The following is a 71,557-nucleotide window of genomic DNA, read 5'->3' as shown; positions in this document are numbered from 1 at the left end:
TCGGTGGCCACGTGTGGCCAGCAGCTACCATATTGGGTAGGGCAAGTCTAGACAATTCATAGGCAGAGGACCATACAGGAGACTTCCTGGATGGCACACTGTCTAAGCTGAGAATGAGGAGTAAAGAGAGATCAATCCACTGGCAAAATGACCTGAGTGTATGTGGACAAAGCACACAATGAGGAGAACATGGGGGAAAGAAAAGAATAGACAGAGGCTAGAAGAGACCTTGCCAGCCTGGCCAGCAGTCCACAGGTCCTCCATCCCCAGTCCTGCAGGATTACAAAGAGCTGTGAACAGGGTGGCATACTCTAAACCTCTGTGTGTTGGAGTGGCCACCACCATCACAGTAGAGCTATCGGCTGCCCCAGAAGACAGAGCTGGGTCTGTCTGCCTTGCAAGAGAATACTGGAGAGGTTAGGGCCCAGCATCTTCAAGCATCCTTGTGAGGGAGAATCAGCCAAGCTTGGAATCATCTTACAGGGGATAAGGGCCCTGGTTGCCCTTGCTGGAAGGCTGGATCCCGTTTTTAAAGGTTTTAAAAGTACATTCTCACTTGCCCCTCAAGGAGTGATGATCTCTCTTTGTAACTGCTGGCAATGTCCTGTCATGTTTGGTTTGGTTTGATTGTTGTTTTTAGCTTCAGACTCATCTGAGCCTCTTGGTGAATGAATTATTTCATTGAAGGGTGGTAACACTTTAAAAAAATCATTTTATTTGCGTGTTAAAATAAAGGTAGTTAAAGGTAGTCTCTGACTATATCCATGGTAGTGGTTATGTCTGTTGTCTTTCCAATGAAAAAAATTAAGAAGTGTCACAGGACTTAAAAGATGTAGCTGAAGATGTAGCTGGCATAAGGGCTCTGAGGGGGTCCTCACTAAATGTGTAATAGGTATGCTGCTCATTTGCTCTGTTGTTTGCATCTTTTTTTTTTAATGACATTTTAAAATCAGTATTTAAACCATCAGGGACTTTTGAGAGTTCTCCTACCTAAAGATAATTATTACTGTGATTGTGAGACCTGTGTTCGACTCTGTGACCTGGGTGCCCAGCTGGAAAGCTATCTAAAAACTGAGTAAACAATTGTTCTCTGCTGCTTTATCTTGGAAAAATATCAAAGACATTGGACATCGACTGTAATTGTTTTTCACTTAGTTCCCCATCTGTAAAAGGAAACAACCTGTGCATTTTAATACTACCTTATGGCTCCCCTTCCCTTTTCATCCTATGGCCTTTTAATATGTCGGTCAGCCCTTTAAAGGGATGATTAAGGAATGCTTAGCACACAAAAGAATGAGAGCTATGCACAGCTCATGAAACAGAAAGCGTGCTCAGACTCACAATTTTTTATACAAAGTTTGCAGCGATTTTATGTGCCAGAGTGAGTAATATGATCTGCACTAGAAACTCCCTAAATTTCTGGCTCTGCAGAAGTCATTTTTTGCCCTGATTCAAGTTTCTTAGCCAGAAGAGTTACACCAAACTCCTCAAAGTATGAATTAGCTGCATTCATTCAAGCCATACATTCCATTAAAACTGCTTAAGGATGCCCTGAAATAGATGCTTGCCCAGGCAGATGCAGAGATCTTTGACTTTCTCATTGGCCAATGGGACTTAAGTAGAGTAGATCAGCTGCCAAATCAGACATCCAAAGAGTAGATGTGAAAAGTGATGTAGAGAACAAGACCTGGTGGGGTGCTGGGGATGTCTTTCTGTATGCTGTGAATGTGTTGCTCTGATTGATTGATTGATGAATAAAACTCTGATTGGCCAGTAGCCAGGCAGGAAGTATAGTATAGGTGGGATAAGCAGAGAGGAGAATTCTGGGAAGTTGGAAGGCTGAGTCAGGAGACACTGCCAGCTGCCGCCATGAGAAACAAGATGTAAAGTACCGGTAAGACACAAGCCATGTGGCAACTTATAGATTAATAGAAATGGGTTAATTTAAGATATAAGAACTTGTGGTGGTATTGTGTTCCCCAAAATGTTGTGCACGCTAATAAACTTATCTGGGGTCAGAGAACAGAACAACCACAATATTAAACATAGAGGTTAGGCAGTGGTAGCACATGCCTTTAATCCTAGCATTCCAGGGGCAGAGATCTACCTGGATCTCTGTGTGTTCAAGGGTACAGCCAAGCATGGTGACTCATGCCTTTAATCCCAGAAAGTGAGCCTTTAATCCCAGGGAGTGATGGCAGAAAGATATATAAGGCATGAAGACCAGAAACTAGAAGCATTTGGCTGGTTAAGCTTTTAGACTTTTGAGCAGCACAGTTCAGCTGAGATTCATTTGGATAAGGACTCAGAGGCTTCCAGTCTGAGGAAACAGGATCAGCTGTGGACCTGGCGAGGTGAGGTAGCTGTGGCTTGTTCTGCTTCTATGATCTTCCAACATTCACCACAATAGCTGGCCTTCGGTTTTATTTTATTAATAAGACTCTTTAAGATTCATGCTACAAGAACTAGATAGCAAGAAGCCTGCCACGGCTATACAGTTTATAAGTAATATAAGTCTCTGTGTGTTTACTTGGGTCTCAGCAGCTGCGGGCCTGAGCAGGACAGGAGAAAACTCAGCTACAGTGGGGTATGCTTGCATTCCCAGCACTTGGGAGGTGGAGGCAAGAGGTTCAGGGTACAGAAATAAAAGGTCAGCCAGGATATATAGCAAGACTCTGTCTCAAGAAGTAAAATGAAACAAAAAATGTGTGTGTGTGTGTGTGTGTGTGTGTGTGTGTGTGTGTGTGTGTGTGTGTATCCTCTCCCTTCCCTGCCACAGTCTCCAGAGAGCCACATTATGTCTCTGTGTTGGAAACACCCAACATTCCAAGGACCTCTGAATGATAATGACATAAGCACACTGTTGAGCATGAGCAAAGAAGCAGGTCACAGCTGTGGCTTCAGTGTTGTATGATATATACCACCATGTTTTGCTTATCCACTCATTTGGGGACAGATACTTGGTGCTGTTGTGAAAAATGACACTTGGTGTGCTTGTGTGCGAGAATCTGTCTGAGTCCAAGTTTTCAGTTCCTTTGCATGTATACATATGAATGGAATTGCCAGCTCCAGCAGTCACTTAAGCCATTGCTCTTGCATGGCTTACAGGTCTTTGAAATTGTTGCTGTCACAGGGCTCATAAATGAGTGTTAAAGCTCTTGGCATATTGACTGCCTTTAACATTCTAATGTCTCTGAGTCGAGTTTAAAAAAAAAAGAAAAGTAAAACCATAGTGTAGAAAAAAAATGTGGAGAGAAAAAAGTGACATGTTATTTGATCATGTCAAAATGACCCATAGGAGCATCTGGTACATTCCTCTTCCTTTTCTTTGTGGTTATCAGTCATGTGTGCATAGGGTGGGACATGGTTTGAAAGGGCCTCTTCGCAAGACACTTGTAGGACATCATTGAACCTTCCGATCTGTGTGTCCTTTTTCTCTGCTCCCTCTCTTTGCACCCCATCCATTCTCACCTGACCCCAACCAAAGAGAGTGGCCGTGGCTGGGTCGGGGAGAGGGGAGAGGAGCCTCTGCCGCATGATGGCAAAGATCACCACCAGTATCCTTCTCTATTAAATCATGTACTTTGTCGTTGCAGCTGCCGGAAGGGTTGGCTAAAGGGGGAGCTCGGGACTGCAGCCGTAGCCTGGTAATCCACTGCAGCGTGGCTCTCTTCATTGTCCACCACCAGACGCAGCCCCAGCAGCAGCAGGTCCAACCCGAAGGGGAATTCTCACTTTCGCTTTCCTGTGTGATTCTGGTCACCTCATTCCTCCTGCATTTGGGTGTTTGGGAAAGAGAGAGTACGAAGGAGGAGAAAGATGACAGCTCTTTCATTTTCCATCAGGATTTGGGCCTTTTCAAAGTGACCGTCCCTGCTGAAAGCCACGTGATGAGCGTTTTAGTTCTGTTGCTTTGCCTCGTGGATACATCAGCACTGCACGGGATGCAGACTGTGGATTCAGCTTCTGTTGGACTGCTCGCTCCATCTCCCATTATCCTGCCGGTCAGTCTGAGTGGTCCTAACACATTAGATTATCAGACAATCTAAACTTGCTTTGAACGAGTGCTGCTGGTGGTGTTTGCATACCACGGTGCATGGAGTGTTGGACAAAGAAACCAAAAGACCAAAATTTGAGAGCCTTTACCCTCCTCCAGTTCTTTAATCTGTCGGTCAAGGAACCACATTTTGATGGTGTTATCAGTTGTTACCTCTGGGCCAGGTTGGAAGTGAAATCAATTTTTTAAACCACTAATAACTTGCCAAGAAATCGCCTTATGAGAACATGGTGTGTGTCTCTGACAGTGCATGGCACATCTAAATTGGTCATTCATAATTTTCTTGTCCTGCTCATGTATGAGAGAGTGACAAAAGCCTGAGGCATCTGTGTAACCACTCTCATGCTCCTTGAACCCCACAGCTGGGACATGACCGGGCCTCAGGCTCTTCTCGTTCTCATGCATGCAGGTCTCCATGAAGAAGCTGAAATTCATTCATGTTTCAAGATCCAAATGCTGTGCAAGCAGTGTGAGCTTGGGTCTTCTGTAAATGAAGGGTCATTTCTCATTGTTATTTTTTTTTTCTTGAGAAAATGTCTCTAACATGGATTCCAAAGCATTTTCAGCATCAAACACGAAAGCATTGATGAATGAAGTTGTATGTCTGTAAATAGCATTATACAACCTGTCTGTGGATACAGAGTCCTTCTCTAAAGCACATGCCAGGGAAAGAGACCACATTCCAAGGTCTTTTACATACAGTGACAAGGTACTAAGGAGAATCCAACTCCTGCTGCTTCCTCTGAAGATTCAGAATTGTTAGTCATTACCACTTCATACAAACACACAGCTCAGCCTGGCAGTGTGCAGCTCTTGTACCAACCCATTTTCTTGTCAATGGGAGGATCCCTCCCACCTGCATTCCTAAAGGACAAACAGTGAATTTAAGCATGAGTGGCCTTAATAAATACAATTGTCTTTCTTTGCTGCTGTGGAAAAAGGGTTCTAAGCAGAAGTTGCTGAAATCTTGCATTGAATCAAATCATTATTACTTTCCAAAATGTTGGTGCAATTAACTCTGGACCTCTCTCATGAGCCATAGAGATATTTAAAAGACAAACCCCTTGTTTTCTGGGGAAAGGAAACTGTCCCTGAACTGCACCCCTTGATTCCTGGTGCATCAGGAGTAATATATTCAAGCAGGTTTCTTCCTTCGGGGGGTTCGTTCTTGTCAGTAAATAGCGAACTGTGTAAAGCTTATGTGTTAACATAAACGATCAGATACATTCATGTTTAAAAAGTTTGTCCTTTAACTATCAAAAGGATCTAGGTTGTTATTAGAGAAGGGAGCAGAGTTCTTTGCAAGTTTATTTAATTCATTTTGGTGGAGTGTTGTAATGAAAACCCAAGCCACAGACCAGTCCCCAGGGACAATTTGGGTGTCCTCAGAGAAGTCCTTACAGCCTACCACCAGGGCCTGACTTGAACTCTGCAACTAAATACTTGAAACGGGAAGGAGGAGAGCCAGGATAGTAAATGGGGTCCTTGAAGTAGCAAACAAAGAGATCAACCATGTGTAATTAGCTATTTCTACATATGTGCCAATTTTGTCACAGCTATTGTTTGGGGAACCATTTTTTTTTTCTGCCCCACTTTGGTTGGCTGGAAGTACTATTGATCTTACTTTCATGCAAGCTTATCATTCTGTCCCTGAAAAATCGAATTCTGTCTAACACAGCATCTTTTCCCATTTTGTGTAATATTCTCTGATGTTTGGGGGTTACAAAAAAAAATCCCTTTTTGCACATTGAAAATAGTGTCTGGGTTTACACCAAACACTGTGATGTTCAGAAGATATTTCCTTTGTGCAGCCTTGAGCAGGTGTCCTTCTAACCATAGTATAGTTGATACTAACTAAACAAACAAACAAAGTTTGGGCTAACATTTAGGAGAAGTTGGTCTAAGTCTTACTTTGTGCAAGAGCAGGCTTGTATTTATAACCCCATTTGATTTCTATAAACAGTCTCAATTTTGTATTTAATGATTTTGTGTATTCAGTATGCACCTTAACAGCGTGTCAACTTTCATTTGAAAGTGAGTTTTACTTTGTAAACAGTGTTTATGATGAGACCTCAAATGTGTCCACATAAGCTCTATCTGCAGTGTTTTTGTGTAGAGTGCATCTGACTGCTGCCGGGGGGTCCATGTATCTAATTCCCTGAGACCCTTGTTTGACAGTGCTTCTTGTAATATTTCTTCAAGTGAGTGGCATGTGGGTTGTGATATTGACCATGTGATCATGGACCTCGCTATGAACAATAAATAAATAAATAAAATTAAGGAACCCTCAAAAACTACCAATGGGCATGTATCAGCCAGTCATTGTAACCTCGTGTCTAGTAGAAATACCATGTGCAAGGTATGTACAGCTCATAACTTTGTTATCATGTGTATGAGGAGTACTTTGTGCTGATTGTCTTATTTATATTCATTAAATAAACCTTGTTTCTTTCCGAAGTGACTTCATTCCATCTTCCACAAATATACCGTGTGACTGTCTCTAACACTTTGGGGGCCATTGGTCACCATTTGAAGAGTCATACAGGCCAAAAGAAGAAAGAAAGAGGGAGGAGGAAGTGAGGAAGAGAAGTTATTGTCTTCCTTAACTGGAGAGGCCAAGACAGAAATCTTTCTTGATAGACAGCGGGTCCTGCAGGTTCAGAACAGGAAGTTAGATCATGAGCCATATCTCCTTTCCTCTCCCTTTCCTTTATTTTCACACACTCCCTCCATTTTCCCTTTCTCTCCTCTTCTTCCTCCCTCCCATCCCCCTCTGTCTTGGTACCTCTCATTGTCTCTGCTGAACTCTCCCCTTGGGAGCCAAGATGTTTCTGAGCATTTGGGGCTTTTCAAGAAGCGATCATTTTCTTTTCCAATATCCACAAATGTCCCCCAAAGGGACAGACACTTTAGCTCTATTTGGATCTCGAATCCTTCCTTTTTGTGGGAGTTGAGAGGGTGAGGCTGTGTGGTTGACACTGCCTGGAGGAGGGAAGTTTCTAGTGGGAAGATCATGGACTGCATTCAGAAAAAGAGAGACGGAGAAACTGGGCAGGAAGAATCACAACCTGCACGGCCATGGCTTGGATGTACACGGTCACCCATGTGTGGACTCATTGTCCCTTGCAGCCTGAGTCAGACCATAGATGATGTCCCCTCACAGTGATGGCCTCTTGCTAGATGTCCATTTTAAAGCCTACAAAACCAGTTTCTGCTTCCTTTAAAGCTTTGAATTACATTAGCACCATGGGATTTCTACTTCTTACCAAGAGTGAAATCATTAAGTGGTTGCTAGAAACTGTGTTTCACCAGATGGGGAAACTGAGGTCCAGTCATAAATGGCTGATCTAGTCAGGTGTGGTAAGCTTGTGGCCATCTAAGACAGGAATGTGTGTCCCTGGGAGCTCCTCTAGGAAGGAGGAAATGAGACCAAGGTCTTTCTCCAGTTGTTCCTTGACAACACGGAAAATATCTTTTGGCCTCTGTACTTTGGGTTTATGGGGTTGACTTCCCTGACAGTCAGGTACACTAGGGGCCTTGTTTGTCCTTTGCATTTTATTGTCTTTTGGTAGAAAGGGAACTTCTGTCAGGGAAGAATTTCTCACATCATAGACTTGCCGAAGCAGTCTGCACTTGTTCAGGACTGCTTGTGTCAACCCAGCTGGCCAGATAGAACCCCTACTTTGTAACCAACAAACCCAGCCCCTGGGTGAGAAAGACTGCAGCCCACATTGTCGGACTGGTTGCCCATTGCAGAACTCCCTGGGGCCTCACGGATGAGACTTGGGCCCACTTGAAGTCTCTCATGACTGCCTCGACTGTCCGTGAACTGATCTTACAGAAGTCTAGAGAAGACAGCACTAATCCTGGATCCAGAACTGCAGCCCTACTGATGATAAATAAACATCGGTAGTAAATCATTGACCTGACCTGAGGATTTGCTAGGAGCAGGGCTGTGAAAATGATGATGTCAGGGCATCTCACCCACCCTGGCAGCAGTTCTGTGAGTTAAAGCACTGCCATGAAGCACATTTCACATAACTAACAGAAGTGACGTCATGGGGATAACCAGATGCAGTACTTGTCAAGTACTGCTAAATGTATCCTACAGTAGACCTGATTAGTGACCTCCAAAAGTACTCGACAAGTACTTATTTTAGAGTCATATTGTAGCGAATACTATCGGTATGTGAACTTATTTACCCTCACCGCAATCCCATAAAGCAGGTGCTTTTATGATCCCATTTTATAGACTAGTTTTAAAAAGCCCAAGGAGTCAACATGCCTTGCTCAGGGTTCCCCAGCTTTAAACCCAGTGTTAGAAAAGCCTGCTTAGGAGGAGGCCCCAGGTCAAGTCTATCTATCAGAAAGGGAAACTGGCAATGTTCAACAAGAGTTCCTAAGCCTAAACCTAGGGTCCCTCTTGTTCCTGAATTTGAAAGCTTCAGAATTATCCCCAAGGGAATATTTAACAAGTCCTACCCACAAACCATTTCTAGAACCCACTTTGGTCTCTGAACTTTAGGAAACCCTCCCAGCAGTCCAGTGGTGGAGTGTAGCATAAACTGTATTTGTAAGATACCAGTTGAAGTCCATTCCACAGAGCTTACCCCATGCCCACAGATACATGGTTTCTTGGTTGTTAAGATGATGAATTAGTCATCTATATGCCACTCGTTCAATAATATCACAGCTTAGAGATGAAGCACATACTGGATTCAGATTTCCTTGGTGTTAACCTCATATCTCTTTTCTTTTTTCATCTAGGGCATCACATTGCATTTACTTGTCATGCTGCCATAAGTTCCTATCACTGAGAGTCGCTTAGCCGGTCCCTGTTTTTGTGACCTTGGCTGTTTTGGAGGTCACTAATCAGGTCTACTGTAGGATACATTCGGCTGAGATTTGACAGCTTCTCTAGTTTTCAGGCTCAGCCTGGGGAACATAAGGGCTATTGGGAGGAAGGCCACAGAGCTGATAAATGGCCGTGGTCAGGGCAGCTTATCAAGGAGGGCCCATACTTGCAACATGACTTAACACTGTTGATATTGGCCTTGCCCTTTTGGGTAGGTCAGTGTTTGCCAGTTTTTGCCACCAAGGTCACTCTTGTCCTCCCACTGTGTTGGACTTTTAAAGTATTGAAGCAGGGGCCTGGGAAATGGCTATGTAAGCATGAGGACCTGAGTTCAGATCCCCAGCAACCATGTAAAAAAAAAGGGAGGGGGGTTATGGCACTCACCTTAACCCCAGCACTGGGAAGCAGAAACAAGAAGATCTCAGGACTTGCTGTCCTGTAGCTCTAGCCATCTGTGAGCTCTGCATTCAGTGAGGGACCCTGCCTCAAAAACTAAGGTGGAGAGGGCTGGAAGGGAAGACACCTGAGGGCTACCTGTGGCCTCCACACAGGTTCCTGAGCGCTCCCATGAACATAGACATGCAGCACATGTGCAGGGTACAGAGAGAAGTGATTGGCTCTCTACCTTAGAATGTTCTCGCGGCAATTGGAAGATGCAGTAGCCATAGGATTAGAAAAAAAAATTCCCAGTCTTTAGGAGCAAAGTCGTTTGATCAATAGCTTCAGCCAGTTGCCTGGCTGAGTTGTCCCTTTTGGGTGGAAGCCTGCCTGCTGCCTCCTGTCCCATCTTCCCTGTTAGATTATGGAAGCGTGTATGACAGACACAGCCAGTGTGAGAGGACTAGACCCCTTTCCAAGTGCAGGCTAGAGCCAGAATTTCTCGTTTAGAAATAGGTGATGCCTGTCACAACACTGTAACTTCCTGTATGGAAGACTCGAGGACACCAACCGTGGTGAGTCCTGCACCTCCTCACCCACGAGGGTGCTGTGGCTCTGCAGTTGCAGGAAGAAAGATGGGCATTTATTTGGGTCAATATATCTATTAGGGATTTTTTTTTTTCTTTTGCAGGGATAGACTCTTTACACACAGAAGAAAAGAACAGAAAAGGTCTCATAAATAAAAATAAATGCACAAGTGAGCATGGCAGTGCTCACCTGTAACCACTGGGCTTAGAACCTGGAGGCAGGGGGTTTATGAGCTCAAGGCAAGTATGGGCTACCAAATCCAAATCTAAACAAACTCACACATATACTCCTGGGCACTCAGCCCTATAGGTAAGAGCTCGGACTTTATAACTCCCCTGTGAAGGTGAAAGACATATGGATAGAGTCCCCTGTTCGAGGTATAGTCCTGTTGAAAAGGGAGAAAACACACAGCCCCAGATAAAAACAGAAAACAAGTGCTGGGATGCAAGGATCAAGTTTATATAGTGAAGAGAACACTTCACAGCAAAGCTACATTCCAGTCCTCCGTGACTCCCAAGTAAGACCACAGCTCAGTGAAACAGCATGAGCCTGGCAAGCCAGGTGTCTGCTCCTCAGTCCTCACTGTGTAGCTATTTATTATTTTTAACTTACTTTGGGAGAAGGATGCCACGTTATGACTGAAGGCAGCCTCTGTCCTGCTCAGAGCCAACAAGAACAATGTAACTCCTAGCCACCAGCCTTGGAGTCCCAGGGGAGAACCCTAAGGAGTGTTAGGCCTCTTCTGGGGTAGGGCTTCTTCCTGCTTACTTGCTGATTAGCTGCTCAAGATGTCTACAAGCCATTACAGGGACTGTATCAACTAGTTGACGAGAGCAAGAAGAAACAGAAGAAATTGTTGCCATGTGCCCTAACGCAGCAACATTTCATATAATCCTGGACAGACAAGAACCTTCCATCTCAAGAACCTTCCATCAGATTCTATTCAGATAAAGCTAGAAAAAGACAAGATTCACCTGTGGGCATATGAATTTGAATTCTTAGCCCAGAAATTATTTACAAAGTTAGATTTGCGTTGTGAAAATTCATCAAGCAACAGATGTTCTACCTCATTTCAAAGATTTGCCCTAAGAAATGTTACTGCCAGTGTTCCCCAGTGTTCACATCACACAAGTTGGAAAAACCAGGGAGTAAATCTAAGCATTTCTTGTTTGGCCAGCACAGTGTCTCAAAACTCGAGGAATTAGGAGTTAAGGCTGGGGCTGTATCTTTCTGTAGAGTGATAGTCCGGGGCCCTAGGTTCAATCCCCAGTACTTGAAAAACCCGAGGAATTACCCAGATTAAACAATCGAAGAGACACGACCACGGTGTCATGTACGATTCTAGAAGGGACTGTGGACCACGTGTTGGGACAGGCATCAAAATTTGAAGAGGACCTGAGGTTGGATGGCAGGGCTGTATCAAGATGGTTTCCTCATCTGAAAGTTACTATGATACAGAGATGGTCTTGCTTAGGAGAAATGTGTGCTGGAGAATTTAGAGGGTTTTCTAGCTTGTGGTTACATGGCTCAGAGAAACTGATAATAATGGATTTGTACACTGCCATCAAAGAGAAGAGACCAAGGAGCTAACACAGTGACATGTTAAAAAGTGCTGTTTTTATACCCTTCCAGCTTTTTAGTAAGTTTGAAGTTGTTTCGAAATACATTATTTTAGAAGTGTCTTTTGAAAGCGTAGTCACGCAGGGCTCGGAGTCTAGGAGGGTGGGGAAGTGTTAGAGGCAATGGCCAGCCCTCCATTGTCCTCACTGTCCTCTAGAATTTGACACCTGGTCAAGCCCACCCATTGTGTGGCCTGCCAGCATCTGAGTGGGCCTGGGTTTACAGCCCTCTTTAGACTTCCCATTCTACTGCATGCCAAACAAATCGGCATAGGCCTGCTGAATAGCCGCTGTTTGTTTTCTCTATCCCAAATTATCATTCAGACCTAGAAGTTGGTTTTATTACAAAAAAATAAAATAAAATAAAAGGACCAAATGAACACTTAACACAATGCCAGCTACAATGCTAGGTCATGAACAAAATGGAGATAATAGCTATTATTAGCAGCAATATATCATAAATAATAAGCACGTAACAAAATGATGTTGCTGGTCACTGGCCCACTCCCAGCCATTTTTTCCCAAGAGCTGCTCCAGCTGGTCCTTGTTCACATGCCATTTGCCACGTCAGGGTTTTCCTCAACCATGCTTAATAACCAGTTTCCAGATCTGGATATTGGGGGCTGTAAATTTCCCTGGTGACTGTTGCCAATGACAGGGAAGGAAAGGCTTGTGTAATTACCACTTGTACTTCCACGAAACACATGAACTCAAGTCAAGAGCAAGGATTTGGGACAATAAAACACTGGGGTTGAAACAAGCAGGGGACAAATTCTGCCCAATGTCAGCTTCCTTAGAGGGGAAAATGGTAGTGGGACCAACAGTGGGGTGCTACTTATGTTGCTGGGTGCTTCCTTTCCTTTCTTCCACACAGATGTTCACACTTCTGTAAGATTAGCTCTGGATTGTTCAGCACTCGGTAGCTACAACCACAATCGGTGATGTGATTGGTTGATTTTATAACACAGTTCTCCCAAGTCTAGGAAATGGGGAAGGCTTCCAGGCAAGTCCACGGTACCGGTACCATACTGTATGACACCCTTCACACAAGCTGGTTTCATGTGTTCCATGGAAATAGCCCAAAAGAGCAGCGAAGATCTGTGTGATACTGCTCAGCTCCGTGCGGAAATGCTCAAGACAGTCCTTGGCAAGGATCTGAACTTGGGCCCCAAACCCTGTCTGGTGATGATCTGGCTTCTGGCCATCATGTTGCCAGTTTCGAAGAAAAGGAGGTAGAGGCACACAGGGAAAGAATCGTCCTGCCTCAGGATTCCCCCCCGTGTTTCATTTCCTGGACAGAGACAATGGCTGTGCTCTATAAGTTAGAAAGTGGTTTTCTTCCTACACAGGCTCAGGCTTCATTTGTGTGTGTGTGTGTGTGTGTGTGTGTGTGTGTGTGTGTGTGTGTCTCTGACAAAACCAGAGAGGGGTGAAAATGTGACAGGACAGAAAGAGAATTTCTGGTGACCAGCTGGAGAACTCCAGCATCTTCAGAAGTTGTTGAGGCATGGGAGAATTTCTCCAAAAGTCTCGTGGATTCTCAAAGAGACTGAAATGCAACAGATCCAAGAGTGGCCACCATGAATTCTGGAAAACAAACAAACAAACAAACAAACCCAGAGTACAGGATGTAGCTACTTATAAAGGGACAGTCTTTCACCAAGAGAATAAAATAGTACCGTATTTCCCACCCAGTAGGAATGAGCTCATGGAAATCTCACTTTACCTCAAACTAGACACAATCATTAACAGAGTGGGTGATTTTAAGTTGAGTTGTAGAGACTGAAGTAGTCAGAAGCGGGGGTGGGGGTGGGTGCGGGGGCATCATCCCAGGTATTTGGAGGGCGGGGTCTGAGCAGAATTGAACTTGGAGAGACCACAGCATTATTGTGGGCCATGGACCAATTTCCTATGCATATGCCCTTAGAAGTGCTGGCTTGAAGCACAGCTTCTTCCTGGCTCACCTCCTCCCTTGGGCTATGCAATATCACCTACTGGACACAGGGAACAGCCCAAAGACTAAAGAGTATTTAAAGACTCAAGTGGAGCTCAGAGCTGAATAGTTGGACCCCACATTTTACACAATTTGAAAATAGTTTATATTCATCTTTTCTGTCTCAACATCAGAGAAACTACAAAATGTTCCCTAAACCTTTTTTTGCGCTACGGATTATCTCTAAAGAAAAGAACACATGGGGCTGGAGAGACAGCTCTGGAAATAAAACGCTTACCACACTTGAAGGATGGAGTTCATTTCCCCGAATCTCACACAGAAGCCGGGTGTAGTAGTGGGTTTGTAACCCCAACACTGGGGAGGTGAACGTGAGATCTCTGAGGATCACTGCTGCCCAGCCCAGACTGGTCAGCTAGCCTTAGGTCTCTGAGAGAGATGTTTCTCAAAACAAAACAACAACAAACAAATAATAACCAAGGTGATCCTGAAGAATAAATAACACCCTAAGATGACCTCTGGCCTTTGCACACAAGTACATGCATACCACTCACACACTTATGAACATGCACATGCCTGTACACGTGTAAATGCACACACTCAAAAGAAAGAACATTGCATGCTGGTTTATTCCTGTAATCCCAGCACTCAGGAGGCTGAAGCAGGGTGACCACCAGTTGAAGTCAGTATGGGCTACATAGAAATACCCTATCTTCGGACTGTTTGGACTCTGAGCCCAGAGCTTCAACCAGAATTTCAGATCTCTGCATTGACCAACCCTCATCATGGAACCTTCTTTCCATAGAGATGGTAGTTAGCATAGAGACCCACAAAGGACAGTGTGAAGAGAGTGAGAGGCTTTGGAGCACTCCGCCTTAAATGTCTTTATCAAACTCCTGCCCACAAGGCTCAGGGATCTACATGGCAAAGAAGGCAGAAAGAATGTAGGAGCCCGAGTTGGTGGTTGACTCCAAGGAAGCGGCATCTATCTTTCTGATGTAACAGGACTGATAACACATATGAACTCACAGAGACTGTGACAGCATGCACAAGTCCTGGACAAGTTCAACCCAGACAAAATCCCAGGACTAAGCAGGGAAAGTGAACATAAAATCCCACGACTAACCAAGAAGCCATTTGCAATTGATACCCACTGGGAGAGGGAAAATCAGTTTTCCTCAGCGGAGTGTCACAGGGTATATATTAAGCACACTCTAGGGCACAACACAACACAAACTAGATTCCATGTTTTCTGGGGGGTTTTTTTGGTTTTTTTTTTTTTTTGTGTGTGCTTTTTTGGTTTGGTTTTGATTTTAGTTTTTATTTTTAAGAGATTGAATATGAGGTTAGGTGGGTAGGGAGGGGAAGATCTGAGAGGAATTGAGGGGGAAAGAATATGATCAAAATATATGTTATGAAATTCTCCAAAGAGAATAACAATATTTTAAACTGTTTTGCTGTGGACTTACAGAGAGAGAGAGAGAGATGGGTGGGGGAGTGAGAGAGAGAGAACCCTGTTTCCAAATGAAAGGGTGGATGTGAGAGGCAGAGGGAGGAAGCAGTTCTCTGTGCCTCTTGGCCCCTAGTCTTCCAATATGGCTTGCAGGTGAGATAAAACTCTGCACATGCAGATAAAGCTGATGCCCTATTTGGGGTAAGGCATTATGTGGGGCATTATGCCCGTTTCTTTGTTTTATTTTTGGGCAGTGCTTTAGGAAAACCTGATGTCAGTTTGGATGTTGGTATTAAAGCAATCCATGCAAATCCAGCCAGCTGCAACCGTAGAAGTCTTGATGAAAAGCCAGTCAGTTTGTGCATTCGATTGGAATTTCGGGAGATAATTGTTTCATTCCCAGGTCTGTCCCTGGTTCACCATTTGACCTCAGACTAATTGCTTAATCTCTCTGGCCTTCAGATGTTCTACTTTGAAAAGCAAGAATAATAATAACTTCCAACTACCTATCTCATCCGGGTATTGAGTGGATTAATAGGGTCATGTTTGTCAAGTCCTGGGAAACTCAAGAAAGAAAATGTCCCTCTGTCTTGGCGATGCTGGTTGGTAATATTCTAGGCTGGGAAGGGCTGAGCTCAGTAACCATTACTACTGCTCCTCATAGCTAAGGAATGGCCCCTCCTGAAAGCAGGGTTTTCATCACCCTGAAACCTCTGGTGTGTTTGTTGGTGCAACAAGGATGAACTGCTGCGGTAAGCCATGCTTGCTCCTCTGTTTCAACAATACACAGAATTCCTCGGAGCATTTCTGCCTTAGGAATACATAGGCTGCCTTTGGGGGTCACACAGACTAGGACTGAGACCTGTCTATGTCACTTCCTGGCTGGGTGACCCCAAGCAGATCACTTGGTCTCCCTGTGCCTCCTGGATACCTAGCAGGAGCATGTGACAGTCTGTCAGGCCATAGTACCAGAGTCACAAATGTGTAATCAGCACTGCATCTCTGCCTAGTCCTGCCAGGTGTGATGAGCACTGGCTGGCCCTCGCTCAATCTGAGCTCCCCTCATCAGAATTTGGGCTTACCAAGAACCTGGCTGTCCTGCGGCCATGCACTAATGACAGCCTCCTTTTGCGAGCCCTCCAGATTTAGGAAAATGACAAATCAAAAGGAAACAACTTGGTGTTGGGGATTTGTGCAAATTCCCACAGTGTATTTCTCTGTCATGACTGATTTAGCCCAGTCTCTCGACTCTCCAGGTGCAGCACTCTATTGACTAAGAACAAGATCCATGCCAAGTATCATGCTAAACACTGCCAGTACGCTTTCTTGTTTCATCATTACAAAGCCCAGGGAGCTGGTACCTTTAGTAATGCCATTTATAGAGCCAAGGTTTGGTGATGTTAAAGAAGCCACCCAATGCCACGCAGCGATTCCAAGAACAGCCTGGATTCCAGTCCTTACCTGACCCCAGAGTTCTGCTATCGGTACTGCTGCCTGGTAGGGAAAAAATGTACATCATCCCTGCATATCTTATTTTATGTCTCTGAGTTCAGAGACAATTAGCTCATGAGGGCTTTGACTTAATGAATGGATTAACCCCTGGATGGACTTGTAGCATGATGACATTGTTGGGAAATGGTGAAAGGTAAGTAGGTGGGGCTTATTTGGAGGAAGTGGGTCACTTTGGGGTCGTATCTTTGGGGACTGTATCTCACTCTGGTCCTTCTTGTATTCCCCTGCTATCCACTTCCTTCCTGTTCACCATCTTCTTACTGCTGTGATGATCCCAAGCAAATGGACCAAAACCCTCAAAACACATGAACTAAAGTGGATCTTATCTCTCCGAAGTGGTTCCCATCAGGCATTGCATTATAACAATGAGAAAAGTAAGGACTGGCAACGGTAATGAGCTAAAAAGGGCATGTTCAGGTACGGATGAGAAGTTTAACATGTTAACTTACAGATTTTTGGTTTGCTAAAGGGTTTTCCCTCCAAGAGTTCATTTCTGGAACATTCTGCTGTCCAACCTTTCACTTTATCATATATGATAGGTGTATCTACAGAAGCTTTGTGCAAATAAATGAATGCATGAATAAATTCTCTCCTATAGGCAGGGCAGATGTGTAAATTCCATAAGGGAAGGTGTTTTATCTAATCTTTAATTGAGTTTGTAGCCCTTCCTGGCACATGTAGCATCTCCTCCCATTAGCCCTGCTGGTGTTCCCAGGATGTAGTTTCTTCCTGGCCAGGTTCCACTCACTACAATGTGATGATGGCCTCCTATTAAGTAAATCTCCTTTAGTGTCTGTGAAGCTAGTCTGGACCCAGGTAGCTTTCATTTAACCCTCAACATGATTCTGACTTTTTTTTTTTTTTACAAAAATGATAATGACCCTAAAACAATCAAACATGGTTATGTTGCTGTGAAACTTTTCCAATTACAGATGATAAAGCCCAACTCAAACCAACCCCATGGCCTTAGCACAGCTGGAGCCATAGGCTGTCATAGGTCAAAGGCAAGGTCTTGTTTTCTCTACACTCTAGATGGGCACACTGTGTTCACCAAAGCTACTCTCAGCTTGCAGGGTCTCCTCGTTTACAGTTAACCAGACAAGAATCCTCAAAGTAGAAGTGGTTCCTGTCCCTCTGTGGCCAGACACCAAACTACTGAGACTTTCTCTGCTGACTAACCAGTCACCCATAAGGCTTGAATTATGAGCCAGGCCTAAGTCACATGCCAATACCTTGAGCTGGATGGAGCCTTCTCCCCCATCACCTGTTGGAGAGGAACATGCAGAGCTCTCTGGGAGCTCCATTCATGAGAGAGAAGAATGAGGCATGAAGTTGTCCAAACTAGATGCCCTGTCCTCCTCACTGGCACATTAACAGTTACTTTTTTCCCATTTTAGTAGTAGATCAGCGTCTCCTCTTTGGACTGTGTAGTAGTTTGAATGTAATTGGCCCCTATGACCCCATAATCCCATAATCTCATAATCTCATAATCCCATAATCTCATAATCTCATAGGGAGTGTCATTATTAGGAGGCGTGGCCTTGTTGGAGGAAGTGTATCACTGCGGGGGCGGGCTTTGAGGTTTCCTATGCTCAGAATAATACCCAGTGTGTCAGTCAGCTTCCTGTGGCCTGTCAAATGTAGGACACTTGGCTATTTCTCCAGCACCATGCCTGCCTGCATGCTGTCCTGCTCCCCACCATGATGGACTGAACCTCTGAACTGTAAATGACCCCCCTCAATTAAATGCTTTCTTTATAAGAGTTGCCATGGTCATGGTGTCTCCTCACAGCAATAGTAAACCCTAACTAAGACACACTGTTAGCCTAATACCTCACTGTGTGGCATTAAAAAGCCTTATTCCAATCATCATTGCTATGTGTGCCTGGATACCCACTTTACTTTGAGCCCTGAAGAGGAGAATCCTGGTCCATCCCTCTCTGCATCATCAGTATTTAATGTAATCCCCATGTGTAGTAGATAAAGGATGAACCACCTGGGAATCAAGATCCTATCTTGGGTGACCTTCTCCAAAGGCACAGATACAGAGGAAAATTCTATACCATGAACAGTGACATGTGTCATGAGAGCATGGCAAGGAGAAGCAAACTGAGGAACCATGGGCCATGATGCAATCACACAACCTGCCTCAAGAGAAAAGGACCGTCTAGTTCCAGCACTGTGAACCCTTTGTCACGTGTATGGGAGACACACATGACTCCGGCTCTGACTTCAGCAGCCATGTTGGCCATCTGTAGACACAAAGAAAGCAGCAGGTGGTCTTTCTTTCTGGTGTTCTTCTGGGAGAATTGTCTTGGTACCTGGCTCTGTCCTCCATCCCTCCCTCCTTCCATCCCTTCTGACCCTCGTGCTCCAGCCGTCCCCTCCTTTCCTCTGCTGTTCTCCCTCCCTTCCTTCTCCTCTCTCTCTGCTTCTCCCCTCTGCTGCAGCCTCTGGAGTCAGAGCTCGTGCAGCTCCTCAGGTGAGTTGCTTTCCTCACATCTTTAGCTTGCTTTGTTCCTCTGCTGTGTGAGAATGACCAAGGCTCTTGCTGATTCAGTGGTTGGGGGTCAAAGACAGAGGCAAGTGAATCTCTGTGAGTTCAAGACCAGCCTGGTCTACAAAGCAAGCTCCAGGACAGCCAGGACTGTTACACAGAGAAGCCTTGCCTAGAAAAAAAAAAAAAAAAGAATCCTCTAAGTGTGTCAGACACACTGGATGGACTCCCTTTGGAAATTTTCTAGGATTTGCCAGCCAGCAAGGAGGACCCCAATGTTGAACTTACACTGTAAGGCTTTTAGCCCTTTCCCAGCACTGTTACTTAGCTGAGACCTCAGCCCAGTGAATTTACCAATGCACAGTAATATCAAGAGTGCATGTGCCTACTTTGTGAGCTTTAATCCCATCTATGCATCTGAGACATCCTACAATTCATTCCACCTTGGCATTTAGTCACTTCTCAGTCATTATTGATGGACTAAAATGGACAAACCATCAGGGTCTAGCCAGTCCAGTCCTAACTCAACAAGGAGATGAATGGTGTGCCCTCAGTGCTTGATGAGTGAATGGCTGAAGATCTGTAATATGTGCTGAATTAGCTAACACTAAATACATGAATGAACAGCGAATGGCACATCAGTGGCATCCATGACCATTTCTTTCCATGTGTTTAAGCTGCTCTCTGATTTATTTTTTGTATCTATAATACAATCCCAACAAACTGACTCACTAAATTTATGATTTGCTTTTATATTCTGCTGGCGAATTTTGAAACAGAGGCTGGTGTCCTCTGTATTGAATCCCATTTTCAAATAGTCAAGAGATATTTTCAAAGCTCCCTGAATGGAGTAGGCAAGACAAGGGAAGGATGGCGCTTATGTACCAGCTAATCTCTGTTATGACATATCTGCATGAGTAAGGAGTGGGGGCCATAGGGGTAGGATCGTGCCCCTGGGCTGAGTAGAAGAGGGTTGTCCACAGATGACACATGAGTGGGGCCATCGTGTTCCTGTATATACTCGGTAGATATATGTACCCGCTGGAATAGGTAAATCTAATCCTTTGCCATTTTTCATTTCACTTTCTTGAATTCTGTGGTCTTACCAAGGAGCAACTGCTTTTCTTCTGGGTGAAGTAGAGATCTTTGCTTAATTCAAAACCACTTACATTAATACATGCAGCTACAGAGGGATCTTTTGCAGAGGGAATGTTATTCATGCTTTTCAAAGTCAATGAATTGTCACTTGACCTTAATGGACACATATAGATCACTGCATTGGGGATTAAACTAAGCAAAGAAAAGCAGCTTTTACTCAAAATTCGATTGTTTATTGATATATATATATATATATATATATATATATATATATATATATTTGGGAAGTCATAACAGAGTCACATTTTGGACACAACAATGGCAGAGTATACAAAATTAAAATGACTCAGAATTCATTCTGCTACTTAGAATTATGCGAAGTTCCCTCCAAAGGAGGCTGGGAATATTCACATAGACTAAAAATGCTAGTAGGATAACTCAAGTTAAAATTCAATTAGATATGAGCTTGGTGTGATACATCATAATTAAAAAACTAGACAAGTTTTAAAATATAGTCAACTTCCTGGATATTTTGCATAATGGTGGGGGTCAAGAAGGCCAAATATCTGACCCAAATGTTGCTAGTGTACGGCCCTCTTTTAACATTTTTTTTCTACCATTGATTTGGTATCCAAAGTGTAAAGGTCAGGCAAGACTAGAGAGATGCTCATGCAAACACAATCTCTAAAACTCATTAAAAACCCAGGTACTGTGCTCCCGGAATCCTAGCACTGAAGAAGTAGAGACCGGTGGATCCCGGGCCCACTGGTTGACCATTTGGCCTAGCTGAATCAGCAAGCTCAAGGGTCAGTGTGAGACCATTTCTCAAAAAATAATGTAGAGATTGATTGAGGAAGGCTCCTGTCATCTCTGGCCTCTGCATGATTGAACCCATATTCACACACACACACCCCTGCATGTACTACAACCACACACACACATTTTAAATGTGGGCCAATCAGGCAGCTCAGTGGTAAGAACACTTACTACTCTTGACGAGGACCTGAGTTCGGTTCCCAGTACCCACATCAGACAGTTCACAAACTGCCTAGAACTTTAGTTCCAGGGGATCTGATGCCCTCTGACTTCCCCAGGCGTCTCTACACACATGGTGAACATACATTCATGCAGGTACACAAAAATATACTTAAATAAAAATAACGTTTTTCTAAAAATTGACTGTAAATTGGTATGGCCAGTTCAGACATGGATATTCCTGAAAAGACTAATAAGAAAACTAGCGTGTTGTCTTAGTTACTTTTCTATTGCTGTGAAGAGACACTATGACTGAAGTAACTTATAGAAGACTGTAGCTAGAGTTTTTCTCTCCAGGTCCTGCCAAGCCCCGGCAGTCCTGTAGCCCACTTATAAAATAAACATACAGATGCTTATATTATTTAAACTGCTCGGCCATTAGCTCAGGCCTACCATTGTCTATCTCTTACTAATATACTCAGCCCATTTCTGTTAATCTCTATGTCGCCACGTGTTCTGTGGCTTTACCTGCTGCCTTTACATGATGCTCCCTGGACGGCAGGCTGGTGTCTCCTGCAGACTTCCACCTCCCAGCCTCTCCTCTCTGTTTGTTCTGCCTATCCCATACTTCCTGCCTGGCTACTGGCCAATCAGCATTTTATTTATTTACAACATACAGGACATCCCACAGCAGAAGACAAGATTTATTTAGGCTCACAGTTTTAGAGAGTGAGACCATGACCATGGTGGAAGCATGACAACAGGCAGGTAGGCATGGTGCTAGAGCAGTAGTAGTAAGCTTATACTCTTATCTGCATGCAGTAGGCAGAGAGAGCTAACTGGAAATAGTGTAGGCTTTTGAAACCTCAGCTACACCCCACCACCACCATAAAACACTTCTTCCAACAAGGCCACACACCCTAAACCTTCCCAAACAGTTCCACCAACTGAGAATCCAAGTATTCAAATTTATGAGCCTAAGGGGGTCATTCTCATTCAAACCACCACACATGTAACCCAGTAAAACACACACACACACACACACACACACACACACACACACACACACACACTGAAATCAGTAACTAATGTCTGAACTCTTCTGTTCAGAGCAACAAAATAGCCAAGATACTGAATCAACCTAAGTAGTCATCAGAAGATGACTTAGATGACAGAATTGTGAAAGTATCATATGAGCTGGGTGTATGCCCCGAAGATACAGCACTTGTTTAGTGTGTGTGAGGCTCTGGGTCTATTTCCCAGTACTGTAGAATAAATAAATAAGAAAGAAAACAAACAGGGCACACATGCATGATGAAATACCTTTCTGTCTTTAGAAATATTGTCATTGAGTACATGATGAACCTAGAGGACACTGTGTGAACTGAAGAAACCCAGCCACAAAAAGACAAATAATGCATGATCTTACTTACATGTGTATTTTTTTTTAAAATCAGATTTCTAGAAGTACCATAGAGAATAATGGTCATAAGTTCTTATAATTTGAATCTGGAATGGTCCCCAAAGGTTCATGAGTTGAAGACAATGATCCCCAGTGCAACAGTGTTCAGAGGTGACTGGACCGGTGTATTAACCTGTCATGATCACAGCTGAATGAACTATAGGGAAGTAGTGGAAAGTGTAAGAGGTGAGGCCTTATTGGAGGAAGTAGGCCATTGATGTATCTTGTCCCAGTCACCTGTGGTAGTTGAAAGAAAATGGTCCCTGTAGGGAGTGGCACTATTAGGTGTGACTTTGTTGGAGTAGGCCTGGCCTTGTTGGAGGAAATGTGTCACTGGGGAGTGGGGGAGCGGGCTTTGAGGTCTCCTCTGCTCAAGCCATGCCTAGTGTCAGTCAACTTCCTGTTGTCTGAGGACGAAGATGTAGGATTCTTAGCTCCTTCTTCAGCACCACATCTGCCTGCGTGCTGCCACGTCCCACCATGATGATAATGGACTAAACCTCTGAAACTGTAAGCCACTACCCCAATTAAATGTTTCCCAATATAAGAGTTGCTGTGGTTTCTGGGTGGTGGTGGTGCACGCCTTTAATCCCAGCACTTGGAAGGCAGAGGCAGGCAGATCTCTGTGAGTTCAAGGCCAGGCTGGTCCACAGAGTGAGTACCAGGACAGGCTCCAAAGCTACACAGAAAAAGCCTGTCTCGAAAAAACAAAACAAAAACAAACAAACAAACAAACAAAAGCAACAACAAAAAAAGAGTTGCTGTGGTCATATGTCTCTTCACAGCAAAAGAACGCTGACTAAGACTCTCCCTACCAGCTGCTTTGATGTGAGCAGCTTTACCTTGCCAGTGCCTCCCTATGATGATGCTCTACCTCACCTCAGGCCTAAAGCAACAGACCCACCCAACTATGTACAGAGAGCCATGAATGTGTAAGCCTAAGTGGACCTTCCTCCTTAGTTTTCAGACAGTTAATCCTAACAATGAAAAGTTGACCAACACACCAGGGTTGAGGTCAAAGAGGAGCTGGGGGAGATGTCAATCAAAGGATACAAAATTTCGATTATACAAGGGAAAAAATTTGAGAGATGTACTGCATAATATGTTGATTATAGTTAATAACGTATTTTATGCTCGAAAATTGCTGAGAACAGATTATTTTAGAGTTCTTAGGCTGAGGTTGTAGTATGGTACAGAACACCTGCCTAGCATGAGTAAAGCCCTGGTTAGATCCCCAGAAGACACAAAAGGAAACAAAGAAGTTCTCTGCACAAGAAAGGATGATGGTTAGGTAACTGTTAAGTAGCTTTATTTAGCCATAACATGTATGCATACCACAACATTTATGCACTGTAACTGTGTACCATTTCTATTTGTCAACTAAAAATGAATAAAATTTAAGTATAATAATTAAAGATTGTGTCTCAGGGATGGGACTGGTGAGGAGAGATGTTCACCTTCGTCGGCACTGGGAAATGCCTGTCTCCCAGGCCGAGCCTGTCTCAGGGTCAGCCTGACAGGTAGTCCTGGAAAAGCTGATCATTGCTTCCAGCTGGGAAGGAACTGATTTGACCGATACAAAGATCTAGCTAGAACCAGATCTGCACATGCGCAGCTGTTTCCTAAAGAGTTCCAAAGCCTTACTGCACTGCTTGAGACATGCAACACTAACAGCTGCTCAACAGGTTAACAACAAACTAGAACAAAACAAAAACAAACAAAAAACAGCCCGGCCTTTTGTTCTGTCTCTCTAAGAAATCTACCTCCTGCCTGGAAATGGTCAGTCTGTGCTCTTCTCAACTCAGTTTGTGACTTCTTGGTGGCCCCCAGCAAATACGGAGCAGGTTGCTTTCGGTGGTCTCCCAGAACCAGCCATGATGTTTGCCTTTCAGAAGCAAATGCCAGCTCAGAGGACAGAACTCAGAGACGATGGTAATGAGACAAGCAAGCGGAGTGCCAGGCTTCTGTAGAGGAAAATGACTTCTCTTATTGGCCAGACTCTTTGCACAGAGGCTGAGAGGAAAAGTGGGACAACCTTTAGGGTCGAGGCAGCTCAGAGGTACCTTCTAAGGGCTAGCTTTGTCTTTCACAGGTAGGTGAACTGTAATGGCTACTTCCTTGTCACTCAGGCCAACGACATGGGAAGAACAGCCCCTTCATTCATATTTCAGAGCATGCTCACCAGAGCAGTCATGGGAAATCACAGCCTTGAGCCAGATAGAGACCCCTGCCCTCCCGCGTTGACATTTGCATGCAGGCACATGGAAAACAGACCACTGTGCATGTAAATTAAATGAGGTCATTTTTGATCCGGAGGAAGGAGAAAAGCATCCCTATAGCAGGGACAGGGGTGGGGAGTCACGGAGACAGAGATGAGACTGCTTCAGGTCAATACGTCCGTGGAGGAGGTGACCCCAAGACAGTGAGGATGTCCAAATATGAAGAAAGAACATCTCGTGCGTGTGGGAGAGTAGACACCAAGAGTACACCCAGAGGAGCCTTGCAACCTGGTAAACTTTTTGATCTGTAAGGTCTGGGGAGACTCCAGAGAACTTTAAGTAAGGTAGAGACATGGCCTGAGCTGCAGGGTGAGAGCATGCACTCAAGCCCACCAGGTTCACTTATGGGATTGTGTGGAAGGAGTCCCACTCCAAGTTGTTTCCAGAAAGCAAGGAAGAAAGGTAAGATCTCGGGGTAGGGGTGAGGGGAGGGCGCTGCTGGATCTGGATGTGTAGAGGGAAAGTGAGTTCTGGCTTTCAAGTCAGCCAATTCCTGATAGAACAAAGCTCTGTCTGATGCCTCCATAAAACTCAGCTAGCATGGGCCGGGGTGGGGGTGGGGTTCTGGAGTGGCAGATTTGTGTGTTCCCTGCAGTGGAAAGTGAATCAGAAGATGCTATAATTTCAAGTCCTGCCACTAAAATTTGGGCTTTAGGGACCTATGATCTCCTTTGGTTTTCCCTATTCTTCCTCCACAGGTAATATCTACTTCATGAGAGGAGGATGGAGTAAGGCAATGAGTATGAGCTAAGGCATGACTTGCATCTGGCAGGAAGAGCTGGGTAAATGACCCCCGATGGAATCATCATTCATTCCTCACCACTATCCCCGCACTTACCTGCCCAGGTCCTTAAAGAACCCTCCCACCATGTAGCTGGTCATTTCATGCTGAAATGGCCTGCCATATGTCTTTCCTTTTCAGCATCCCATCCCATCTTCCTCAGATTGTCCCTCAGGGACCCAGCCACCAGCAGTGCTGAAATCACAGCATCTGCCATTCCTAAGCAGTCACCATGGGCAGAGGTGGACCAAGGTGGACCAAGGTCTTCTGTACAGTCTCAATGGTTGGAACAGCTTCACTAGTTCTCTTAACTCTGCTTTATGTGTGAGGAAAAATGAGACCCACAGGGACATGTGTTTACTATAGGGTCACCCAGCCAACAATAACCAGAACAACAACAACAACAACAAATCACACTTTTTTCTCTCTGTCACCCCCAAAATGAACAAGCAACGGTAACAGACAAATAACAACAATGTATACAAGAACAAAATATCCGTTCGGGATCATGGGAAAGTACTGCTGGGCATAAGAAAGAGCTTCAGGAGAGCAGGCCCAGGGCAAATAGAACTTGAGAATCTTTTTGTTTCGTTTTGGTTTTGGTTTTGTGAGACAGGGTTTTTCTGTGTAGCTCCGGCTGTCCTGGAACTCTGTAGACCAGGCTGGTCTTGAACTCAAGAGATCCTCCTGTCTCTGCCTCTGAGTGCTGGGATTAAATGTTTGTGCCTCCATGGCCACCATGCCTGGCTGAGCTTGAGGTTCTTAGAACATGTCCTTGAGTCTGCCCAGAGACCAAAAATGGCCTCTAACCTCAAGGGAGCCTTTGTCCCCCACAGGCCAGTGGCCAGTGGCAGTATTATGTGATGGGATTACTTTGACTGTGGCCATGTGGTGCTGAGGAAGCCCCCTGGCCCCTTCCGGCCTCTTTGTCCCCTTCTTAAAGTTCCATCTGCAGGGCCCTCACACAGCCCTCCTGCTCTTGACTCTGAAGCAAAGAGGTAAACATCTTGGGGCCCTTTATTAGTTTATTTCAGAAGATGGAGCCTGTTTGTCCCTGGGGTCCAGCCCTCTTTTATGGCCTCCAGGCCCTCTTGACAAATTCTAGTGACTGGAGAGAAAACCCGCTTTCTACAGCAGATCATTAAAACACCCACCATAAACCCAGGGCCATAAAACATTATTTGCCAGGCATAAAAGGAGGGTAGATTTTCCCAGAATGACAACCCAGGCCCTGCTTTCTCCCGCTGGGAAAAGGCGGCACACGGATGCCGTCGTTCATAAATTCCTTATCTTGCACTGTGCTTTGGGAAAAGAACTCTGTTGGGAAAGCAGCCAGAAAATATTGATTTATTTGTTCCGCAGAGTCCAAAGCATTTTTAATGAGAGAAGCATGGCGATGCCCTGCCAGCATGTCTTCAGATGACTTAATTTGAGAACACACGCCCGCATGGTTTGTCAGGAGATGCAGGACTTCCACACACTGGAGGCTGTCCTTCCAGAGCCTTCCCAGGTGGAGAGGCATTGATTTCTCCCCCTTGCATCTGTTTGTTTTCCAGTCAAACCAACCAAGCGGCACCCACAGTGGGACTGACTCTTAGGAAATCCAGCTTTCCCCGGGCACCCACCCTCAGACCTTCACTAAAGGCTCCCAGGGGATTTCCGGTTTGTTTAGGCCACATGTCTGAAGGATAGGGCTGAGGTCCTGCATATTTGGAGCTCAATGTTCCAGTGCTATAGCTCTATGAAACCACTGAGTCACCAGTTAAGAAGCTCTCATCCCTTTATCTGAAATCACTGGGACCAGATAGACTTGCTGGAAATCTTGCCAAAATTTTTTTCTTGAGCAATAAAATATAGTATATAACTCAAATAGCATTGGTGATGTCTGGGGAAATAGCCAATAATCAAATGTGTTGTATTTCTTCAGTGAAAAGTATGAATAGTCTCTGGCACTGAAGTGAAGAATGGCTACAAACGGTCTAGTCAAAATTTGCATGCCACAAAGGGGGTTTGAAAACCTCAATTTTTCAGAGCTTATTTTTCTTCTTCTAGAAGAGTCAGTGTCTAGCAACAAGTCATCTTGGTATATTCTTACCACTCTCTAATGTCAAAGCCATCCTCGTCCATTCTGAGTGCCCTTCTTCTGAGTACACCATCTAATTTCTGGCTGCGTGTGTGTGTGTGTGTGTGTGTGTGTGTGTGTGTGTGTGTGTGTGTGTTTCAGAAGCTATGGAGGTGCTGGGAGGCCTTATGAACAACTAGAAAGCAGCAGGGAAGGAACTGGGACTCCAGGCTTCAACTTCCACTAGAGGATAAAGGGATGAACCCTCAAGGCTGAATCTAACCCACAAAGGCAACGGTTGAGAAGCAAGAAATTATCCAGGTAACTCAGACAATAGCTAAGTAAAATAAAGAAAATGCTCAGGGTTGAGCAGCCAGTGGTTTTGCTTTGTAAGTGGAGGGGATTTCCCCTCTACCCTGTTTCTTTATGTGGCCTGCCTCTGGAATCCAGGGCACTTGGGTGCCAAAGTGGCTTTCCTGTCCTTTGGGAAGCTCTGGGGTTCATAGTTCACAGCTACTCCTTGCTTGTTCTCAACAGCCACTGGCAAGTTATATTCTGGAGATGTGCTACCCCAGGGCCGAGCTGGGTGCCTGCCTGGGAACACCTGGCCTGGGCCTGGGGTTGGGGTGGGGAGGCATGGGAATATCTTTGCAGCTACTACAGAGCTTTAGCTGAAGGAAAGGGAAGGGAAGAGAGAGTGCCTGGAAGCAATTCTCCGGATGCAAAAATCCCTAAATTTTATTCCTTTTCCTCAAGTGTGCAAGTCTAAAGCTACATGGAAAAATTGTGAAATGCCCACAGGGGTAGAAGCCTAGAAAGGGTTGGAGGAGAGGAGACCCAAGAGGTGAAGGGGAGTTTTGAGAGCCTCTGGGTTTCCTCAGGGCTGCAGGCATCCTTAGCAAAAGAAAGTCAGTAAGGGGGGTGGGGGTGGGGGTGGGGGTGGAGCAGATCCATCCATCCATCTCATGCAGTTTGCATAGCTCATGAAACCATGTTTGCATTCCCAGCAAAAGGACCAGGGATGCTATGATGGGGAGGCATTCAGTCAGTGGGTACAAATATAGCTAGGCTGAGGGAGGTGTGGTCACAAAGGTGGGCTGCCAGGGATGGGGGTAGGGTGAGGAACCAGAGCAGCAAACTGTCAGTGCCAAGGGCAAGCCGCTGGATGAGAGAGAGAGAGAGAGAGAGAGAGAGAGAGAGAGAGAGAGAGAGAGAGAGAGAGAGAGAGAGAGAGAGAGAGAGATCCACCCTTGACCTTTGGAAGATGGGAAAGGTGGAGAGGAATTGAATTGTACTATCCCATGAGACACTGAGCTAGCGTGGCACCCATGGCATGCTGTAGGCTGGGGTGGCGCACATCCACCAACTCTGCCCAATCGAAATCTTAACCATTTCAGTTATCTTGATTTGTCTAGAAGTTCGGAATCCCAGTTCAGCTGAACTTTGCACTCTTCTCACCTGAAAGCAGCTGCCTAGATCTTCGAGAGCGGCATGACCTCTATTCTTGCCTGGCCGCTCAGAATCTCAAGTCCGAGGTGCAATCCTGTCTATCAAACCTTTAGGACACCGGGGGGGGGGGGGGGGGGGGACTTTGCAGGATGCTCGAGCCCACCTTACCCTCCAAGCTCAATCTTTAAGTACCCTCCCCGGGCGTTAGAAGGAGACATCCCCGGGAGAGTTAGGGAGGTCGTCTCCGCAGAGGCCCCAGTGAGCGCAGCTTGGGGTCTGGTTCGGAAAGATGGGGTTCAGCCTCCTAAACTGGTCGATGGCTTTGGAAGAAGCCGAACCAGTCAGGATGTGAGCAGGCAACAGCGGCCGAGTGGACGTCGTTCAACAGATGCCTGGGGGATGGGGAGCCTTGAGGAGGGGGCCCAAGGAAGGAGCGTACCCCGCCTCCCGGCACCCCGGCCCGTAGTACAGCTTTAAAATCCTGCGAAGTTTGTCATAGGACAGCCTCACCACGCATGCGCACAGGCAAAGTTGACTTTTTTCTCCCCCCACCCCCCTTTGCCTCTCCAGCCGGGTTTGGTTCTGCAACTTTAAAAATATATATTTTTTTTTCGCTGAGAACACCAGGGGAAAGAGGAGTCTGGAGAGAGGGAGGGCGAAAGTGAAGGAGCTGGCCAGGAGGGCCGGGGGGGTGGGGGGGCACGCGGTCCCCGCGCTGGGGCAGTCAGTCTGCGGGGCACCGCATCGCGTGGAAAGTTGCTGCAGGCTCCGAGGCGCCGCCTCCGCCGTCCGGAGTCCGGTTTGTGTGGCCGCTGCTTCGGGAGCTCCTTCCGCCGCCTCCTCCGGGCCCCACTACCGCCCCTCGGACCCCGGTCGCGACTGAGGAGGTGGGCAGCGTCGACCGCCATGGACCTCTGGAGTTGAGTCGCCGCAGGGGAGCTCCGCGCCCGCCGTCCCCTCGCTCTGTTCGCCCTGGAAAGGCGGCGGGTGGAAAGAAGAAGGTTAACCCGAAGAAAGAAGGGGACCAAAAAGGGGAAGCCAACGTTCCCCACGGGTTAGCTGTCCATTAACTGCTCAAGCCACCGCGCAGCGGAAAGTCCAGGGCCAACTTGCACCCATTTTGCGCCCGGTTTTTGCCAGACCCTAAAATGAAAGGACAAAATTTGGCGCTGACTCTTGCAGCTCTGATGGCGACTTGTGCGATTTCAGCGGCATCTCCCGGAGAAAAAGCCATGCGTGCCTGATTGTTCTGTGGCCCCAAAGCTGCTGTGTGTGTCTGTGTTTGCGCGCCTGTCTGCGTGTTTGTGTGTGTGTGTGTGTGTGTGTGTGTGTGTGTGTGTGTGTGTGTGTGTGGGTGTGTGTCTGTGTGTACATAGACGTCCACTACCTAACTCGCTGCAGGAGCAGCCCCTGGAAGCAGACGTTTCGGCCACAGACCCAGAGAGGAGGAGCTGAGGATCAGGAGGCGTGAGCCGCCGAGAGTCTGCAGAATTCGTGGTGTGAATGAACTGGGGGCACCTTGGGCACAGGGATCGCCCCCCCCCTTCCCCGCCTCGGGCCACAGTTGAGTAGTGGGGCATTTTTTTCACCCTCTTGTGAAGAATTTTTTTTATTATTTGTTGTAAAGTCTTTTGCACAATCACGCCCACATTTGGGGTTGGAAAGCCCTAATTACCTCCGTCGCTGATGGACGTTAGAGAGGGAGCGCCTCGCCGCGGAACAGTCGCCTGCGCGCCCTCGTCGGACCCGCGGCTCCTGCACCGTGTCCCGGCTCGGCCCTGCGCTTGCTGCTGGCCGGTGCGCGCCGGCGCCCTCTCGGTTCCTGGGCGCATCTCCAGGCTATACCAGCTCGGCATTCGGAGCCCGGGCGCCAGTGCTCGCTTCTGCTCCGGGTCGCTGCGCCCACCCGACGCGCCCAGGAGGACTCCACAGCCCTGCTCTGGATCGTCCCCCCAGGCTTAACCCGGCGGCTTCGCTTGGATTCCTCGGCCGCCTTCGCTCGGGTGGCGACTTCCTCCCCGAGCCCCCTCCCCCTCGCCATGAAGGTAAGTGTTCTGTGCGCACCGACGCTCGCTACTTTTTTTTTTTTTTTTAAGTTAACTGAACTCCGTCCATTTATGCGTATCCCCTCCATTTCTCCGACTGCCTAGAGAAAGCTAAACCCTACTGTCGCTGACCGGGACTCCTATCTCTTCGTTCCCTTGCCTTGGGGACACTGCCTCTGCGTCCTTGGAGACTTTTCACACTGGCTATTCTTCAAACCTTTTTCATCTATGGAGAAGAGCGAGGGCAGGAAAAACAGTGGGGGGTCATAGACGGCGTTCCTTTTTATCCCGAGAACCTGGAGTGTAGTTTACTATGTATATTTCAGCAACAGGATAATGATTCGATTCATCAAATATTTATCAAACGCTCACTTCACGGGCACGAGGAGACTGTGTGGCTGGAGAACTGAGGGTCAAGAGGACACCTGGGTTAGGAGAAACGGCTTCGGGACTAGGGAAACTAGGGGCCACCTACCCCCCCCCCCCGAGCAATGCACTCCCCACCCCCAACCTCCGACCGGGGCTGGGTTCCCGGCTGTCCAGGTCGAGTAACCCGAGCGGTCCAGGCCCCTGTGCCTTTAAGAGTGCCTGGCGGGGGGCCAGCGCGCACCCCGCGCGGGGAGCCGGGTCGCGTTATTAGCATTATTAGCGGCCTCTGGGTGAGCTCAGGCCCTTTACTGCAGCCGTGGGGGCGGGGAGTAGTGGTCCTAGTGGCTTTAATCCTACCCCCCCCTCCCACCCCAGCGGAGTCTGCCTGGAGCTTTAGAGACTCTAGGGCCTCTGCGTTGCGAGAGCGGGCGGGGGCTAGTTTGTGAACTCGTGTTTGTTTTAATTGTCAGTTGTATGTTAAAGCCGAGTCACACACTCCGAGGGTCACCGAGAGTTCACTTTTACAAAAAAGTTAACGTTTCGTCTTGGAATATAACTAGCAATTTTCCAAACAAGTTTTCCTCTGTCTGCCCTCCACGTCTCAGTAACAATCTCCATTTATATACTTCGTATCTCTCGTTTCCAGCTTTCTAGAGAATAAGATGAAAATCGGAACGAAGATGCTTCCTAAAAGCAAGTAGCCTTCTTCCCTCAAAGAAAGGGTTTTAAACGCTGGTGCTCCGAGGCCCTGTTTCACTCTCCATGCCCTGTCCGAACCACTGCTCCCCGGTCGTACTTAAAAGGACAACTCGCTCTTGGGAAATAACTTGGGCCCTCTGGTGAGGTCGGCAGCTCCTCAGCCTTTGCCCTCCGGCTGATATTAGCACATCCGCCGCTATCCTAGTCAGATTCCAGCAGGGGAGATTTTGGGGGGCAGTGTGGGGGGGAGGAGGCAAATGTCGTGAATACCCAGCAACTGGGGAGTGATGCAAAGTAGGGTTATGAGTGGACGTGTGGGGACCCTTGCTCTGCTTTTAGGGGTGCAGGGGTTGGGGGGGAGGAGGTCAGTTCTAAAGTCTTGGGCAAGTTGGCTTTTGTCTTCTTATCTGCCGTTCGGCTCAAGATCCTTCGGAGGAGGCCCAGCCCAAGCCCCCGATCTTCCCCTCCAGAGAGTTCCTGTGCGTAAGGGGTGCGCTCTGCGCCCGCAAAACTCGGAGCCTTAACCCGGCCTTTTCTAACCAACAGCGCGGTGCCGGCTGCCCCCTGTTGGCCATCCGGAAGTAGGGCGCCTCAGGGTTCCATTCCTTCAGTTTGCATCCCTCCCTGGCGACCACTCGATCCCTCTCACCCATCAAGACCCCTTGGAGACCTCCGCCAGGGGACAATTTGTGTCGCTTAGAGCTGCGAATAGGAAAGAGCCATAGGTGTAACCCAGCAAAGGGGTCTCGGGCAATTGGACAAAGGATTCCTACCCTTTCTGGTCACTGGGGAGGGAGTGTCACCATAGGAGGCCTCGGGTGTGGCCTTGGTTCTTTCACCAATTTTTCCTGTGGTCTTGGATACGTGTTCCTTTTCCTCTCTTACCCTTGTTTCTAAGTCTATAAAAAACAGTGACTTCGTCTTCGTCTAAAAAAAAAAAATCCCTGTAAAGACTGGGGATTGAACTGATCTTTAATTTCTCACTCTCTGGCGGATACTCAGCTCAGGTTTGGACAGAAGAGTCTGTGCTGAGTTAGGAGAGGTAATTAATTGTGCGTTGGTCCTAAAGAGCCCTGGAATGCGTCGCTGAGGCTCAGGAACGAGGAGAATCAAGCTAGAGTGTTCTTCTATATTATCACTGTTCTGGGTCGCTCTGGAACTATTCAGGTTCCTTGCCCTAACAGCAGCTCCAGACAACCTCCGGCTTATATCACTGGCTATTATTGCCTGCTGAATGTGTGCATACACATGTACACATAGTGCTGTGGTCACTTATTCTCCGTGTAGGGCAGCTATAGCTCAGCTGTGCCCAGGCGGGCAAGGTGGGGAGCAACCCTTCCTTTGTCTACTCCCCCTTAAATAGACCCCTACTGGTCATTCTTCAGGGTCTTCTCTCCGCCGAAGTTGAGGAACCAAATTTGTGTCTGCAAATGAATTTCCTCCCCGCAAGTTTCTCCGTCTTTCTTCTTGCTTCAGAGAAAGAGCAGACTGGGGAGCACAGTTCAGTTTCCACCTCTTCAAGAACGGAGATCTTCTGGGAGTTTCCCATCTTCCTTTTCGCCACCGGGAGCCTGGGTCACTCTCTTCTTCCGCCTGGTTGGCATATCTCATCATTTCCACTCCCAGACGTGGGCCCTAAATGTAGAATCTAGCAGAAGGCAATGGCCAAACAGTGAGGTAGGGGAAGAGACTCTTTGCCTCGCCTCTTTAGGGTTCGTCCTTAAGGGACCGCCTGTCTTTGCACTTGGTTACTGGACTCTTGCGCTCGTCCTGTAGCTCTCTAGACCGAGGAAGTCCTCTTTTCCCACCAACTTCCCTCTCCCTGGTGTCGGCACCTTTAGAACCGCTCTACAGTCTGCACCTTTGATCTAGTACATCCTGAAGGCTTTGGGGTTCGCTTTTGGGGAAGCAGCATCGTCTAGATCCAGCTGCCCTGGCTTCGGGACCGGGCAGACGCCTTTCTTTTACCTCACTCACCCCTGCGCTGCACCTCTTAAAAGCCCGCAGCCTCCTCTGCACGCCCACGAGGACTGATGCGCCGACTTCTCAGTCTGCTTTCCCGGGCCCCTGTTGGAAAACATTTGGCTCGTTCTCTGGATCACTTTGATCAGAACTTTTGTTTTAGCCCTGCTGCGGCAATCTCACAAAAGTTCTCCTTTCACGCCGTCGTCTTCGTTTCCGATCTCTGATAAACCCACCCGGACGGATGTTTTACCCTCTAAAGTGGAGGTGTTCGAATGAGTTCGCTGTGAGTTCCTTGAATCGCTCAAATTTGTGGGGCTGCGAGAGAGTGGAGAGGGAAGAAAATCGAGGTGTTTCCAGGCAAGTGCAGGGGGTCCAAGGCAGACGCTGCTCTCGGCTCTCCTGGCGATCTCCTTGGGACACCCCTACTCTGGGGCCCAGGAGATCCGAGTTAAGGAAACCGGGTGGCTCCACTCGCAGTTGGCGGGGGTTCTGGGAACTGGTGGATTTGCCCCGGGGGCGTCGGGCCGGGAGAGGGTTCGGTTTGTGTGGTTTCGGCTCTAACAAAGAGATTCCCTGTAATCCGCCGAATCTGTTATCAATTTCTCCACCACCCGCGCCCCGCCCCGCGCTCCCCGCCCGCTGTGAAGCTCCAAAAGTGAGTGAGGCCCGCCGCGATCTGAGAGCTGGAGCCCTTCGGAACGTGTATGTTTATGCACGCATGTGTGTAAGTGTGCACGTGTGTGTGTGTGTGTGTGTGTGTGTGTGTGTGTGTGTGTGTATACGCGCGCGCGCGCGCGCGCGTACTCTGGAGAATGGTTTCAGCATCCACTCTCGCCTTTGCAGCCTGGGCCGCGCGCAAAGACAGACCCTGAAGCCCACCCCTCCCCTGGAGGAAACTTGACACTTCAGGCGGGGGTAGGGAAGGAGACTGAACCTTCTCTCTCCGAGACTGGGGAAACTCCAGATTTCCATTCTCCAGGACGCGCCCCCAGCTTTGCGGTGCTTTGGGGACGACCGGGCCGCGGCGGGGAGCACTGGTTAGCCGGCGCTGGGAAGCACATAAGCATTTCCTCTACCAGGAGCCCGGAGGTGTCCAAGCCAAAGGGGTGGCTCGCAAGGGAAAGCTACCGCGTGCTCCAGGGGCCTTTAGTGTTTCTACTGCCGACAGGGCCCCCTTCATCCGCTTTACGGAGCTGGCCTCGGCAGGGCCCTTCTATCGCCTGGAGGAAGTTCACCTTTCTTGCCTTTCCAAAGGAAGGGGCTCCCTCGGGGGCTGCGGGCATCACAGAGTTACACTTATCAGAGATGTGAAAGGGGACGTTGGAAACCTGCTCCTCCTACCCACACTCTCCTCTCTCCGCCGCCGCCTGCAGGTGGAAAAGTCACCAGTGGGAACAGCAACAGAACTTTCTGCCCCCGAATATCTTCAGGAAGGGAACGTTCTCCGCCCGGCTCTCTGCACCCTGGAAGCCAGGGATACCGCTGATGCTTCGGAGCTTATGCAACTCTGGCTCCACTGGGGAACCTGTCTCCTCGGCCGGTTTGCCAGCCTCTTGGAACTAAATGAACTGAGTCCTACTTGGGCCAGGGAGGCTAGGTTGGAGGCAGGGTGGCAGTGTTCTTCAAGTCACAGGCTCACAGTGATGCGATGGAAACGTGGGGGACAACTCCAAGAGACACACCAGGCCCTCTGTGCTCCCTTCCTCAACATCAGCTGCTTGACATGGGGGCCAGAGGGAGAGTAAAACGTCAGAATAATGGGTCCGAGGGAAGGGAAGGGCAGGGGAAAGATCCACTCCTAAAAGAACCGAAGCTGGACTATTCTTTCCATCCGAGAACAGTTCCTCCTCTCCGACTAAGAGGAGGCCGCTGGCAGGAGGGGGCAGGTTTTCCGGGTTCTCTGGGTGGGGAGCGACCTCTCTTCCCATTCATTATCCCTTACCCCTAGCCCCATCTACTCCCCGCCCCAAACTAGCTGAAGCAGATCCTAAAGGAAACCCAGGCTGCTCTTCCCCATCTGGAAGTGGCTTTCCCAAAATCGGCCCCGTAAACTGATTATGAAACAGACGATGTTAATTCGGAGCTGCATTTCCCAGCTGGGCACTCGCGCGCGCGCTGGTCCCTGGGGCCTCGCCCCCACCCCCTGCCCTTCCCTCCCGCGTCCTGCCCCCACCCCCACCCCCGCGCCGGCCACCCCGCCTCCTCGGCAGCCTCCGGCAGTGCGCTCCACTCGCCGTCGCTCTCCTCTCGCCCATGGAATTAATTCTGGCTCCACTTGTTGCTTCGGCCCAGGTCCGGGAGAGGACGAGGGTGGCGGCGGGTTCCCGAGTGAATTCCCGAGGAGGGACCGAGCGCAGCGGGAAACTAGAGGAAAGCGTGGGTGTGTGTGTGTGTGCGCGCGCGGGACTGGAAGTCGCTGGAAGCCTGGCACCCAGGCACCCAGGCTTTGACTCAACAGCATTGAGACATGTTTGTAATCGCTGGCGTGCCCCGCGCGCAGGATCCCAGCGAAATAAGATTTCCTGGTGAGGTTGCGTGGGTGGATTAATTTAGAAAAAGAAACTGCCTATATCTTGCCATCAAAAAAGTCACGGAGGAGAAGCGCAGTCACTCAACAGTAAACTTGAGAGACCTCGGATGTTTCCGTTGTTTAAACTTGCGTGCTTGAAAAACTATCTGAAGGCAATAAACATCTGCTCCTTTCTTCCCTCTCCAGAAGTCCATTGGAATATTAAGCCCGGGAGTAGCTTTGGGGACGGCTGGAGGTGCGATGTCTTCCAAGTTCTTCCTAATGGCTTTGGCCACATTTTTCTCCTTCGCCCAGGTTGTAATAGAAGCTAATTCTTGGTGGTAAGTTGATTCTGTGTGTGCCTACTCTTTCCGTTTTTAAAAGTACACTTGCATTATGATACAGTGTTGAAAGTTGGAGAGTGAGCATGGGTACATTTATCTAATATAGATGCGTATATGTTCTATGTGCCTTTTAAATCTGAATTTTCTTGTTACCTGCTAATTTTGTAAATCATATACTCAGTTCCACAGGAGAAACCCCAATCTATAAATCTCAACCTTTTTTTCTATGAGTCCCTTGTTGAGCCGTGCGGTTGCAGTACCTCATGTTAAAAAAAAAAAAGGAAAATACATTTCTAATAATTGTAAGCCTATCTATAAAATTGACTTTTTTCCACCTCTAGGTAAAATTTAAAAAATAAATTTCCTCTTTATTTTTCTGACATTGGAGGTTATTAATCCACAGTGTCTGAAGTAGTAGAGTCCTAGGAGACAGCTAAACCCCAAGTAGAGACGTGTTTGCACTTGAAATTTGATCAAAAGGAGATGAACTTGAAGTAGTCAGATGTCCCTAAATGAGGGTTTCTCTCTAGATTGCAAAATACCCAGAGCATTGTATGTGATGGCGGCTTTCTGGATATTCCTCTCTGGTGAAGCAATAGCATTTTTCTGACTGTCAGATGTGACTTCTGGACACTGGATTTCCTGTTTTAACATGGGTGATTTTTTTCAGCCTGTATAGACACCCCTCTGTTCTTCCATTCATCAGAAGGTGCTATCTCTATACACTTTTGATGTTCCTGCATTTTTAAGGCAGATCCATTCACTTTGTGAGTACCGAGTCACTGTCTCTAAAGTCAGTGGTCGGTCTCTGAAAAACCTCCATTTCCCCCTTTTCTGGGTGACTCTCAGAAATATTAGTTTAGATATGTGGTGACCGGAAAGGAGCAGTGAAAACACTAACTGAGGGAGCCAGATGGCCCGGTGGGGACTACACAATACCTCTGTTTTCTTAGTCGAGTTTAAACAGAGGAGTTTTATGAAGCCCTTCTCATACTTTGTCATGCGGACCAACAGGAGAGAAAAGGCATCTGTATGCTTCAAGCTTGTATTGCTGACGTGCTTTTGGGGAAGGGGGGGTGGCTGCTACCTCCAGAGTTCACGTAGATCTTGAACGCACATCTCCCCCTCCCCTTTGCAGGTCGCTAGGTATGAATAACCCCGTTCAGATGTCGGAGGTCTACATCATCGGAGCTCAGCCTCTCTGCAGCCAACTGGCGGGACTTTCTCAAGGACAGAAGAAACTCTGCCACTTGTATCAGGATCACATGCAGTACATCGGAGAAGGCGCCAAGACAGGCATTAAAGAGTGTCAGTACCAGTTTCGGCACCGCAGATGGAACTGCAGCACAGTGGACAACACCTCCGTCTTTGGCAGGGTGATGCAGATCGGTAAGGAAGCAGCATGTGAGATGCTCATGGGCCTCGTCCTCCACCTTTGTGTTTGCTTGAATGCTCGACGGGGTGGGTGTCCACTGTACAGCTTGGGTGAGGGCTTGAGGATTTTTGTCATTAGCCAGAACGAAATTAAGTCTGATCCCACCTCTTGACTCTTAGTTCCTAAACTTCTTGAACCAATTCAGGAGGAGGACACCACAGAACCGCCATTCCCTGCAACACTTCATTTTTTTTTTTTTTGTAAAATGTATTTTATTTAAAATAGAAGCAAGATGCTTGATTTGAATTATCAAAAGTAGAGGGGTTGGGGAAACTGAGGCATTGAAATCCTTTTAATCCAAAGGCTCTTGGGTTGGTTAGAAGTGTCTTAAGCACCATCCAAATCGCTCAAGTTGTCATCTTTCAGAACACTGGCAATGCCAGCAGTAAGGTTTTAATTTTCCTAATATAGACGTTTCCTGAGGCTACAGAGATATATAAAGTTAAAAGCTTTATTTTTAGTCCCAGAAAGAATTTTAATAAGAAGTGATACAATTTATGTGTGTGATTTTCGACAATCGGCAGAAAAATACACATTTGAGCTTTCAACCCAGAAACTTGGAAATAACAGTTTTAAGTGTCTTGATTACAGCTTGAGTTTTAATGTTAAATATGTTGTTGAATTTGTTGATCCATTCAGGGAGGAGACAGCATTTAAATTTGACCAAAAGGAAAAAAGAAAAAGAAAACAGAAAAGAAGAAAAAAGAAAACTCAGTTTGTCTGTGGTTTTCTGCAATCATCTAGAATCCTCCTTGACAGATGGGCCCTGTGTGTTTTCTAGGGTGAATGTTTTAGGTCTCCTTAGTTTTATGCAAACAAGCCTTTATAATTAATATGACAGCAGTGACTCCAAAAGTAAGAAGCAATTTATCAAAGGCAATTAACTGTTTATACTGACCGGAGATAAAAAGTTGGCTTAATATCCATCACAGATGGATAAAATACTTTTGAAAGAAAACCCTGAAAAGTGCATTCATTGAGAACAAAAAAGAGGTGTCAGTGGACGCACAAGCCAAGGGACTTCATAAACTAAAATAACACAGATTTGGAAGCCACTCCACTAATCTAGTGGGAGAACAGCCTGTAGCCCAGCCTGCAGGGTTCATGGGGCTTTGTCCTTTCTGTCAATGATTAAAATGTGCTAATGTATATCCTGGGGTCCCCTGGAGTAGCTAAGCCTGGGGGAGCAGGAATGGTCCCTGGATATAGGCTGTCTTAAGGTAGACACATGGAGATATGGTGCAGACTTATTTCTACTTTCTGATACTATAAGAAATGAGCTAAAAACCTCTTTCCAAACTCTATCAAAATGTCAAGTTTCAGCATTCCCTCTCATATGCAACTGCCTTTTAAACAGTGGCACCACTGCTTTCTTGAAGGGACAGGAATTAGAAAGAGCCAGAGGGAGATAGCAGTAGGAAGTGCTCTCTGCTCTGTGTTCACTTGCAAACAGCTTTGGTTTAGCATCCTTGCCTCATCCTCAACATGTGGCCTGCTCTGGGCCAGAGTGGACTGAATAAGCTCTTATTTGATGAGCTAAGTTCTGTTGGAGACTCATTTTAAATGTGGCCCAAGATTCAAAGTGCTTGTCTCCCCCAGGCCGATACTCCAAATGCTTGCATTTCATTGTCCCTTGCCAGTACCCCTTTCTTTCAGTCCTGGGCCTTGTGGTACTTGGTGTGGGGACTGGGTGGTGGGTCTTGTGTGAGTCCCATCCTCTCATAGCCTGGTGGGGGCAGGGAGTGACTGGTGCTGTGGGTAGATCATCTGATGCCCTAGGAAACACAGGCTGCATCCTCACTGGCCAGAGGTCCCCAAGTTCCTGGTTGTCCTAGAGCAGAAAGCCATCTGGAAGATTAGATGGGCCTTTTTTTCTTAATTATTTGAAACAAGAGAAGGAGAGCAGGAAAACTAGAATGGATTTTGTGGATGAGAAGGAACATGACTGAACTCCAAGAATGGAAAAGTGTCTTTTATCTTCTTTTTCCTAACTCAGGCTTTGTTTTAAGTCGGTGAGTTTAGGGACAGTTGGGAACACCTTTAGTGCCCAAGGTGTGCCCACTTCACTCCCAAACCCCCAGTTCCTCAGGGATGTGGAGAATACCGCTTGTCTGTGAGAATGTGACCCTGTGAGGGGCCAGTGTCTGGAAAGCTCCTCCTGCTGCCTCTGACCCCTTTCTGGGCTCATTTTTCTAAGGTGCCAGTTGCCCTGGAGGCAGTGTGCACAGTCGCCTCCTGAAGGGCCCAGGCTTCATTTTGGAAACATTCTCATTTTTCATCTCATTCCCCTTTTCCTTCCGGCTTTTGTCTCTCTCTTGTCTTTGTTTCTACACTGTGAAAAGATGTCGGGGAAGGCACCATTTTTAAGGGATGTGAGGATCCAAGTCAGAATAGATTTCATGCAGAGGGAGACCCAACTGAATGAGCAAGCAGGATGACTAGAGAGATGGCCAGGCCGCCAGCCAATCAGCACGTTTTAGACTGATGTTTTTCCACAGTCAACAATTAGCTTAGAGATTCCTACCAGGTTTTGTATTCTGGATGAAAATGGGCATGATCGAGCCAGACCTATGAAAACAAGCTTGGGTGATTTGTGTGTTGTATAAAAGCCCTTTTATGCTCTGTGTACTCAAAGGACAGTGTCTCATCCCCCTCTGTCCTCAAAGGGTCATTTTATCTCCTCATCCTCTCTCCAAGATACTTTTATTCTGCAGCTCTCCTGCACAGGCCACAGCATTTTCGGTTTTATCAGTGTTAATCTTCAAATGACTCCCTCCAATCTGTCTGCCCTCCTCATTTATTTCCACTCCCCCGTATACGCTGCTGTCTAATTTGAACTAGACAGATGTAAAGCCCCACTGGAACTTTCTGGATGGACCCTCCTGCCCGCCACCAGCACTCTCCTGAAGTTATTCATTTTTTAAGTGCAGGAGGGGAGAGTCTGTGTGAGTTGAAGTCACGGTCCTTCCTGGGGATCACAAATGGCCCCAGTGAGCTGTGGGACACAGCTTTTCTGGGGAGAAGGTAGGCACCAGGGTCAGCGGGACCATCGCTCCTGGACAGACCTTCCTTCTCCTTGGGGCTGGCTGGGTCCTGCTGAGATCTGCTGTCTTTATGCTGCCCCTGCTTGGCAAAGATGGCTAGCAAGCTTTCTAAATGGATGAGAAATCCAGTCTGCTACAGGGGTTGAGCATCAGAAGGGACCTTCATTTCCTGGGCATCAATTTCAATACCCTTGGTTTACACTAGATTGTGAAAGGGAGGCCCCGTCTTTCTTCCATACCCAGGCCTAGCTTCATCCAGGGGGCAGACTGCTAATCCTTTCTCTCTCCCAGTGTGGTTGTTTATCAAGTTGCTTGTTGTTACATGTAGAAATTTCTCTGTATGCAAGTCAGACTTAAGCTAGTCTCTGCTAACAGGGCTTCTATGGGTGTTTTTATGGGGAGATAATCTTGACCAGTTTGAGGGAAGAACACTTTCTACTCCCCCCCTGGCCCCCCCTTCCCCCCAAGTCTGTTTGCTTTTTCTTCTTCTTGTCCCAGGCAAAGGCTATGTATAGGTAGGGACAGAGGGCAGGAGAGTCAGGGGGTGAGGGATTGGTAGTAGATGTGGCACCAAGGCCAACCAGAAGGCTGTTTTAACCACTCCTTCTCAAATGAGAGATTTCAGGGCAGGTTTAGAACAGTGTAGGGGCGGTAGAGTGGAGAGCCCAGAGGGTGGTGCAGGGAGGAGAGGTTATCGCTCCAGAGGGAGGGTGCCAGGTGAAAACTAACTGTGATTCCCCCCCCCCCCAACTGTCTGGCAGAGGGAGCACGGGGACTTGAGATGTGCAGAAGCATCTAAGCCTAGTGAGTCCTGTTCTGTTCAAGATGAAAATAATATCAACGTTAGAACAAGGGTAAAGAAGTCTAGCCCAGTTCTGAGCTTTCCTTCAATTTTCTTTCATGTGCATTTTTGGGAAATAAGACGTTTTGAATATCTTCAAAAGGGTTTAGTGAAAATGAATCCTGCAGTGTTGAAGTCCTGACTAGGCTCTGAAATGGCCCAGTAGATGCAGGTATCCAGGTCTCTCCTTTGTTAGTCTTCGCTTCTGTGTGTGACCCGATCCATTCTTCTGCAATTGCCTCAAGGTGGGCCCAGGGCCTGGGTGTGTGTTTCAGGGTGGGGTCCAGTGTGCAGAATCAGCCTGAGGGTTATCCACTGGCTCTTTGCTCCCGTTGCAGCTCAGGCTTGTTGGGGTGCTCTCTCTCCTATACCAAATAATCCAGGTTTGCTATGTCTTGGGGCTCCCTCTTCTCTCTCTGTTACTAGGATTTTTCCTGCCTTCAGTGGGCCTGAGAACTGTTTGAGCCTGTGTTTTGACAAGTGGTTTTCCCTAGCTCCACAATTGGGTCCAAGGCCTTGTGTTCTGGGGGCCCCTACCTCCCCAAGGATTGGTGTGTGTTGGAGACTCTCTCAGCCTTCTCCAGCAGCACAAGCCAGTGTGTTGGAGGCCTTCTTAGCGCCGACCCTCCTCCCCCCACCACACACACACACACACACACACACACACACACACACACACACGAACACACACACACACACACACACACACACACACACACACACACACAGAACAAGATGTAGGCATCTGCATGGGGCAGGCAATCGAGCGACCCCCATCCTCTCCTGCAGGCAGCCGAGAGACGGCCTTCACATATGCGGTGAGCGCAGCTGGGGTGGTGAATGCCATGAGCCGTGCATGCCGCGAGGGCGAGCTGTCCACCTGTGGCTGCAGCCGTGCTGCGCGCCCCAAGGACCTGCCTCGGGACTGGCTGTGGGGCGGCTGTGGGGACAACATCGACTATGGCTACCGCTTCGCCAAGGAATTCGTGGATGCACGGGAACGGGAACGAATCCATGCCAAGGGCTCCTATGAGAGTGCGCGCATTCTCATGAACCTGCACAACAATGAAGCAGGCCGTAGGGTGAGTACCATGGCCCCCTGCCACCCCTCTTCCCCTCGTGCGTGCACAGGAGCTGGACCCTCCTGTCACCTTCACTCAGCTCAGGTCTCTCCTAGATACCCACACCTTGCTTGGGTCTCTGCATGCTTGGCCTCCTGTATCTTCCTCTGGCTAGTTCTCCCAGCCTCTTTGTTTTTTCCTTAAGTCAGTTCCTTCCTCGTGGGCCTCCTTGCAGAGAGGTGCACATTCCAGAAAGGCCTGCCCCTCCAGGGGCCTGAATGGTTCCATTAATGGGCCCTGGGTCCAGCAGCTTCAGCTGTTTTCTGAGAAGTATGTTGTGTACCTTTGTAGCTGCCCCACCAGTGGGTATTAGAGATCACCCATTTGTGGCTGCTGGGTTTGAGTTAGGGAAACCATTAGGTGCTCCACTGAGCAAGGCCTCACCCCAGCTTTGGACCCTCCTTTTTTTTTTTTTCCCCTCCCTGACCACCTTGTGGATATAGTAGATCTGATGGGCTGAGAGTTTTTCCAAAGGGCTTTTGTTAGGGAAAAGACAGAAGTCTTAGTAGGGGTCATTGCTTTAGTCTGAGTCCAGGGTGGCTTTTGAGAGAAGAGGTATCGACAATCTGCCCCCAGCCCCCCTGAGACCCCTGTTCCCGCTCTTTCCTTCCCCTGGTGGGGATATGAAAAGCTACTCCAAGATATTTTTAAAAAGACCCTTTTTTCCCTGCGGTTAAACACATGGCACTTTATGGCTGCTTTAAAATGAAGGGGTGAAAATGTTTCTTAACTTTGGCAGCATTGAAAACCAGGGCCATTATTTTTTTTTTCATAGGACCCAAGGTAGGTGCCAGGAACTTTCTGGTCACAGATTTCACTCTTCTGTATTTTGGGGTGAGGAAAGAGGAAGATAATCACAGAGTAGACCTGAGGACTGGAAGGAGCTTTAGAACTCTCTGGCCCCACACCCTCATCTCACAGATTGGGAAACTGAGGCCAAAGAGGACCACTTAGTGGCTGTGTAAGGCAGTCAATGGATCTCTGTTAGAAACCTCGGTTAACTTGCTTTAAACACATTCATCAGGGCTTAGGGCTGAAGAGCTCCTGGAGATGCTGGCCTAAAATCAGGTCTGTCTCTCTTAGTTTCTGAACCTCAGTTTGCACGTTTCCACTTCTTCCCGTGGCCATGGCGATGGCTTCCACTTGGAAGTCGTTGTGAAGGACAAAGTGAGGTCAGGTATTAGGGTACACCGTCGGAAACCCAGCCTACAACAATGTTTCCTTTGGTTCAGTCTCAGATTTTAGCTGAGTGTCAGTCAGTAGTCAGTACTTGATAAATGATAAGTTAATTATTAAACATTATAGAATAATAGGACCTAGAGAAAGTCCAAGATTGTGTAGATAATTCCAGCGAACTTCCTCTCAAAGTGGATGGTAAACAGTTGAGGGTGACAGGGAAGGACTAAATGCAATGCCGTTTTTGTTTATGCTTCCCTGAGGGGACAGGTAATTGCCACAGAAAAAGTACAGTGTGTACTTGCTCAGGCCTTCTACCTCAGGGACTGTTCCTCTCTCTACCAGAAATGTCCCAGGCCATCTTCAGGACATCCTTATCACTTTTTTCCTAGAAAGAAATCCTGAAGGGCTTGTCTACTGACAGGAGAGGGTCAAGCATTTCCAAGTGGTGAGAGGGACCCCTGGAGAAGCTGAGAAGTGTCTTTGTTATTTTTGTTGCCCTTGATATTGATACTTTGATCTTGTAGAATTTTGAAGTGTGACATTTATTTGGTTGTGTTGTATCATGGGAATGATGAGCTAAAGGCAGGATTTTGGTCAGTAAGGTGACACAGAAACCAGCTCTTCTCTAAGTTGGGGGGTTGGGTACCTTTGAAAGTTGTCCACTGTGCCAGGAAATCATATTAAAATTTCTTTAGGGCATTAGCTTTTGGTTTTCCTTAAAAGGGAGCAAAGGTTAAATATATTTACAAAACTTTTATCAGGCTGAAAGTCTTTGTGGCATGAAAATATACTGTGACCCCTGTTAAAAGCAAGTCCTTGTGAATCCTTGGAGGAGGAAGGTGGTGGTTGTTTGGGCAGAAGTAGCTCCGGGTTCTGGACAGGCCCTGGCCAGCACTGCCACACCATGATGACTCTGGAAGGTTGCTGGCATGAGGGACTGTGGGCAGTCAGGACTATAAATAGGCAACCACCACCTCCCAGACTGCTGGGCACAGTGTTGTGGGGCCAGACCTCTGAGCACTGCTCCTGGGAGGCCCGAGGTGACTGGGCAAAAACCCAGGGCCATGGCCCCATCACCCTGGACAACGACCAGATTTACTGAGTGGGTTTGGAGTGCCAAGTGCTTCCTTGCCTTTCTCAATTTTATCTTCCTAACTGTGCTAGGAGGTTGGTATCATCCACAGGTGGCAAAAGGGCTTAGAAAGGACAGCTGGTTGCCTGAGTTCAAGGGCAAAATCAGACATCCTATGTCTGTGGCTGCAAGGTGGTCCTTGAGACCTAGTGTGGGACAGGGCAGAGTAGGGACTGTAAAGTGAAGAGCAGCGAGCATGACTGAGACCCAGACCAAGTTCCCCTGCACATGGCTGTGTGACCTGTGTGAGCCACCTACCCTTGAGAGGTCGCTGTGCTGTTATCTGCTACAGAGCTGCTAGTATGATTGGATGAGATCTCAGGTGTCAGGGCTGTTCTGACAGTGGAAAGACACAGGAGTAGGGTAGCATGGGTGAAGACAGGAACACTGATCCCTCTAGGGATGGATCTGTTCCTAACTCAGCACTTACCTGGTCATTAAATGTGGGCCTACTGTCTGGATTCAAATCCAAGCACTCTCTGCTTCCCAGAGATTGGGTAGGAACTCATCTCTCTAGGCCTCTATTCCCTTCTCAGTGAATAGAAGGATAACAGCACATCTTTCAGAGCCTTGGATGTGGGCCTGCATTCACGGAAGACAGGCAAGAAATGGAGTTCACACAGTACTGATGACATTTCCCTGCACTAGTGGCGGCCGTTTGGAATATTGTTTTTTTTTTTTTCCTGTTGCCATTTGAATTCCATAGTTGTAGATGGAATGATGAAAACTAAAGAGCTGTAGAGTTTTCAGAGTAGGTAACAATATTTCTAGCGATTGGGGGGGGGGCGGGGAATGAAGCAGTAACACAACCCTTGATTCAGCCAAGAGACATGGTTGCCCCTAGAAAGCGGAGGACACCTTTGTCCACCATGCTCACGCGCCCGCGTCTCACTCAGCTCCTCCAAGAGTTTGCGCAGTAACCTCCCGCCTTCCCTCCTGCAGACAGTATACAACCTGGCCGATGTAGCCTGCAAGTGCCATGGAGTGTCGGGCTCGTGTAGCCTCAAGACATGCTGGCTGCAGCTGGCGGACTTCCGAAAGGTGGGCGATGCCCTCAAGGAGAAGTATGACAGCGCAGCAGCCATGAGACTGAACAGCCGGGGCAAGCTGGTCCAGGTCAACAGCCGCTTCAACTCCCCGACCACGCAGGACCTGGTCTATATCGACCCGAGCCCGGACTACTGCGTGCGCAACGAGAGCACAGGTTCTCTGGGCACACAGGGCCGCCTGTGCAACAAGACCTCCGAGGGCATGGACGGCTGTGAGCTCATGTGCTGCGGCCGCGGTTACGACCAGTTTAAGACCGTGCAGACAGAACGCTGCCATTGCAAGTTTCACTGGTGCTGCTACGTCAAGTGCAAGAAGTGCACGGAGATCGTGGATCAGTTCGTGTGCAAATAGTGGTGTGCCTGCCTGCCCATCCCTCAGCCCCATTCCCAGGACCCACTTATTTATAGAAAGTACAGTGATTCTGGCTCTTTTTATTTTCCCCCAGGAATTGCAGCTGGAACCATATTTTTGTTTCTGTTACCATCTGAGAACTCTGTGGTTTATTATTAATATTATAATTAATATTTGGCAATAATGGGGGAAACCAAGAAAAAATATTTATTTTACGAATCTTTGCAAAGTTAGTACAAAACTTCTTTCTTCTGATGCTACAGGATAAAGGGGAAATAACACATATTCTTTTAGCTGCATGGTTGGGGTTCACATCTAGAAGGTATAGGAACTATTTTCTTCTCAAATACAGAGTCCTGTGGGACAGGTGGTACCCAGGTGAAAGAGGTTGGTAAGACCCATGAATGATTCAGTTCCTATGGCCAAAATGAATTGCAGATGCTCTGGTGCAAGACAAAAGATCTTAAATCTAGATATATTAAATATACATATATGGCAGAAATACAGACTAGGAGACACTCCCCATTCCAGAGGTTAGCAGCCCTCTTTTTGTATGTTCAGGATCATCTTTCAGAATGTAAGAGCAAGAATCTCATATCTTCCTAAACAAGCATAGCATGTATGTTATTATAGCCCACCTACAGATACTCCAGTTATGGATGTGCCTTTTTCTAACAGTTCATGGAACTTGGGGAGCTGGTGGGCAGTGTGTGTGTGGGATGTCCCCAGAAATTAGAAAACTTGAAATTTCCCATATTGAGGCCGTAATCTTATAGTGTTAGCCCCAGCTGATTCTGAATACCAGACTTTATGTCTGGGAAGGGATTTTGACTCAAAAACGCTCTCGTTTTGGAAGCCATCTTCCTGTCTTAAAAAATGAAAATTACCCATGAATTCCATTTGCAGACCCTCTCCCCAGACAACAAGGAAAGCCCACAGAGTTGAGCACTGCGGAAGGGCAGAATACCTCTTTGAGGAGAAAGTGGCAGCCACCTTCCTACTTGACCCCAAGCCCTCTCTGGACTCTCTGTGCCCTGTGTGATGCTGACCATGCTTCCAAATGACAGCTACATGGATGCTCATTGCTTGCAGGGCAGGAAATGTACGTGAGGAGTTATGCTCAAAAACGGCTACTTGGGGGATTGTTTTATTTCTCTAAAGCTTTTCTTTTGAGGTACAGTAACTTCATGTGTTTTGCTGTTATTTCTTGGCCCAAGGAGTCCACAGAGGTGTTGTGACTGGTATAACCCTGTATTTAGACTATCCATTTGTGCTTTTCCTATTATCCTGCAGGTGTATGCCGAAACTGTTCCTAGTGTACTTGAACAGTTGCATTTATAAGGGGGGAGGGAGTGGTTTAATGGTGCCTGATATCTCAGTCTTTTGTACATAACATATATATAAATATACATATATAAATATAGATATAATTATATCTCAGTGCAGTCCGTGATTTAGATTTACAGTTTGCTCTGGGCTTACTCTCTGCCTGGAGTACTGTCCTTCACTGAAGTCCAGTTGGGATTTCTTTTTTCCAAAATTTTGAGTCTTGACATTGGCATGTAACTCTCTGGGATCCTACCACAAATGCCAGGAAGCAAGCTAGACTCTGCAGAAGCGTTCAGGGCTGGTGTCCTGAGATGCACATTGGTTAGAAGGTGGCCTTTCTGCTTCCTGCCCACCCACCCACCCCCAGTTCTCCACCCCCTCTTTGGTATTCTTTGTGGGGAGGGCATTGTGGTCTGTCACAGCTGCGGATCTTGAGAGGCACTCAGAACCCAGGAGCCAACCTCATCTCCATTTGCTTAACTCATTTCTCAGTGAGGACTGACCAGAGTTCCTGAAGCAAATCCGCTCACCACATAGATAGTTAGTTTAAACAATGTTTTAAAATAAGGGCACCTCTATTTCAAAAGCGGCATCTGCTGTGTTGTTGTTGGGCCCGATGCTGGTTTTCAAGGTTTGAAAAGATGTATGTCTCCCTTCATAGGCTTGGTGGCCTTCCGGTCACCTCAGCCCTGTGGCTCTTAACTTATTGCCCCCAAATATTCATTTCCCCTCAGCTACAGTGAATCACAAGCAAACGATCTTGAAATAAAAAAGCACTAATTTAGTTTAAAATGTCACTTTTTTGGTTTTTATTCTACAAAAACCACGAAGTATGCTTTTTATATTTGCTAAATCAGATTATGTTCTTTTTTTAGTGATTCATGTTTATGAGCAGAGTGGAGTTTAACAATCCTAGCTTTAAAAAAAATCTATTTAATGTAAGATATTCTACGCGTCATTCAGATATTTTGTATATCCTCTATGGCCTTTATTCTGTACTTTTAATGTACATATTTCTGTCTTGTGTGATTTGTATATTTCACTGGTTAAAAAAAAACATCGAAAGGCTTTTGCCAATGGAAGATAGAATATAAAATAAAAAGTTACTTGTATATTGGTAAGAGGTTTCAGTTGTCCTTCAGCTAATTCATGTGGAGAAGTGTTTTTAGGAGAAGCCACAGGGGTAGCTTAGGGCTGCTGTGTGTTCAAATAATAGAAGAGCGGACAATTTTACCAAAAACCAAACTACTTGGAGGCTTCAAAAGAGCTCTATATGCAACAGAACAAAGACGGAATTCTCTTTTCCTATATATGTTCCTTCAAAAAGAGAGCGAGAAGGGGATCAAGCAGATGGCGTAAAGCTGGTCACGGGATCGCTCACATTCCTTCGGCATTATGCGTGCGACTTAATTGTTTTAGAGTGTGTTGCTGTTGTAACATCCCAGAGATGAACCAAAAAAGCTCATGCTTTCAACCATGACCAGATTTTTAGCTCTCTCTCTCTCTCTCACACACACAAGCATGTGTTTGTGCATCTCTGTGTATGTATCATTATGTGTACCTCTGCCACTATTGTGTCTCTCTATTCGAGTTTACCAGAGGCCACGTGGGCATCTCTGTGCCCCATTTGAATGGACACAGTTTTTGTGGAAAAAAAAAAAAGCTGCAGAGAACGGGAACTAAAGCTTCCTTGTGTGACGTGCAATTAATAAGAGGCCTCCTGCTTTCTGGAAATGAATCCCAGAATCTGGTCAGGCCTGTGCAGCGGATACATTAGCTAGCCCTTTGCCCCCTTTTCCCCCTGTCCGGATAACCTTGTAACATATTGAAACCTTTAAAGAAAACCAAGAATGCATTATTCCACACACAAAAAACAGTAGACAAACATATAGAGTGTTTAAAATAGCATTTCTGGGCAAATTCAAAGGCTTGTGGTTCTAGAAGTCCCATCTGTTTCCGTTTTTCTTCAGTTGTATACTGACCAGTGTTCTTTATTGCTAAAACATATACTCAATGTAGCAATGTCAGCATCTTTTTCTTCCCATCCTGGAGAGCATTCAAGACCTTCCCAGTCCAGGAACATCAATGAAACGTTTATACAGAGGCAGTGGCAAACAAAACCATGTTCAAAATGGTCAGTTTTGGGCTCCAGGTCAAGGCTGTGTTGTTCTAGTCCTGTTTCTTTGGGCTTTTGACCTTCCTATGACAGCAGCTGCCTGCCCACATTCTTTCTCAGAAGATTTTTCCCAATAGCAATTTCCAATGTGTTTTGCTGCAACATTATTCAAGTCACTGGAACCTTCAGATAGGGCCTGAGAGCAGGATGATGCAACCTGTGGACAAGAACTGGATTACCTGACCGAAGCGATTGTTAGCGAAAGTCACCTATAAAAACTGAAGGATCAGCAGAGAATGGGGACAGCGAAGTTGCTTGCAACTTCAAGTGCATATTTAATGCGAACCAGCATGGAGGCCCAGCTCGAAAGCACTGCACTATTACTGTAAAGCATACTTTAAAATATTTATTTTCTTGAAAAGTATTTTCTAGTCTTCCCTCTCTTTGCAGAATAGTAAACAAAATGCCATATCGTGAAAGTTAACATGGTGTTTTTTTTTTAATTGCAGAAACATTTAGAGACATAGGATTAAAACTTATAAAGGGATCTTCTAATTTGCCTGTTAACGTGGAGTTTACACTTAAATCTGAGGATTGGATGATGTTTTATGTTGGAGAAATACCTTGTTAGCTAGCTTTATAAAGCAGATGTAAGTGAAAGGTTGGTGTGAGCCAATCTAAAAGGCTGAAGAAAAGCTCTTACAGTGTTTCCAAAGAGAGGAAGGACTTGCATCTTAGACCAATTTTTATACGGTTTTCAATTTGCTAAGCTAGAAAGGAGATAAAGATTATTTATTTTTGTTCATATTTTGTACTTTTCTATTAAAATTATTTTATGAAATCCAGCACGCTCCTGTGTGTGTGTGTGTGTGTGTGTGTGTGTGTGTGTGTGTCTGTGTGTGTCTGTGTCTGTGTCTGTGTCTGTGTGTCTGTGTGTCTGTGTGTGTATTTAGCAGAGAGGGGCTGAGTTCGTTTGAGTCTGTTGTGGGCTTAGATACTGGTTTAGAACTTTCAAAAAAAATGAATATTTTCGGCATGAGAGGCCATTATGCTTGAAGCTCAAGGATTTATTTATCTTGTGGATTAATACTGGTCTTTTGTTGGCCTCATGTTAATTGTCCTCTTATTTGCTTGCTGTGGCTGAGATGTAAGAACCGTGTGAGATGATTCTCCCCTGTAGACATTTAGCATGGAGAGAAGGGATTACCATAAAATTCCAGGGTCGGGGGGGGGGGGGGAAGAAAGAGCTGAAGAGGAAGAGAGAAATAAAGTGGTGTTTAAGATGATGAGCAGATGGAATCAACCGGAATGTTTTGCTGGTTGCTTATTTCATGACACAAAGGCTGTCATGCTTTTCTTAGCTAGGGGTTCCCCCACCCCAGCACCACTGGAATTTCAGGCTGGGTGGCTCTCTGGAGCAGATCAGCTCTGTGCAGGTTTACCAGTATGCCTGGCCACCTCCCAGTGGTTGAAACGTCAGACAATGCCCTGGGGAAGAACCTTACTTCCAGTGGGAAGATGTGGCTTTAGATGTGGGGCTGAGGTTCTGAGCACTTGGGGAGCTTAGGGTGACCAGACCATAGCAGTGTACTGATGCCTGTGTGTGTGGACCCAAGAGTGAGCAAAGTCCCTTGTAGAGCGATGTCTTTGTAGAGACACTGGAGATCCAGCAAGCTGGCTTTCTCCTTTACAGATCTGAGGCTAACAGGTGGGACTCAGATTCTAATGCTGACATTTGCTTTGCCACATGGAAAAGCTGTGGGATGGCTTTATGGCTCTGGAACCCCTTGCATCTAAAGTGGGAAAGAGCAAGTTCACTTAGCTCTTGGGGTTGTTGTGCAGGAAAAGCCACACAAACAGGATTCTATTGCATCCTAATGGTACAACAAATGTTGCCTGGGAGGGGAGTAGGTAAGGCTAGGAACTGTCAATGCCTAGGAGTTCCTCTAAGCCCTCGAGTGTAAGGCAATGCTATGCTATACTTGCTCATGTGGAGAGCAGCCTTTCTCCAGGCAAAACTGCAGCCCTGATTCCAGTGCCTCCAGACTTGTTTTGTCCAACCTGCATAGAATTTTTAAAGTATGCAGCTTAATTGTGGACTCTTAAAAGGGAAGTAGTTCCCATTAAAATGTTAGTTTCTAGCTTGAAAGCCAGGAAGAATGGGGGCTGGGCACTTGTGCGGCAGCTGTTATTCCGGTGGCCCACCTGGCTCCTCCGCTTTGTCTTTCTTTCTTTCTTCCTTCCTTCCTCTCTTTCTTTTTCTTTCTTTCTTTCTTTCTTTCTTTCTTTCTTTCTTTCTTTCTTTCTTTCTTTCTTTCTTTCTTTCTTTCTTTCTTTCTCTTTCTCTTCCTTTCTTCCCTCCTTCCTTCCTTTCTTTCTCTCTCTTTCTTCCTTTTTGTTCTCTTTCTATCTTCTTCCTTTTTTTTTTTTAACAGAGCACCCGCCCCCTTCCTCAGGGGCTCTTCACCTCATCGTGGTGACATTTTGGTCCAGGTGATTCTTATGAGGGTCTCTCTTACACAGTGTGGGACATCTGGCACCACTCTAGACATTTATCTGCCAGATGACAATAGCACTCTCCCACATATGACAATCAAATTTTTGTCTCCGGACATTGCTAGATGTCCTGTGGAGTGGGGGCACCCGCAGGTGGAGATAATAAAAGTGTGCATTTAGATGCTGCCAATGAGGTTGAAAGTGAAAATGGACAAAAAGCACCAGACTCTCTGTGTGAACACTCGTCTGACGTGTCATGGGAACTCAGCAGATGTCTGTGGAGTGTCAAGAGGCCCTCCCTTCCCAGGCTTGGCTCTGCCATTCACCTGCAGTGTCATCTGGAGCCATGAGGATCTCAACCCTCCTGTGGAACAAGGAAAAAGACAACCACCCGATTAGAGTTAATATTTGAATGATGTGCTCTAACCCCCAAGGCTACCTCACAACCTTTATGAATAAAGGTGGAATTAGTTGAAAAAAAAAATGAAGACTTTAAACCACCAATGGTATTGTCCAAGACAGCCTGCCCCTCCCCTATCTAGATAAATTGATAGGCCCCTCTAGTGTAGCTGAGAGACACCTAAAGCACATTCATCACTCAGACCCAGGAGATGCCGGGCAGGAAGAGGATTCACAGTGTCATTCGTATAGGATAGGGCAGTGCAGCAGCTAGAGTCCGGGCAGGACAGAGCATAGCTGGATCTTTTCCTGTGTCTCGCCCGGTCCTGCAGCCGCTCAGACCCAAGTAAACACACAGAGGCTTATATCAATTATGAATTGCATTACCATGGCCTATGGCTCAATTTTCTTGCTACCTAGCTCTTATAACTAATCTCAGCCCATTTCTATTAATCTGTATGTCAGCCACATGTTCTGTGGTTTTACCTGTGTGTCATTATATGCTGCTCCCTGGACAGCAGGATGGCATCTCTCTGCCTCTCCTTTCTCTTCCTTTCTATCTGCTTGGATTTCTGCCTTCCACTAAGCTGCCTTGCCATAGGCCAATGCAGCTTTATTTATCAACCAATCAGAGCAACACACTCACAGCATACAGAAAGACATCCCACCGCGACAGAGGGCCAGCTGCTGCTTCTTTCCCTCTGGTGGTGTGTGTCTCTTTGTCTAGCAGGGAACCTGTCAGTGTTGCCTGGGCAGTTGGGAGGCACCTGCATGGACCAATCTCATCTTGGCAAATTGGAAATTATAAATGTAAGAGTGCTATTGGAAGGTAATATTTCTCTCTCTCTCTCTCTCTCTCTCTCTCTCTCTCTCTCTCTCTCTCCCCTCCCTCTTGACTCTGTCTCAACAGGGTCTCATTCATTATGTAGCTTGGGCTAGCCCCAAACTTGCTGTCCTTCTATCTCCACCTTCCAAGTTAGAATTCTGGGATTGCAGGTGTGGGCTGCTGCTATACCTGCCAACATGAATTCTCCTCTGGCACTGATGGTTTTTTGTTTGTTTGTTTGTTTGTTTTAACTTAGTTTAAGACTCTCAAGAGCCATCTGGGTTAATACTTGGATTTGTAGATAAAGGAATAGATCATTTGGAGGATTGAAGTCTGACCCAAGTGCCCTCTAACTACCACCTGCTCTTTTCCTGTAGCAGCATGGTGGTGTTATGGGAAGGGGCCGCCTAAATGGGACACTGCTTTGTCAGGGTCTCTGTAGGCATGACCAGAGGATTTTGGTTTTGGTCTCATGGGAGAGATTGGGAGTGTTGTTTACTTCAAGATGAGGAGTTGAGAGATTGGAGCCGGAGGTTGTGAAAAGTCACTGTGAATTCTCCTCAGTGTCTTTCTGTCACCCATCCTGAATACCAGTAGTTGATGGAGCCACTGTGTGGTGGAGAGGCCTGGGTCCCTGGCTCTCCCCGTGGAGGAGGGTCACACACCCACCAGACATCCTCTGGTGGTTTGCTTATAAACTTCTCCTGTAAGTTGTTGTGGTATGTTATTTTAACTATGTGAAGATGTGTTACATTTGCTTACGCTGCAGAATATTACTTGAACTGTGTAACGGTGGCGGCGTGGCGTGTTACTTTTGTTTAACAATGTAAAGATGTGCTGCATTTGTTTCACCTTGCTGCCTAAGGCACCTGATTGGTCTAATAAAGAGCTGAATAGCCAATAGCTAGGCAGAGAAAGGATAGGTAGGGCTGGTGGGCAGAGGGAATAAGGAGGAGGAGAAATCTAGGCCTAAGAGAAGGAGAAAAAGAAAAAGAGAACAGGGAGAAAGAGAGGAACACCCCTGGGGCAGAAGCCAGGCAGCCACCAGCCAGACACAAAGACAGCTGGAAAGAAAGATATATAGAAAGAATGAAAGGTAAAAAGCCTGAGGCAAAAATGTAAGTAAGAGAAATAGATTAAAATAAGAGCTAAGTTAAGGCCCAGCATTCAAAACCAATAAGTCTCCCTGTCATAATCTGGGAGCTGGTTGGTGGCCCTAAAAGAAAAAGCTTGGTGCAGGAAGTCATTGAGATTTGGAATTAGTAATTCCATCCAACATGTTGGCTCTCCGGATACTTCCCAAGGCCTTCACTCTATCCCTGGACTCCATGTGGGTCTCCTAGCCAGAAGAAAATGCAGACCAGGTGAGTCCCTGGTACATACTGGTATCCCATCTTCAGTGTATATGGGCCCCTGATGACTTTTCCTGGGAAACACAGATATAAAGGATGTCTGTTTACTCCCACAGGAGAGGCGTAGACAGACCTGAGAAAGTTTCCATCATGTCCAGCCTCATGGACCTATGCCTGGAGGTGAGAGAGGCTTTTGAAGTGTCTCTGTCATAGGCCCTGCAGAGGCCAGAGCTGTCTATAGAAGCAGCCTGCCATGACTAGGCAGGTCATGAATGCAATGTGCTTTTCTCAGCGTGTGATCTTCCATCTCCAGGGAAGCAGGCTGGGCTTTTTGAGACCTCTCGAGGCCTAGACTCTATTGCTCTCATTGCATTAACAGGCCTAAGGACAGCAGAGAGTCAAAGACTTGGGGAGTGACTCATTTACTCCCGCACACCCACCATAAGCTTGGTACAGAGGGAGGGACAAAGAGATTGAAACTAAAAACAAAAGGCCAAACAAACAAAAAACCAAAACCCAAACCAACCCTGGTTCCAAGCTTTTCTCATTAGCTGTGCATCCTTTGGCCATTTACTTAACCTCTCTGAGCTTAAATAGTTTCATCTGTAATATATGAGACTGTGATCTTGTTATGGGTGGTGGTGAGCACTGCCGATCCTGCTAGCCTGACACTCAGCAAGCCTCTTCTCATGACCAGGGTTAGGCAACTCAAGAACCTTCCACAAACTCAGGGTGCTCCACTCAAATGACTCAGTGCAAGTCTACAGGAATGCCCCATCAGGCTTTTTCCTGTTTCACCTTCTGCGTGAGACCATCACCACTGAGCAGGGTGCGGATTCACCAGCTCCACAGGCAGGGGCGGTTGAGAAGTAGATCAGGCTACCAGCAATTGAACACAGCAGGATCACAACCCTGGCATCCCAGGCGTGTGCTGCAGCAGCCAGCTATGGCCCTTGGGCAGACACTCGGCCTCCTCCTGGCTTCAGCTTCTTCACCTGTAAGCCTGGAGACAGCAGCACAGGCTCCTGGACCCCCGTGGCTCACGTTCACTGCGCCCAGGCTGTTAGGAGAACAGGGGAAGACCAGCAGCTCTGACAACCTGCTCTAGGAGGGGTCACCTGGCTGTTCCTCCCTTTTCCACCATTGGAGGGCGCCACGATGAGCAGCAGGCGGGGGAATTTTCCTCTGCGCATGAGCCAAGGCGCATCAGAACCCTAGACCCAAGCCCTTTGGTCGGCATTCTGAGTTACCACTGTCTGCCATTTTGCTGTGTGGCTTTGGGAAAGTTTGGTGTCTTCTCTGAGCCTCATTCTTCAACATGTGAGCAGTGGTTTGCACAGAGTCACAAGTGTTTGATTTCTCCTTCAACAAGCCTTGTCCCAAGAAGCCGATCTTATTCTGAGGTGGGAAACAGAACATGATCAAATGAAGCAAATGGAATCTGGCTACATTGATTGGCCCTTGTCCTTCTGTCCTTCTGCCCTTCTGCCCTTCTGCCCATGTGTCTTGCCCTCACCAGGTCCCCCCACCCCCCGTAGCATTCTGAAATTCTGAGTTTCAAAAACACCCACACAGTCTTGGCCCACTTCTTGGTTTACTTGGATCCCTCTTGCCCCGGTCTGTGAAAGGGGCAATCCTGTCCATTGTGTAGATTTCGCCGGAAGTGGTTTGCAGATGACCAGCCTGGATGGTGATCACTCAATAAACTGTACGTGGTAAGTCTTCTGTGGTAATCGGGAAGAGGGACTGCACCTGACCCATCTGCTGCGGAGAGCAGAGCGCAGCTGGAGATGTTATTGAGTGGTGTGGATAAGGAGCAGGACGGAGCAACTTGCAGCTTGCCGGTCTGGCCTAACAGGCTGGGGTCCTCGAGGAATTCTTGGCAGGCAGGTGGATTTCCTTTCTCAGGTCCTCTCCTGAAGTCCATGGTCCAGGCTGGACCTAAGCTCTCCGACTTTATCTTTCCCCTCTGCATTTCCCCAGGGCCTTTATCAACATTTTGTTTTTTTTCTTTTTCTGCGTGAAGAAATCACTACGACTTTCTTTTAGTACCATTTGGGGTGGAGCACCGGGAAAGAAAGAATCTAAGAGGGTGCCCCATATGTCCACAGGAAATCCACACTCCCTGCGTTTTTTCCACGAGAAGCTTCCACCACTTGAATTTGGGGCTCGAAACCCAAGAAGCCCGTTCTAACTCTTTGCACCTCTCCCGCCGCTTCTTGCTAAATTTCATTAGGGCTAACAATTTGTAGAACCACTTAGAGTGTAATGTGATTTGAATGGCTGGCCCTAACTGTTAGAGATGGAGGCTCCCGTGGGCGTGGGAGCCCAGGCAGTGGGAGACGTTTCCCGGGCAATAGGGCCTCCCTAAAGTGGGGTGCGGTGCGGTGCTGTGAAGGCAGAGGCAACTCGCCAGCCAGGGTGTCCACCCTCAGAGTCAGGAGGGGCAGTCTCCAGCCTCCCTTCTCTCTTTGCCCTGCAATCACTTTTGTTCTTGGAGGCTGAGCAATCTGAGAGTTTCGGCATGCAATAAAACATGCTCAACCACAGGCCTCCGTTGAGCCAGGACCGCGGGAGCTGCTCGCCAAGCCGGCTGGCCGGCAGTCTACACCGGTAGGCGGAATTGATAGTGTGGGTCCTGCCTCTGGCTTTGTAACTAAAACAGAGCTGATGCCTGAGAGATGGGACGGTCCCGCTTTATTTTTATCCCTATCGAAGTTGCACGCCCATGTGTGTAAGCGGGGAGTCGTGTCGCAGATTCAGTGTGCTTTTGGATTCCTGCCCTGCCTCATCCTGTGACCTCAGGCATGCCATTTTCCATCCCTGAGTATCAATTTCCTGGTTTACTAAACTAAGCCGGTGTTTCCTACCCTGCAACAATTAATTAGGCAAAGGATCTAAAACAGTGTCCCCCCACAAGAGCCATCACCAGCTGTGGAGAGCTAGCTCGGCTGCGATGAACATTCTTCCATTCTTCAGTGCATCGAGCCATATTATCCACAGCCACAACGGGTTCAATAGCCACAAAACTAAATGATGGCGTAGCTATATGATTTCCCATCAGCGTGGAAGGTTTGGAACAGTGCAGGCCTAGAACCACACCTGCACACATGAGAATGCTCAGTAAGCACCCAGGAGGGAACCAGGCCTTCATCATCTTCCTGCTGACCAGCTTCAGTCAGACACATGCATGACAGCAGTTTGCTCAGAATGTAGAATAGGAAACTCTGAGAGCAGCTGTCTTAGCATTGGGCATTCCGTGGTTGCCCCCCGCCACTCATCTTTCTGTTCTTTTCCGTCATTCTCTAGATGGGCTTTTGCTATGGGAGGCAGGCAGGCTGGCTTCAAGCACCACGACACCTGGCTCCCTTTGACAGTGGAACATTGAAAGAAGAGAATCTTCAAGGAGCTGGGTGGCAGCAGCAGCCTCTAAGGCTCAGGGTGAAGAGCCTTGGACTATGTGGGCTGGACTCTGAGCAGTCTCCCAGGACCTGCTGTTCTTGGATGCCTTAGTTACGGTTCTGTTAGCTGCTGTTACAGCCTGCCAGTCAGGGTGGGGTGGGATGGGAGTGGAGGGTCCAGCTACAAAGTGATGGGCAGGTCTGCCTGGACCTGAGGAGCAATGCAGGAGGACCACAGAGCAAGGAATTCATGAATTCGCCTTCCTGTGTTTTCTAAGTTAACACGGGACATCAGTGAAATGCAGATACAGGACCCATTCCTGGGTTATTCAGATTTAGTGTGCAGGCAGTGATTGCCAGGGAGTCTGTATTTTCTTAGGCTCCTGGGGAGCCCAGCACCCTCCCCTCCTTCTACTAGAGAATGTTAATAGGCTCAAGTCTTGGAGGGTCACTTATGGGTAATCACAGCTTCTCTGATCTCAAGATGTTAATGGTCCATGGGGGGCCTGGAAGGCAGTCATTGGCTCTCACTGAATACTCACAAGTTCCTAATGAGAGGATTTGATTCATCCATTCAACATACTTTGGCTGGGGTAGTGGGGTGGAACATGGGGGTCCCAGCTTGGCTCCTAGGGGCTAAGGTCCTTCAGCTAGCCCATCGCCTGCCCGCTCTTTCGTATTCAGTCCATATTGTTGGGATGACTATTGAAAACAATGAAGACACAGAGGTGACCTCTGTGCAGCAGATGGACAGACCACAGAGGAGGGGTAGGTACAGACAATGGAATATTAGTCAGACTGAAGGCAGAAGGTCATCTTGCTGTGGGAGGGGATGTAGATGAGTCTGGAGGAAATTCAGCTAAGTGAAATAAGCCAGGCACAGAAAGGCAAATACTGGATATGGTTCCACTTAGAGAGTCTAAAATTGCCACATGCATAGCAAGGTTGGTAACTGGTGGTCACTAGGACTTTGAGGGCTGGTGGAGAGGAGGTGAGCCACTGTGTGCCTATAGTGAGCAATATGATAATGGGCTCCTAAAAACTTGCTGATGGTGTTACGTTTTGAGGCAAAGAAAGGAAACAGGGTGAGGGTGGGGTTAGAGGAGAGCTGAATTTTAGTGATTTGCAAATCCATCTCCTTGGGCAATGTCACTTTGATTGGTTTGTCTGGTGAGTCTGGGGACCAGGAAGGTCTTTTCTTCTGGAGTTTCTTTTCCTTTCTGGGAGGCATTTCCCTTCTCTCTAAGTGTGCTGTTGGTTGAGTGGTGTCTAATGAAGACTTTATAGTTAATCCTGTGGCTATGGGATATTTAAGGGTAGTGTCAGGCATCTGATTTGGTGGTACCCAAGGGTCTTCATCCTTTTTTTGCACGCAGAATTAATCTCTTGCTTTATAATGGAAATGAGCAGGTAAATTTTGTCCCATGTATTTATGAAGAAAATTCAGTGCACAGTGTCCCTAACCATTATCCCTAAGTGGCAAAATTAGTGTTTAATCATTGATCTTTCTGATGACTATGAATTGCTTTTGCATGAATTAAAGTCTTTTTAAAATATAAATATGGATCATCTGGATACACAAAGTAATGATCAGAATGTGTTATATGACTTGTCCTGGGGGAAGATGTGAACTCTACTTCCTCTAGGACAAGGCCAGTCTTTTTCATCTGTACCCCTTTTCTCCACACCCATCATAAATGCTCACTTCTCCTTATGTCCCTGGGGGCCACCAGGACCCAATCAGGATCTGGACCCCGAATCTACCCACGCTTATCAGAAATGGAACACTAAGTCTCCAGCTGAATGTGGAGCCTCTGGCCACTGTGCATGGTTACCCAGGCAGGCAGCCTTGGCATCCCTGTTAGGGAAGCAGCTGGCCTGGTGCCTACCCATGAGATCCACTTCCTCCACAGCAGCTGGCCGCAGGGATCACCTGCACTTCTTTTGTGAAGTGTACAGGCTTTAGAGCCTTCCAGAATCTCACAAATACAGGGCTTGGCTCTCTGTCAGGTTTTCCCTAGGAAGCCTGGCTCCATCCCAATCTTGCCACATTTGCTTTCCAGTGACCTGGACAGCCCCCTTCATCTGCTTTTTCTTTTTCTCATCCCCTCTTGATTGCTTTAGTACTTTACAAACCTGATTTACATGCTGGTCTAAGTCACTCAGATCCGCCAGAGCCTTTCCCACCTCATAAAGATCATGACCCACTAGGGGTCTTGGCAAAATCACAGAAGCCCATACCAGTCTCAGGCTCTACCTAACTTTCTCCCTTCTTAACTCTCCTGCAGAGAGTCCTATCTGGCCCGGGGAACTGGGCATCACACGGAGGCTCTCTCCTGCTTCGTTCACTCACCATCACTCTTACCCACTTTCCTCCTGGTTCCCATGGACTCAAAAAATTTTTGGATCCTAGAAAGGGCTGTTTAGCACAGATTTATTTGGGGGCTCTTTTCCTTTGTCACACCCTAGCTGTAAAAAACAGCAAACAAGAACCCCCATCTCTCCCTCTCCTTTATCCAATTTACTTACCAAATCATAGGCTGATATGGAGGATGACACTGGCAGGTCTTTTTCCCATAATTGCTTCCTTGTGTGGGCAAGCTCTTTCTGGGCAGACAGCTAAGCCTCAGTTGAAGTCCTGTCACCCGTAGCAGGGGCACGGCCGCTTCTTCCACAGCTCTTAACAACCCATTCCTCATGGGCTGCTTCCAGGGATTGCAATATGGTCTCTGGTCCTCAGTCATTCTTGGGACCTCAAAATGTTCCTGCATTGTCCCTGCAGACCACATTTATCAAAGAGACGTGCCATTCTATACAACATAGAAGAAGATGGCCCCCATGGGATTCCCACCAGGGACACTTCAGCTTCACATACAGCAGCCTCAAGTGAGTGTCTTTTCACTTGTAGCAGAAGCAATGTGGCAGCTTCTAGAGCAAGAAGGTGATCCATATCCTCCCTGGGTGGTGTGGCTACCCTGGGATTGTGTCCATGGCCACTTTACCTTCATATAGCTTAGCTTCCATTCCAGGCCTTTCTACCCACACCAGGCACAATGTGTCTGCCCTTCCAAAACTCATCTTTGATTCTGCTCTGTCCTTGTTTAGATACCAAGTGTTACACGCTTTTGGGGGGGAGACACTAGTGAATGGCTATTCACCTAAGGTTGGACAACCGTGACAGATCAAAGAAATGAACCCAAACAACTCCAGCTTGGTGAACCAATGAGTTTGTTGGACATATAGGAACATGGAAGATTATTTAGAAGAACATGGGTGACTTCCCCCAAATAGTTGCATCATTGAAGAATGCCACCCTAGAGGTCGTGAGTAATGATCTCCTCATAGCTGGATAGACAGTTACCTCTGCCATTTAACCATTCACTACCTCTTATATACTCTAGCTGACAGGAATCACTAACCTTTGTCCATGGTGACATGAAGTTGGACCACGTTCAAGCTATCCTGGGATACATGCAACCCTGAGCTGCAGACTGGGTACACCTGCTAGTACTGCAAGAGCCTATACACAGCTGTGCAGCATTCCATGCTGCTGAAATGGGTGAGCTGCTGTAGTCTCAGGTAAGGGTCTGATGACCCTCCCTTCCTACTAGGGAATGGTAACTGGCCTCAGTCTTGTGGCGCTCACTTTCCGGTAAGCACAGCTGGCCTGATTTCAAGATAATAATGGCCATGGAGTACATAGAAGATAGTATTCTGCAATGGTGACAATGGGCAGCCAGTGCTCCTAGCACCATGATATGTCTTCAGCCAATGTGTAAGTTTCCCCTTGGTGTGGAGTGAGGTGTCTCCTTTCTATGATGACTTTTTCCCAATGATGCGAAGCTATAGATAACTGCTACTCATTTGTTTACTTGGGATCTTTCTCCTGAAGGGAAACTTAACACAGTCTGTCTTCACACCTAATGTGTATACATCAAAGCTGGCTGGCTCTAATTTACATGCCTTGATAATCTTCTAAGTTGAGATTTGTCTTTCTGTCAGTCTTGTTATTCAACTGTCTTGTGTCTTTAGACTTTCAGCATTTGGTTTTCAATATCTAGAGTGTGGGTCTTTTTTCTTTTATTTGGTTATGAAGATTATATCAGTGTAAGGATGATATTATTGGCTTTTTTTTGAGTTTCCTATTTGTCCAGCTGTCTGGATGGTAAACAAAACAAATAAACCAAAGCCAATCGCAGCCATATCCCATTCATTCTCCACTGTTCAGCCCTTCCTAAGTTGTTGCCAATGGGCCTTTCTCCCGAGTCTGTCCTGGGAGTCTGTCTTTTGTATTCCCTGAATGTAACTTTAAAAGAAAAGATTTATATTGTCCAAATAGAAGCCAGTGTATTGCATGTAACTTTAAATCACTCCAATCTAGTGCTGGTTGGCAATACCAAATGGTTTCAGATAATGCCTTCATTATTTTTCTCTGTGGCAGGGTTTAATATGTTTTGGTATATTGAGAGTAATCCTATTTGTGTGATATAGCAACTGGGAAGTTCATAAGCCATTTATGTCCTGAAATATAGTCATTGTGCTAGAGTTCTGTGGATGATGCTCCCTTTAACACAAACTTATCCTTTACTAGAAACTTTTTATATTTAATTTTTAAGTACATTTCAAGAAATTTGGTGCATACAAATGTACAAGGTTATTTATGAGTCCTTATTGTTTCCTGTAGTTGGTAACAACATAGGTAAGTGCTGTTCAAAGTCCCCTCCTATACTATAGGGAAAACCCTAAAGGACCTAGTAAAATAAACAGATTATATAGGCTTACTCTGTCCTGTGTGAGAGAATTGCCTTGACGTGGGACTATAGCTCTGAGGTAGAGCCCTTGGCTACCCTGGGCTCCATCCCCAGTGTGGCAAGCAAGTAAAAATAAGCCAGCGTTGGCTACATGTCTGATGCCAGTTGTCCTTCAGACTGGAGTCATAGCCTGTGTCTAGCCTGGGCTGCAATAGCAAATGCTTGAATGATTAGGATCAATTCCAAACCCTCTCCCAGCCTCAGTTTCCCTGCAGGCAGACCTAGGGATGACACTACTTCACAGGATTAAAGAATGGCTATGAAGCCTCCTGGGAAGCAGCTGTTACCTGGACCTGCCCCTAGAGGAGTGGTGTTTGTCTCGGGTACAGGATCTATTCTGTGAAGCTGTGCTGCTCAGCTCTGTGCCCCAACTGTTTTGCCAGCTCCAAGTCACTATCACAAAGCACAGTGTTTAGAGTAACATGCACAACATTTCTTGAAGAGGAAGTGTCTAATCCTGACTGATGATGAAATTGGTAGGACATTCTGGATTTTTTTACTCTCCTAAAGCCAGTTGATCAAAACCTAAGTGTCTGTGATTTTATATATATATATATATATATATATATATATATATATATATATCTCCAAGATAATGCGCAAAGGCATGCCAAGACACATCACCAAATGATCCAAAAGAGAGAATACCTAATGCTGGTAGGCACGTTGTGAGATGGGTATTCTTAATACAGATGCCACTCAATGTGAGGCACGAGCCATAAAAGCACTCATGCAGTTACCCCAGTCTTCCTACTATTTGGAATCCCTCATAAGGAAGTAATCAGGAATAGGTGGGTGCATAAAAATTTATGTAGCAGCATGTTCGTAGCAGCGTTATTTATGGCTGTGTGATACCAGAAACTGCCTCCATGTCTAACAATAGGGAAATGGTTAAATAAATTATGGCACAACCCAATGGTAAAATATTATTCTGCCCTTAAAGTGTGGTTCACAAAGAATTTTAATGACAAGGAAAAACAGCTCTGATATGACCTTGGAGGGGAAAGACTGGCCACAGCCTAGCAAATGTAGCATGAGCTGAGCTCTGAGGGGATCTCCCAGAAGGCTTCTTTCTTCAGAGACTGGCCCTCAACAATAGGGAACAAGCAACAGAATGCTGCTGCCCTTCGGTCTCTGCCAGAGGTATGGGCACATCCTGTCTTTATTTGTTTTTTGTTGATGTTTGCAGTGCATGGGGCAAATGAAGAGCCTCTACCCACAGGGACTGTGCTCTGTCACTGAGCTCTACATCTCATTACTTAGTATTTGCATTTGGTTAATGCTACCACCACTTGTCTTGTGGTCTCGAATATTCTGACAGCAGAGTGGTGGTTTGGTAAAACAAGGCCTAGATTCTGTGGAATGTGGCGACTTCATGTCAGTGTTCCGGGTGATTGGACCCCAGGCGGGAGGCAGAAGGCTGATGGTGTGCGTTATCAGCCAGCCAGGGGTCCCTGTGGAGTCTGCAGTTTACAGTTATGAGACTCCCTGGGCAGCCGCACACCCCACCTTCTGGGCTTCCGGCTACCTTAACAAAAGACCATGAGCTGGGCCTTGAACAAAGGACACCCCTTCTCCCCAGTTCAAAAAGCCGACCATGTGCCAGCAGGGGTTGTTTCTGGTGGGGACTTCCTAACTGGCAGATGGCTGTTCTTATGTGGGAACAGGAGTGGAACGGTGGAATGCAAGTTTTCTGATGTCTCCATTTTAAAAAGGTACTCACCTCATCACAGGGCCTCCACCTTTATGATCTCACCTAGCTCTAGTCACCCCTCAAACGCCCATCTTCAGATATCATCCATAGGCAGGTTAGGATGTTAACGTAGCAGTTTTGGAGGGATGCAGACATCCAACTCAAAACCTCCACCCACCTAAATCTGTCCTGATGTCACACACCTTGTGTGTTTACAGACCATCATTAGAGACCTAGGCTGGGAGATGGAGAATGGCCTAGACCCTCCTCCCATAGTGAAGTAGAGGCCTCACCACGAACCAACCAAGTTTGATTGGGAACTCATGCCATGGCACTTGTAGGCACCACCCTAAGTGAAATTCTTATACCAGTTCCCTGACTTTTCACAATTCAATCACTCTTACAAATGAATTAACTGAGGCATTGAGGCATCTGGAAGCTTAACATGAAATTAGCACATTGAAGAGAGACTTGAGCATCTATGGATAGTGCAGCCCTGTTCATAGCACCTGGAGTAAGCCTACGGGTGCACCCACAATAGCTGGTTAAAAGAAAGTTGGGAGACACATACATACCATAGAATACTATCTAGAAATAAGAAAGCACGAACTCCCATCTTTTATAATAACAGAGACAGGCCAGAAGGAAATCATGGTGAATGAAATGTCAGGCAGCCACAAGCCCATGGTGATATTTTATTTGTACTGAAATGTGATTTTATTTGTATGTTAATAAATAAAGTTGCCTGGGGGTCAGAGCTAATAGCAAGCCATAGCAGAAGCTGGTTGGTGGTGATGCACGCCTTTAATCCCAGCACTTGGGAGGCAGAGCTAGGCGGATCTCTGTGTGTTCAAGGACACAGCCAGCATGGAGACACATGCCTTTAATCTCAATACCAACCATAGAAGACCTGGAGGTCTGTACAGACGGGCAGTGACGAGGAGGTCATGTGGTTGAGTTTACAACCAATGAGAAGGCAGAACAGAGAGTCAATAAAAAGGACAAACACACAGGAAGTAGGTCTCTTGTGGAGAGAAAGGACAGCAGCGGCAGTGAAGGGTAAGGTTTTTAGCTCTTAGCTACTGCTCTGACCTCTTGGGCTATTAACTCTGCGTTTGGCTCTGTGTTTCTTATTTAATAAGACTGTTCATCTACACAAGACAAACTGCATGCCCTTATTCATGTGAAATCTATGTAAATTGTTTTGTGCAAAGTGGGAGAATGGTGGTTATTAGAATCTAAGGAGATTAAGGAATGGGGAGTGGTTGGTCAGGCAACAGGTGCAGTATTTCAGTTGGATAGGGGGAATATGGTCTAGTGTTCTAGGCATAGCAAGTGACTATACCGACGGTCTTACATTGCATATCTCAAAATAGAGCAGGGGACTTTGGGTGCACTCCTTGTGGAGAAATGATAGAGTTTATGGTGAAATATATGTTAATTACTTTGAATTGATCATTTCTCTGTATGTCTGTGAATTAACACTTTATCTTAGCCGAAAGTCTGAGAGGCAATGTATACACGAAAAGAGACATCACATGGTACTTCATAAATATGCAAAGATATGTCCGTTTAAAAAAAAAAGACAATAGCTTGCATAAAGTCTGTGCTCTTGGGGCACACTGTGACCCAGAGGCAGGAATCATCCAGACAAGACCTGTGGGTTCTGAGTCAGGCTCGGGTGCTGAGCAAGTTCCTCAGCCTATGATGCCTGTAGTTCTGTTTTCTGTCTGACGGGGCTACCCAGGATTCCTGCATGGCTTTAACAATCCTGTGAACATCAAGTGCCCTCAAAGCAGGGGTTTTCTGTACCTCTACTAATGCATCTGGTAAGGGATGGGGCACAGAAGATGGATAGAAAAGAAGCCTGGATTGGCAGGAGGGTCCAAGGAGGCAGAGCGTGCATCACCAGGTAAGAGATGATGCAAGCAAGGAACTCCCAGGAGCACTTGCTGTTGCTGTTGGAGACCAGCAGGTGTGCAGCTCTGGGTGTGAGGATAGACTCTGGGTTCACATCTGTTGAGCATTAGCACTAGGGCGAGGTGGGTGTGGCTGAGCAGTAACCAGCTTCAGACAGGAGCAAGTCTGGGCTCATGGATCCTGCACCCAGGAGCCAGTAGCTCATTAAAGAAAAGAGCAACGAACAATTATGCACAGACTTCTGAAGGGCATGACCATGAGGAGTGGGGGCAGAAGTGAGAGTTCTCTCCCTGGGGCCCTGGCATGCCAGGAGGGCGGAAGGCATGAAAGGAGACGGAAAGAGCTCCCAGGGGTCACTTGGTAAGGTCAGGACAGTGCTGTGAAATCAACCAGGGTGGCCAGGAAGGGAAAGAGGCCTGGCCGTGGGCTTGATGGGACCTGAACTGGGGAGCCTTGGTGAGCTCTGGATGGAGGGAGGGGCAGGCTTCCAGGAGGATGAAGGTAGCAGTAGTTTGGGGTTTGGGGTGGAGGAAGGAACACCAAGGTGTGACTGTATCTGAAGTCTGGCCCCAATCCTGACTCTGAGCTTTATCCAGGATGGTGCTGTCACCTACAAGTACAATCTCTGCACTTAAATTTTTCCCTGGTAGCCTCTAATAAATAGCAAAAGAAATTAACTTAGAAAATTATTTAGCCCAATGTAGCAAAGATATTTCCATGTTTAATATGAAAATGAGACGTATTTCACATCTGTCTTTGAGACCGGCTGCATGTCACAAGCGCGCCTCAGTTCAGGTGAGTGATGCTTCCTAGCTCTGGGTGGTCCCTGGCTGTAGGTTAGACAATGTGGCTTATATCCACAGAGGTTGTCTCGAGCTGACCTTGGTAGCCACCTCTCCCAATGTCCAGTTCCAATGTCCGGTTCTTTGTCTACCTGTCTGCCTCTGCAAGGTGGACTTGGACAGAGGACCATGTCTTCACTGGACACTGCAACTGGTTGAGCGTTCAACCTAGCCTTCCTTCCCATGGCTTTGCTGAGTTCGTGGCTGGATACTGCTGTTAGGATTAGAGCTGGATGGTAACCCAGGACTTCTCGGAGCTAGATATCCTAGTGGAGAAAGATTTTTAAAAACAAACCAAACCCCAGAACCCATGCAGTTCTCTCTGCTCTGAAGGACTTCTGTTTTCCAGAAGTGGGTGCCTGTGGAGTGACCCCCATCAAGGCTGCTTAGGTTGTGTTAATTTGCAAGGGTGGTGTTAGCTATGTCATTTGAAAACTAGATTTGGAGCTACAGCTGCAGGCCAGGGAGACTGAATTTAAAACCCAGCCTCTGGTTGTCCCAGGCGGCAGGTACCATGTCTGTAGTCTAGATCCACTTGGTTTGGGAGAAAAGGAGTTCATGTCTAGAGATGGGTGTTCTTGGAGACTGGTGGCCTACAGGGTTAGGGAGTAAAACTGCATGGTTCTGGGTTTGAGTTTCAGCTCTGTGAGCATGGGGACGTCAGGTTTCCATGAATTAACCTCTTGATTTTCTTGTCTGTGAGGTGGGAACATGAACATTAGAGTTGGAGGGGTTTGTTAGGGTACGGTAGGAGAGAATGTGTGAGACTCCCGACTTGTAACTGAGGAATCAACCATCAGGAATAGCGTGGGGTGTGGTTGCTGATGTCAACATTGCCATTGGTGTTCAAAGGGCAAGCCTGGGCTGAGTGTGTGGTATAGGGCAGGACAGGCACTGGGGAAGAAGTTGCCATGGGAAGTGAGGCGGCGTGGGTGCGGCAGTGGGGGGCGGGGAGGGGGAGTGAGGCCTCCTTACCAGAGGTCTGAAAGGTTGAATCAAAGACCTCTCAAAGACAAGGCAAGGAGGAGCAGACTGGCCCCTTGCCCTAGGCTGCAGTTTCAGCACCCAGGCCATACACAGGCTGCCATTGAGTACCGTGCTCTTGGCCATAGGTGATTAACTCCATTGTCCAGAGTTATTTTCCAAGCCACCTTTCTGATAAGTCTAGGATATATCTGTAGAAAAGAGAAATGATGGGCTCAGTGGAAGTTGCACATTTTAGTACACATTGGCTCTTAGTACTAGACTATCCAAAATGGCAGTTCCAGGTTAAGTGAGAGACTTTTGTCTCTAAAAATGATGATGAAGAGCACCAAAAGACACTCCATAACAACTTCTGGCATCCATATGTGCACACATGAGTGCATGAACCCACACACAGAGGCGTGCGTGTGCACACACACCATACACACAAAAAATTAAAAATTTTTTAATTTAAAAAATTAATGTTCATAAATGAGTGAGTCAAAGCCCCAAGGAAGACTCCAAAGGCCAGTGTGTGGAATTCTCATAAGCCCTGCCTTACCAGGATAGCCCTGAGGTTTCTACTAGGAAAGGAGCTATGAAGGGTCCTGTGCTGTGGGATGGTCTGTATGTCAAATGTGTTGCTCTGATTGGTCAATAAATAAAACACTGATTGGCCAGTAGCCAGGCAGGAAGTATAGGCAGGACTAACAGAGAGGGGAATTGAGAGAACAGGAAGGCGGAGGGAGACACTGCCAGCCGCTGCCATGACAAGCAGCATATGAAGATGCTGGTAAGCCACGAGCCATGTGGCAAGGTATAGATTTATAGAAATGGATTAATTTAAGATGTAAGAACTAGATAGCTAGAAGCCTGAGCCATTAGGCTAAACAGTTTAAATAATATAAGCATCTGTGTGTTTATTTTATAAGTGGGCTGTAGGACTGCTGGGGCTTGGCGGGTCCGGAGAGAAAACTCTCCAGCTATAGTCCTGGGATCTGTCTCCTTTTCCCCACTGCTGGGGTTACAGAAGCTGATTACTACTCTTGCCTTTTATGTGAGTACCAGGGATCTGAACTCAGTTCCTCATGATTTTACAGCAAGCACATTACCTGCTGAGCCATCTCCCCAGTCCCTATGAACACTCACCAATTGTGACTTGATTTGCATTTTCTTAATGTTTAGCAACTTAATGATACTTTTGATCTTGGAGATGCTCTAAGTCTTGGGAGTGGGGCTCTCTGAGGTCCAAGGGCTATACTTTCAGAAGTGCTTGTTTCAAAGGAAATATGCATGTGTTACTGGTGGTTGGGATCTGGGTTGGGTGTTTCCATGTTGTTGGCCTCTTAGCTAAAGAATTGTAAACAAGGGTTCACACAGATCTGCAAAAGAAGATAAATTTATGTGGAGCAAAGGGATAGTGCAGATTAAAGACAAGTACAGCTGTCAAGATTGACAGTGGGACACATGAGTGAAGACACTCAAAGGCCCCAGGCTACAGCCCGGGGTCTCCTTCTATGGGATCTAAGGGACCAAGGGCCTAGTGTCTAAGGAAGTGTTGTTTGTGTGGTTCTCTATTTTGATTTGGATCAGTTTAGGCTGTATCATTATTTTTATGGTGCATGTCCCTTCCCATGAGGCATCTGATTTTTATCATATGTACTCTCAGTTGTGCATAGGCACAGGATGGTAAATAGAGGACTTTCCCTAAAAGGTTACTAGAGGACACAGTTTTGACTTACTGCACATACACTCAAAACTAGTTCAGGCCAGAATGGCCTTTCTATTCTTTATACTTAGATACGTTGGAATGCACTGGAGTAGAAACTGTCTAAATATGATTGTTATCGGGGCAGGGAAACTCATACCATTGTTCAAAGATGGGAGGTCGAGGGGGTTTTGAGGTTCATTAGCACATTGTTCAGAGGAGGGTGTGCATGCCTTGCATGTGCAGGGAAAGAAGCAATGCTTTTAAGAACATTATTACAAAGGGGTGTGTGTGTGTGTGTGTGTGTGTGTGTGTGTGTGTGTGTGTGTGTCTCAGATCTGAATGGTCTAAGATAAACTATGTACTGTGCTTGCCTGTCTCTCATGGCAATATGGGAACCTAAAACATAGCAGTCTGACCCAGGCTTGAAGACAGGAGACTAAATATCAAAAGAGGGCATAAGAACCCCTTAGACAGGATGAATACAGAGATAAAGGCCCTGTAGTAAGGGGAGACCTAGCACCCTAGAGTAGTTGAGAGAAGACTCCAGATACCAGATTTGGAAAGCCAAGTCAACAGACCAGTTAAGCTGAATCTTTTT

The 71,557-nt window shown here is 46.8% G+C and overlaps 1 protein-coding gene across 1 annotated transcript; it reads left to right on the top strand.

Annotated features, from left to right (window-relative positions):
* The first annotated feature begins 30,032 nt into the window (after window positions 1-30,032).
* On the top strand, window positions 30,033-49,550 carry Wnt5a (Wnt family member 5A). Its single transcript, XM_059273965.1, has 5 exons — window positions 30,033-31,061; window positions 36,811-36,944; window positions 38,086-38,336; window positions 43,057-43,349; window positions 46,642-49,550. The coding sequence occupies exons 1-5, from the start codon at window positions 31,056-31,058 to the stop codon at window positions 47,098-47,100; spliced, it is 1,143 nt and encodes a 380-aa protein (XP_059129948.1). The 5' UTR covers window positions 30,033-31,055; the 3' UTR covers window positions 47,101-49,550.
* The last annotated feature ends 22,007 nt before the right edge of the window (window positions 49,551-71,557 follow it).

Source organism: Peromyscus eremicus, chromosome 9 (assembly GCF_949786415.1).
Source record: "Peromyscus eremicus chromosome 9, PerEre_H2_v1, whole genome shotgun sequence".
Lineage (NCBI taxonomy): Eukaryota > Metazoa > Chordata > Mammalia > Rodentia > Cricetidae > Peromyscus > Peromyscus eremicus.
Note: the sequence above shows the minus strand (reverse complement) of the source record. Positions and strands in the feature narration are given on the sequence as shown.

Coding starts and splice junctions, on each gene's coding strand:
- Wnt5a (XM_059273965.1), top strand. Junction 36,945..38,085: donor ATAGAAGCTAATTCTTGGTG/GTAAGTTGATTC, acceptor TCCCCTTTGCAG/GTCGCTAGGTATGAATAACC. Junction 38,337..43,056: donor TGGCAGGGTGATGCAGATCG/GTAAGGAAGCAG, acceptor CCTCTCCTGCAG/GCAGCCGAGAGACGGCCTTC.